General features: G+C 42.1%; 1 protein-coding gene across 1 annotated transcript; it reads left to right on the top strand.

Annotated features, from left to right (window-relative positions):
• The first annotated feature begins 35,844 nt into the window (after positions 1-35,844).
• On the top strand, positions 35,845-36,261 carry H2AL3 (H2A.L variant histone 3). Its single transcript, XM_070044669.1, has one exon. It carries the CDS (start codon positions 35,845-35,847, stop codon positions 36,259-36,261), a length of 417 nt encoding a protein of 138 aa, XP_069900770.1.
• The last annotated feature ends 35,828 nt before the right edge of the window (positions 36,262-72,089 follow it).

The raw sequence follows: 72,089 nt of genomic DNA, 5'->3' as shown, positions 1-72,089 counted from the left end.
GAGTAAATTTAAAAGATCTAATTGGCTATATCGAACAATTCATGAATTGTGCAGCATCCCCACTAGCCAGTAGAAGTTGAGCTCCAAAGGGCTACAGAAAGGGAGAGGTTTTTAAAGGCAAGTCATAAACAAAAACTGATTTCTGATTCGGTTATCTTCCTTTGGGGATAAAAGGGTCTTAATTAGCTGGGTTACCTCATTGGTGCTGACTGGAAGATTCCTGACTGACCACTTAGGATTACGTTCCTGGGGAAGTTTGTAACTGCAATTAATTAGGTTAAGTATTAAGTCTTAGTTTTAGCACAAGTGACTCCTTTGGGACCTGTCATTTCTTTTTTAACAGTTCCTGTCTGGGTTCAAATCTAAAACCTTTAGCTGAAGTTAAGAGGACAAAAGTGGCTAGAAGATTATTTTCCCAGTGAGGTGGAGAGAAAGAGCCATGACTGGGCAAAATTGAGAGGCAGGCTACATGCTAGATGTTCCCCATTCATCTCCATTTCTGGGTTTCTTGCCCCTTTAGTAAGCACCCTCGGGAAACTTAATAAGGGACTATTGACATGATGTGAACAAAATTAACAAAAATGTGAAGGTGAGTTGTGTCAGTGAAAACTTAATCAGTCGAGCTAAGAAAAAAGTGGAAATCTTTTTTCTAGCCAAACGGAGGTTTATAACCATAGAACAGCATCTCAGAAAGCTCCAAGAACTGTTCCACTTGTCAGAACTCCGGGCACAGTTATATGTTTGTTTGTTTGTTTTTGAGACAGAGGGCTGTACATTAAATGACAGTTTATACAATCCAGATCTAAGCCTCATTGTGGCCCCTTCCAAGATCAAGAAGGAATGTTATCTCTTAAGGAGTTGTCTTGTTGATGCTAGGAGAATGTTGCTCTTTATGGTTGAGCAGGTATTTCTGCCCCTGGATGAGGTTTGGTGGATGCATAATGCAGAACACAATGCACAATGTGGGGGAGAGAGGAGGCTGTCAACTGAAAAAAAAAAAAAAAAACACAATGTGAGAATTGTCAGTTAAGTTTTATTGGGGGCAAAATGAGATCTCCTTTAGTATAATTTCCCAAATTAAGTAGGTATTTGTAAGTATGAGTTTTGTATGTACATAAACCTGGCTGGGGTGTTAGTCAGAGGCTGGTTTTCTGACTCCCCTTTTTTCTGTGTTTGAGAGGCTCTATTTCCTATTTTAAAGTTGAACTTGGGGATAAAATTTACTAATGAAGTTGTGTAGTGCGCCAGTGTGCTGTTTGTGAGCTTAACTCCTCTAGGTGTCACCCTAGAGTGGTTTCAGCCCTCTTACGTGTCTCAGTTTTTCCCTTCGGTGGTCTAAGACCACTGCAGGTGTTTGGATCACTGAATGGCCAGTTCTTATAGTGACCCCTGTATTAGCAAGTCTTTTAATTAATGAGTGGGTTTCCCTATGGGACCACTGCACGGTATGAGGACTCTGCTTCCACCACTCCCGTAAATGTCTCAGTCGCCTGAGAAAGTCGTAACCAGCCGGGAGGAGTCTTGTCCCTTTTCTTCAGAGCAAGGCTCTCATGTAATATCTTCACTTTCATCCCAACAAATTCTATTAAGGCAGCCAAGTTGAGGAAAAGTGTCAGATCAGCCTCTTACCTAACCACTCAGCCCAGACCACTCAGTCTCCTACAACTGAGTATCTTTCAACCACCCCCCCATCAGTATCTTTCAACTGGGTCCGTATTCCTTGGTATCTTTCAACCAAGCACCCCCCCAGTATGTTTCACCTGGGTGGGTATTCCCTGGTATCTTTCAACTGCGGGAGGGGGACAGGTACCTGTTATACAGGAACAAATAAAACTCAGGATAATCAACTAATGTGGGAGATCCAAGAACCAGGAGAGACTTACCCAAATTCATCTGGACTCTCTGAGGAGGCAGACGGGCACAGGCTCTGGTTCCTCGTACAGTTCAGGTAAAGCAGAGAAGTCCACTCTGGGTCCCGTATCTGTGGTCGCCATAACTGTTGACTGAAAAAAATGTACAACATGAGAGTTGTGAGTTAAGTTTTATTTGGGGCAAAAAGAGGACTATACCCTGGGAGACAGCATTTCAGATAGCTCTGAGAAACTGCTCCAAAGAGGTAGGGAAGGAAGGTTAGTGTATATGTGATTTTGGTGAAGGGGGGGAGTACATGCAACCAAGCACATATTTTTTGCAGAAGGTTGCTGCTAGTCACGAGGAGCAGCTGTCACCATGAAGGATTTTAGTGCTTTCCTAGGTACAAGGAGATACAAGAATTGGGCTCATCAGATCTTCTCCGGAAAATATCTAACTATCTGAAGACTGTTCTGCCAGTTTTTCCCAGAGCACGGAGTGCCTCATCTCTGCCCTCCACCCTGAACTCCTTTCAGGGGGTGTTGAAGGTCAGCAGCTACAGTGGCTCACAACTTAATCCTTATAGAGGTAGATGGCAAGTGCCAAGTTGTAGTCCAAAGGGCAGAGAAAATTTTTTATGTTTAAGTTTTTCTTGTCTTGCCATAAAATGTGAATTTTATTTCACAGTTGTATGTGAAATATCTTTATAGGGATCTGTTTGAATGCTTTGACTCCACAATTATCATAGAATGCAACATAGAAATATCATAATCTCTGGTTTGTTTTGCTAGATTTATATGCATCCCGCTTCAGAATTTTACTGTATAATTTTTGTGGGGGAAGAGAAATAATTTTCCCTTTACTCTTCTAGGTTCTTGTCTGAGACTCCCCCTCCCCCCCCAGTAAAGCATTAACAGGAGAAGGACACACAGAAGTTTAATAACATGTATACCTCCTGTATACATGGGAGATACCCCAGAAAACTGAGTAACTCTCCAAAATGGCCTAAGCCACCTTCACTAACATCTCCAGCTAAAGACAAAATATGCTGGGGGTAGGGGTGTTAGACCTGCGCGGTCTCCTAGGAGTTTCGACTCGCCCAGGAAACAACAAGAGTCGGAAGTCGATGCAAAACGCAAGAGGTTTATTGAAGGCCGGTGCACCGGGGTTCCTTGGTCCTCACGCAGGAGGTCGAAGAAGGAACCCTTTTGGGCGCGAATATGTCAGTTTTATAGGTTCCCACTTCCCCGTATGTAAATTATAGATTTGGTTGTGTTCTCCTGCTGATTGGTCCCGGCTTAGGCTCGGACCAGAGAGGGAACTTGTCCCCAGCTGCCTGATTGGTCTTTGACAGACACCTTTTTTACATTTTGTTATCTCCCTCCTTCTCCCCAGCTGTCTGATTGGTCTTTGACAGACACCTTTTTTACATTTTGTTATCTCCCTCCTTCTCCCCAGCTGTCTGATTGGTCTTTGACAGACACCTTTTTTACATTTTGTTATCTCCCTCCTTCTCGGAAGGGGGCCGGACATCCTGGAAATTCACCCATTGTCTAAGAAGCCCCTATTGTCTGGAGAGTTCTTAATCATTAGCTGGAACAATGTCCCTCGAGTCCCACATTCCCCCCTTTTTCTTGTGACTATTGATTCCAATCATGGAATCTCAACCTTCTGTTCGTAAACTTTGGTACTGTTGTCTTAACATTAGAACTTGTACAGTACTGATACGTTCTCTAATAAATGCTATCAAGCGATTTAGAACACATGGTCCAAAAGTTAAAATCAACAATAAAACAATAAGAGGTCCCAACAGAGTAGAGATTAAGGTGGTAAACCAGGGGGACTTATCAAACCATGATTGAAACCATCCTTTTTCGTTCTCTCTCTCCCTTTGCCTTTTATCTAAGCGTTCCCTTAGTTTATCCATGGTTTTGGTAATGGTTCCTGAATGATCAATATAAAAGCAACATTCTTCTTTTAGAGCGGCGCATAATCCCCCTTCCTTAAGAAACAGCAAATCTAGGCTGCAACACCATTTCTGAAAGTGAGGTGAGTGATTCCTTTAGTTGAGTTATGGAACTTTCTAATGCTCGAAGGTCGATGTCTACAGCCTGTCTTAAACTTGCATAATACTGGGGTTGTTGTATGAGGGCTGTGGTTCCTGTTCCTATCCCGGCAGATATTCCTAGTCCTAGAAGGACAGCCAATGTGAGGGTTACAGGTTCTCTGTTTTTTGCTTTTCCTACATATTCATCTAAAAAGGATGAGTCTGAATGGTAGATAAGTCTAGGGACTAATTGCACTAACACACAAAAGTCAGCTGAAGTATTAAGAACCTCTAAAGAGACACAAGGGGTGAGCCCCGTGTTACATGTCCACCATCCATCTTGAGGAGGTACAAGATATCCTGAGCCTGAAGGGAGGCTAAAATCATGACAAAGGTGTCTATGGGACTGGGGAGGTGTTCCTATACAAGTACCATTTCCAAAAACCGAGGACAGGGTTAATTTACTGTTCCCTTCTTGCTTCCATCGACATTGGTCTGAGGAGGTAGAATTAGTATAGTTGGAGCTATATCCTATAGCATCATAATAAGGGGGAGGGGCAGCATAGCAAAGCCAACATGATTTTGTAGCCTCTGGGTTTGTAGCATTGAGAACCGTAAAGGCTGCCTGCACCAAAGAAACCATCCTATCCTGAGGAGTCCCAGGCTTAACTGTGGGTTCTTTGGATCCAGAGGTTTCATTAGTCTCATTCTTTGTTGACGTAGTTGAAGGGGCCGGGGGAAGCAAAGGGGGGCCAAGTATGGGATTTGGGCCTATTGGTATAGGAGCAGGAGTCTCAATCTTTAGCTTAAGGGTCATTAATATTCCTAAATCATATCCCGTCATGTAAAATCTAACGCCCCAAGAATGACCATTTATCCATTTTTTATCTCTTTTTCCGGGATTACTAAAGGAAATTTTAAGGGGATGACACCATCCTGAACATTTACTCCGGTGTCCGGTATCCTCATTATGAGAATAATTAGCCGTTACAGTAATAAAATCCCAAGTTGAGGTGGGTTTCCAATTAGTATCCCCGGTAGTTTCACATCCCCAGCTTTTGCAATAAAAGTTTTCAGTTCCACCACATTTATAATTCAGAGATCAAGGGCGGTGGAACCCGGGGCATACGTAGAAAGTGAGGATACCAAGCATCATTCTTTTGCCTGCATTTTTGCAACCCGGCCCAAACCAATCAGTTTCCGAAACTTTGGAAGGGGCAGTGTTCATATCATGAGAATCTTCTGTATCCCAATAAGGTGTTCCTATAGCCAATTTACAAACATCAGGAAAAAGATCTGGCCACCAGGTCCAGGGGGGTGCAGTATGACTAATGGACCAGGTTACATCTCCAGTCTGAGAAATTACCTGCCAAGTTAAACGTTGGGGGAGGTGAGGGCTAAAATCACTTACAGTCAGTAAAGGCAGTAAAACCAAAATTATAAGTCTTAGGTTCGTAGAAGCTTGAGTTTGAGCGGGTTGTCGGTTCTTTGGGCCCGCCATCCTGATGATGCCGTCGCTGGTGCAGCCTTCACATGTGAAGCATGGATCCAGGCAGCGATGCCGTCCACTTTTATGGCCGTTGGGGTGGTGAGGAGGACGGTGTATGGTCCTTTCCATCGAGGTTCCAACGTCGGGGTTCGATGCCGACGGACGTATACGGAGTCTCCGACTTGGAAAGGATGAGTTTCTCCCGGTGTTCCCGGTTGGTAGGCCTTGGCGAGTTGGGACCATATTTCTTTCTGGACCAATTGGAGTCCCAGTAGCCTTTGATGCTCCAAATCGAGGAAAAATTTCTTCTAAAATCTTCTTGGCTACTACAGCAGCTGTTTCTTTCTTTGTTGGGAAAGCCTCTCTCCATCCTGAAAAAGTGTCTACAAAAACTAAAAGGTATTTATTACCATACCTTCCAGGACGCACTTCGGTAAAGTCCACTTCCCAGTAAGTTCCTGGGCGGTCCCCCCTGAGTCTCTTTCCAGTTTCAAGTTTCCCTTTGTGAGCATTTACCTGTTGACATGGGACGCATTCCTGCACAATTTGTTCAGCTAATTTTGTCATTCCAGGGGTTTCGTACCCGGCTTTTTGTAACAAGGCTACCATCTTTTTAGTCCCCAAATGTGTCCATCTGTGCATCTGTTGTAACATGGATTCTGCTTGCTGAGGGGACAAAGTTCCTTTTGTTGTGGCCGGGATGATTTCTTCATCGCGGCCTGGTTTTTCAGGAACTTTATCTGACAGTCCTAAAATGACTTCTCCCGATGCTATTTCTCGGGCCACTTGGTCAGCCATATTATTTCCCCTAATTATTGGGGTATTTCCTTTTTGATGTCCAGGGCAGTGGATGATACTGACTTTAGTAGGAAGCATGAGTGCAGTCAACAAAGCCACGATTTCGTCTTTGTTTTTAATTTCTTTGCCACCTGAAGTTAGTAGCCCTCTCTGTTGGTAAATGGCACCGTGGATATGAGCGGTAGCAAACGCATATCTACTGTCTGTGTAGATGTTTACTTTTTTATTCTCTGCCATCTCTAATGCCCTCGTCAGGGCAATTAATTCAGCTCGTTGGGCTGAGGTCCCTTGTGGTAGCGCCGCTGCCCATATGACTTGTTTTCCGTCTACCACGGCTGCCCCAGTTCGACGCTTACCTTCCTCCAGGAAACTGCTCCCATCCGTGAACCAGGTGAAATCAGCATCAGGGAGGGGCAGGTCCATCAGATCTGGCCTACTGCCGTGTGCTGCGGCTAGTACTTCCTGACAATCATGTATGATGGTGGAGCCTTCCAAGTCAGGATCAGGTAGCAAGGTGGCTGGATTGAGTCCTGTGGCTGGAGCAAACTTGATGCGATCTGAGTTTAGCAACAGGGTTTGATAATGGGTCATCCTGGCATTAGTTAGCCACCTATCCGGTGGTTGACGGACTACATTTTCCAGGGCATGAGGAGCTGTTATCGTTAGATTTTGTCCTAAAGTTAGTTTGTCAGCATCTTTGACTAGAACGGCCACTGCAGCGATTATCTTTAAACAGGTGGGCCATCCTGATGCCACAGGGTCCAATTTTTTTGACAAATAAGCAACTGGGCGATTCCAGGGACCCAATTTCTGAGTCAATACTCCTTTTGCAATGCCCTTATTTTCGGCCACATATAAATGAAAAGGTTTGGTTACATCTGGCAGTCCTAGGGCTGGAGCTGATAGTAAAGCTCGTTTGATTTGGTCAAAAGCCCGTTGTTCCTTATCGCCCCAAACGAAAGGAGTGCTGTTTTTGGTTAGGGGGTACAATGGGGCTGCCAGCTCAGCAAACCCTGGAATCCATAGTCCACAGAATCCGGCCGTCCCCAAAAATTCTCTAACCTGCCTGGCGTTTTTGGGAGCCGGAATTTGGGCCACCGTATCCTTTCTGCTCTCCGTGAGCCATCTTTGCCCCCCTTTTAATAGATACCCCAGGTAACTGACCTGTTGTTGGCATATTTGTGCTTTCTTGGCTTAGGCTCTATATCCCAGGGTTCCAAGTTCCGTTAACAGTTTTTCAGTACCCTTGATACAATCTTCTTGGGTCTCAGCAGCTAATAAAATATCATCAACGTATTGGAGTAATGTTACCTGGGGATTTGATTCTCTATATAATGCCAAATCCTGATGGAGGGCTTCATCAAAGATGGTCGGGGAGTTCTTAAATCCCTGAGGTAGCCGTGTCCATGTCAGCTGACCAGACATTCCCGATGTTGGATCTTTCCATTCGAAGGCAAAGTAGGGTTGGCTCAGGGGAGAGAGTCTTAAACAGAAAAAAGCATCTTTAAGGTCCAAAACAGTATACCACGTATGTTGAGGTGGAAGAGTGCTCAGGAGGTTGTAAGGGTTTGGAACTGTGGGGTGGAGGTCTGCCACCCGTTTGTTTACCTCTCGTAGATCCTGCGCCGGCCGATAATCATTTGTTCCTGGTTTCTTTACCGGCAGGAGAGGGGTGTTCCATGCTGATTGACATCTTATTAAGATGCCCAAGTCTAGTAGCCTCTGTATATGGGGACGGATACCGTCTTTGGCTTCTCTACTCATGGGGTATTGACGGACCGTTATTGGGGTGGCAGTTGCCTTGAGTTCCACTAGCACCGGGGGCCGATTTTTGGCCATCCCCATTCCGGCAGTTTCTGCCCAGGCTTGAGGGAACCGAGTTACCCAATCAGTAACATTAACTCGTGAGGATGAAGGCTGCTCGTATAATTTATATTCATCTTCTAATTTCATAGTCAATATTTGAAGTAACCTTCCCTTATTATCAGTTATGGTGGGACCTTCTGGCTGAAAGTGGATTTGAGCCCCTACTTTGGAGAGTAAATCTCTTCCCAGCAAAGGATAGGGGCATTCCGGAATAATCAAAAATGAATGGGTTACTCGTCCAATCCCAAGATCTACTGTCCTTCGTGTGGTCCATGAATATTGTTTATTCCCAGTGGCTCCTTGTACCCATGACCTTTTAGCTGAGATAGGACCTTTTGAGTGGAGAAGGACGGAGTGCTGGGCTCCGGTATCTACCAAAAATTGAACAGGTTCCCCCTCCACTTTAAGAGTTACCCGGGGCTCGGGGAGAGGGTTCGAGCCCTGACTTTCCTAGTCTTCTTCTTTCAATGTTAAGATTTTGTTTTTGGTTGGCCTTCCTCCATTCTTTTTCTTAGGGCATTCTCTCGCCCAATGTCCTTTTTCTTTACAGTAGGCACATTGGTCCTTGTCTAATGGCCGCCTTCTGTCTGCCGTTCGCCCTTCCTGCCTATTTCTATCCCCTATATTTCTTCCTCCAACCACAGTGGCCAGTATCTTACTTAAATTCCTCTCCTGTCTCTTATCCCGTCTTATTTCACGGGCTTCCTGCTCTTTCTGCTTTCTTTCTTCCTTCTCTTCCTCTGTTTCTCTTTTGTTATATACTTTATCTGCCTCTTTTACTAACTCCTGAAGCGAAAATCCCTGCAAGCCATCTAGCCTCTGTAATTTCTTCTTAATATCAGGGGCCGCTTGATCTATGAAAGCCATTGCTATAGTAGCCCTATGTCCCTCCGAAGTTGGATCATAAGGGGTAAAGCGTCTAAAGGCTTCCATTAAACGTTCCAGGAACACAGTTGGCGATTCCTGGGGCCCCTGAGTTACTTCCCTTACCTTAGCCAAATTAGTGGGCCGTCTGGCCGCTCCATGGAGACCCGCCACCAGAGCCTGGCGATACATTTTCAGGCGCTCCCTACCTTCCGGGGCATTGAAATCCCAGTTTGGCCTGACGAGTGGGAAACCAGCATCAATCTCGTTAGGCAGCTGGGTAGGTTGCCCATTGGCGCCTAATACATTTTTTCTGGCTTCTAAAAGAACCCGTTGCCTCTCCTCAGTCGTTAGGAGAGTCTGGAGCAGCTGCTGACAATCATCCCATGTGGGCTGGTGGGAGAAAACAAGAGATTCTATTAAAGCGGTAAGGGCCTGTGGATTTTCAGAAAAAGTTGGGTTATGCGTTTTCCAATTATAAAGATCTGCAGAGGAAAAGGGCCAATATTGGAGAGGTCTATTCCCTTGGCCATCGGGGGGGCCATATTCTCTAAGAGGTAGGGCAGTGGAGTCCGGGGAGATAGCCCTCCGGCTCCTAGTGCCCACTGAGGGACCCCTTTCTTCTTCCATCATGGATGGTTCCCTTGGTGCCGAGGGCAGTGGAGCTGGGGGGTCCTCTAGGTGGTAGGGGATTCGGGGCCGGAGGATAAGGGGGTGGGGAATCCAAAAGAAGCAAATCGGACTGCGGGTCAGGATAAATCGCCTTCAGTAGATCTGGGGCGTCGGGTAGCTTCTCCGTGTTGGGGTTTTTCTTTAAGGCTAATATCTCCGACGCTGCTGATGTATGCGCGGACGTACCTGTTGAGGAAACAAAGGGCCGGACCCCCGGAGGTGGGGAGAGAATTAAATCTTCCCAGACCAAGACATATGGTACTTGGTCTGGATGTCCGTGGGGATCTATATTAAATATCTTAGACTTCAGCAGCTTAATCTTGTCTAATAAAAAGGATCCTTCGGGGGGCCATCCTATCTGAAATGTTGGCCATTCAGAGGCACACAAAGTCTGCCACTTTCCTTTCTTTACCTCTACCGAAAAATTATGGGCTCTGGCCCGAACTTCGGTCCAATAGCTTAGGGTAAGGGAAAGAGAAGTTGTCATAGTTTGTCCCATTGTCGTCCGTCAGAGAAGAAGAATAGACCACAATACAGAAACAGTTAAAACTCCACGAAACACATATACGTATGGGCCACCGCGAGCTCGCTTCAAAACCGAAACTTCTTCAGATGGCAGTTATCACCAAGGGAACTGCCGAAACCGAGTGAAGGGGAGACAGAGTTTGCCTCTCCTTCCAGATGAGCCACCAGGGCGTCCCCTAGGGCTCATGGACGCCGGCTATTAGCACGTCTGCCTAGCCAGAGGTCCGATACAGATTCCATAATAAGCCGATTCTTACGGCTTTCCTCCGATAATGGCCCACAAAGAACAAGGGACAAACAGACAATCAAGCTCGAGCTTACCTGGTACCTCCAACTCCCGATGTTCTTGTGGTCCGGGGCGAGTGGAATCCCGGACAAGCCCCCAAATGTTAGACCTGCGGGGTCTCCTAGGAGTTTCGACTCGCCCAGGAAACAAGAGTCGGAAGTCGATGCAAAACGCAAGAGGTTTATTGAAGGCCGGTGCACCGGGGTTCCTTGGTCCTCACGCAGGAGGTCGAAGAAGGAACCCTTTTGGGCGCGAATATGTCAGTTTTATAGGTTCCCACTTCCCCGTATGTAAATTATAGATTTGGTTGTGTTCTCCTGCTGATTGGTCCCGGCTTAGGCTCGGACCAGAGAGGGAACTTGTCCCCAGCTGCCTGATTGGTCTTTGACAGACACCTTTTTTACATTTTGTTATCTCCCTCCTTCTCGGAAGGGGGCCGGACATCCTGGAAATTCACCCATTGTCTAAGAAGCCCCTATTGTCTGGAGAGTTCTTAATCATTAGCTGGAACAATGTCCCTCGCGTCCCACAGGGGGAGAAGGCCAGTTATGGGAGGTTAGTAGCAAAGGCACAGTAAACAAGGATAAGGTTGTTTTGCAGATTTAAGTTGTTGCCTTCTCCACTGATAAGCATTTCTAGAGATTTATAATCATCCTTCTCTTCTTGGTACAGAGAGGGAGACACACTTACAAATGGAGAGTGCCCTTATAAATGTAAATGTCTCTCATAAAAGGATAACTTCTATTCAGTTTTCCAGAGCTTTTCCTATGCCCGCTGTTACTTAAAAACAATCAGCGTAAAATCATCCTTATGACAAAGGGACATATTTGGGGTGACAAATTCTGTCCCCCTTTGTTTTCAATTTCCATTATAAGTTGCAGAGAGATTGTAGATGGAAATATGTGCTCAATGAATAAGTAAATCTAATTTCTAAAATTTTACTGTGAACAAAAATAGTGTTGCTCTTTGTAAAAAGAAAATAAAGATAACTCACATGTTTATGGAAGTGTGTGGTTGAGGCCCAGTAGAAGTCTGAAACAGTGTGTGGTATGTATTTGAAGAAAGTGAACAAACATCCAGCAGAAGGAAAAGGATGGATGTAGAACATAGAACTGTATCTTATGTCACTATTTCATCTATTTGAATTCTACAAATTTAATAATATTCAGTGGATAAAAAAGAGGATAGAAAAGGAATTGGAATTTCAGAAAGAAATAAAATACCTTCTAGCAAAATATGATAAAACATATTTATTAAGCAAAAAAGGCCACAAGAATTTATATGATTTCCTTTTCTACTTAATTAGAAAAGGGTATACTGATATTTGCTTTAGATTGTAGAACGAAAATAAAGTTGATATTATGGTAGGGAAAATACTTGAATTTTCATCAGCTAATGGACTATTTCTAAGAGCAAGAGAGAGCAAGCCAAAGTGTTTTGTTTGGGGCAGCAAATTGCTGACTGAGAAAAAAGACACAAACACATAAAATGCGAGATCAGTGAGTTTCAGTTTTATTCAGGGACCATACTGAGGTCTATAGCCTGGAAGACAGCCTCTCAGTAGCTCTGAGGAACTGCTCTGAAGAGGTGGGGGAGGAGCCAGGATATATATGAATTGGTTTTGGCTGGGAAATACATATAGTGAAGCATAAAATGATTCCTGCTAATCACAAAGAACCGGTATCTCAAGTTAATGATTTTACTGCTTTTCTCTGTAAGGCAAGATGCAAGAATCTGGTTCATTGAAATTCTTCCTTAGATGTGCATCTTCACTCTCTCACGCCCATATCCAAAGCACAGAATGCTTCATCCTTTTTTTTTCCATTCTGAATTCGCCTCAAGGTACATTGTCAGAGGGCCAGGCAATTGCAGTGGGTTTCGACTTAACGCTTTGTTTAAGGGGATGATGAGTGACACTTTGTTCTTTCTGTTTAAAAAATTATACTCAGACACTGAGATTGTCTTTGCCAGCATTTTATTTAACATAGGTTCACTGCAGGAATTGTAATAACTTCACAATCCAGTAGCATACAGGATAATGTCTCTTAATAAGCCAATAAAGAAATAAGATACTCCAAATCAATGATAGATTAATCACAATATTGTTCCAGGCAAGGGGAAGATGAAAGGAATAAAGTCCAAATTTAGTTGAGGTGGACCTTTCTAGTTGGTTCTTGGTAGAGTGGGTTTAGCCAACCACAAGCTGATGTCCAGCTGCCGGTGCTAAGGTGAACATTCCTTGTGGCTAGAGCATGTTGCTAGGGAAGGAAGGTGCCAGTGTTGGGCAAGATGATCTCCATGTGGATGCTGCAAGGTTTTCACCACTGCTGGTAAAGGGCTGCCTTGCCACAGCAGGACCTAATGCCCCAAGTTCTTTGGAGAGCTGTTTAGATCAGCAAAGAGTTGCCTTGCCCAGACCAAGCACTCTGAGAGTCATCACAAACACTGGGTATTTATAGTCTCAATGTCCCCTCACCAGAATTGCTACTTCATATGTTCTTATTGATAAACCCCCAGCAGTGTCCATCAAAAGCTGAGCTACTGAGTGGTTATTGGCAACTACAGATGTCAGTGAAGACATCCTGACACAACAATTTTACATATATATCAAAACAACTTATAAAAACAACTTCATTCTTAGATCAAAACAACTTCACTCTTAAAAACAACTTCATTTTTGTTACAAACAAGTGCATTTGGAATCATATCGGGGGGACCTTCAAGACGGCGGAGGAGTAAGACGTGGAGATCACCATCCTCCCCACAAATACATCAAAAATACATCTACATGTGGAATAACTTCTACAGAACACATACTGAATGTGAGCAGGAGACCCCAGACTTCCCAAAAGGCAAGAAACTCCCCACGTACCTGGGTAGGGCAAAAGAAAAAAGAAAAAACAGAGACAAAAGAATAGGGACAGGACCTGCACCAGTGGGAGGGAGCTGTGAAGGAGGAAAGGTTTCCACACACTAGGAAGCCCCTTCACTGGTGGGGAAGGGGGGTAGGCGGGGGGGGGGGGAAGCTTCGGAGCCACGGAGGAGAGTGCAGCAACAGGGGTGCGGAGGGCAAAGTGAAGAGATTCCTACACAGGATCGGTGCTGACCAGCACTCACCAGCCCTGAGAGGCTTGTCTGCTCACCTGCCGGGGGCGGGTGGGGGCTGGGAGCTGAGGCTCGGGCTTCGGAGGTCAGATCCCAGGGAGAGGACTCGGGTTGGCTGCGTAAACACAGCCTGAAGGGGGCTAGTGCACCACAGCTAGCCGGGAGGGATTCCAGGAAAAGTCTGGAACTGCCTAAGAGGCAAGATACCATTGTTCCGGGGTGCATGAGGAGAGGGGATTCCTTCCCTGTCTGCCCACAGAAGGCACAATGGTGTGTTAGTTTCTGCTTTATAACAAACTGAATCAGCTATACATATACATATGTTCCCATATCTCTTCCCTCTTGCGTCTGCCTCCCTCCCACCCTCCCTATCCCACCCCTCTAGGTGGTCACAAAGCACCGAGCTGATCTCCCTGTGCTATGCGGCTGCTTCCCACTAGCTACCTGTTGTACATTTGGTGGTGTATATATGTCCATGCCACGCTCTCACTTCATCCCAGCTTACCCTTCCCCCTCCCCGTGTCCTCAAGTCCATTCTCGACATCTGCGTCTTTATTCCTGTCCTGCCCCTAGGTTCTTCAGAACCACTTTTTTTTTTTTTTTTTTTTTAGATTCCATATATATGTTTTAGCATATGGTATTTGTTTTTCTTTCTGACTGACTTCACTCTGTATGACAGACTCTAGGTACATCCACCTCACTACAAATAACTCAATTTTGTTTCTTTTTATGGCTGAATAATATTCCATTGTATATATGTGCCACATCTTCTTTATCCATTCATATGTCAGTGGACACTTAGGTTGCTTCCATGTCCTGGCTATTGTAAATAAAGCTGCAATGAACATTGTGGTACATGACTCCTTTTGAATTATGGTTTTCTCTGGGTATATGCCCAGTAGTGGGATTGTTGGGTCATATAGTAGTTCTATTTTTAGTTTTTTAAGGAACCTCCAGACTGTTCTCCATAGTGGCTGTATCAATTTACATTCCCACCAACAGTGCAAGTGGGTTCCCTTTTCTCCACACCCTCTCCAGCATTTATTGTTTGTAGATTTTTTGATGATGGCCATTCTGACCGGTGTGAGGTGATATCTCATTGTAGTTTTGATTTGTATTTCTCTAATGGTTAGTGATGTTGGGCATCCTTTCATGTGTTTGTTGGCAATCTGTATATCTTGTTTGGAGGAATGTCTATTTAGGTCTTCTGCCCATTTTTGGATTGGGTTGTTTGTTTTTTTGATATTGAGCTGCATGAGCTGCTTGTAAATTTTGGAGATTAATCCTTTGTCAGTTGCTTCATTTGCAAATATTTTCTCCCGTTCTGAGGGTTGTCTTTTGGTCTTGTTTATGGTTTCGTTTGCTGTGCAAAAGCTTTTAAGTTTCATTAGGTCCCATTTATTTATTTTTGTTTTTATTTCCATTTCTCTAGGATGTGGGTCAAAAAACAGCTTGCTGTGATTTATGTCATAGAGTGTTCTGCCTATATTTTCCTCTATCAGTTTCATACTATTTGGCCTTACATTTAGGTCCTTAATCCATTTTGAGTTTATTTCTGGTGTATGGTGTAAGGAAGTGTTCATTCTTTTACATGTAGCTGTCCAGTTTTCCCAGCATCACTCTTTGAAGAGGCTGTCTTTTATCCATTGTATATTCTTGCCTCCTTTATCAAAGATAAGGTGACCATATGTGTGTGGGTTTATCTCTGGGCTTTCTGTGCTGTTGCATTGATCTGTATTTGTGTTTTTGGGCTAGTACCATAGTGTCTTGATTACTGCAGCTTTGTAGTATAGTCTGAAGTCAAGGAGCATGATTCCTCCTGCTCCATTTTTCTTTCTCAAGATTGCTTTGGCTATTTGTGGTCTTTTGTATTTCCATACAAATTGTGAAATTTTTTGTTCTAGTCTGTGAAGAATGCCATTTGTAGTTTGATAGGGATTGCATTGAATCTGTAGATTGCTTTGGGTAGTATAGTCATTTTTACAATGTTGATTCTTCGAATCGAAGACCATGGTATATCTCTTCATCTGTTTATATCATCTTTAATTTTTTTCATCATTGTCTTACAGTTGTCTGCATACAGGTCTTTTGTCTCCTTAGGTAGGTATATTCCTAGGTATTTTATTCTGTTTTTGCAATGGTAAATCGGTGTGTTTCCTTAATTTCTCTTTCAGATTTTTCATCATTAGAGTATAGGAATGCAAGAGATTTCTGTGCACTCATTTTGTATCCTGCAACTTTACCAAATTCATTGATTAGCTCTAGTAGTTTTCTGGTAGCATCTTTAGGATTCTCTATGTATAGTATCATGTCATCTGCAAACAGTGACAGCTTTACTTCTTGTTTTCCAATTTGGATTCCTTTTATTTCTTTTTCTTCTCTGATTGCTGTGGCTAAAAATTACAAAACTATCTTGAGTAATATTGGTGAGAGTGGGCAACCTTGTCTTGTTCCTGATCTTAGAGGAAATGGTTTCAGTTTTTCACCATTGAGAACGATGTTGGCTGTGGGTTTGTCATATATGGCCTTTATTATGTTGAGGTAAATTCCCTCTGTGCCTACTTTCTGGGGGGTTTTATCATAAATCAGTGTTGAATTTTGTCGAAAGCTTTTTTCTGCATCTGTTGAGATGATCCTGTGGTTTTTATCCTTCCATTTGTTAATATGTTGTATCACATTGATTGATTTATGTATATTGAAGAATCCTTGCATTCCTGGGATAAAGCCTACTTGATCATGGTGTATGATCCTTTTAATGTGTTGTTGGCTTCTGTTTGCTAGTATTTTGTTGAGGATTTTTGCATCTGTGTTCATCAGTGCTATTGGCCTGTAGTTTTCTTTCTTTGTTTTGTCTTTGTCTGGTTTTGGTATCAGGGCGATGGTGGCCTCATAGAATGAGTTTGGGAGTGTTCCTCCCTCTGCTATATTTTGGAAGAGTTTGAGAAGGATAGGTGTTAGCTCTTCTCTAAATGTTTGATAGAATTCACCTGTGAAGCCATCTGGTCCTGGGCTTTTGTTTCCTGGGAGATTTTTAATCACAGTTTCAATTTCAGTGCTTGTGATTGTTCTGTTTATATTTTCTATCTTCCTGCTTCAGTCTCAGAAGTCTGTGCTTTTCTAAGAATGTGTCCATTTCTTCCAGGTTGTCCATTTTATTGGCATATAGTTGCTTGTAGTAATCTCTCATGATCCTTTATGTTTCTGCAGTGTCAGGTGTTACTTCTCCTTTTTCATTTCTGATTATATTGATTTGAGTCTTCTCCCTTTTTTCTTGGTAAGTCTGGCTAATGGTTCATCAATTTTGTTTATCTATTCAAAGAACCAGCTTTTAGTGTTATTGATCTTTGCTATTGTTTCCTTCCTTGATTTTTCATTGATTACTGATCTGATCTTTATGATTTCTTTCCTTCTGCTAACTTTGGGGGTTTTTTGTTCTTCTTTCTCTAATTGCTTTAGGTGTAAGTTTAGGTTGTTTATTTCAGATGTTTTTTGTTTCTTGAGGTAGGATTGTATTGCTATAAACTTCCCTCTTAGAAGTGCTTTTGCTGCATCCCATAGGTTTTGGGTCATCGTGTTTTCATTGTCATTTGTTTCTAGGTATTTTTTGATATCCTCTTTGATTTCTTCAGTGATCTCTTGGTTATTTAGTAGTGTATTGTTTAGCTTCCATGTGTTTTTATTTTTTTTACAGATTTTTTTTCCTGTAATTGATATCTAGGCTCATAGTGTCGTGGTCAGAAAAGATACTTGATATGATTTCAATTTTCTTAAATTTACCAAGGCTTGATTTGTGACCCTAGATATGATCTATCCTGGAGAATGTTCCATGAGCACTTGAGGAGAAAGTGTATTCTGTTGCTTTGGGATGGAATATCCTATAAATATCAATTAAGTCCATATTGTTTAATGTATCATTTAAAGCTTGTGTTTCCGTATTTATTTTCATTTTGGATGATCTATCCATTGGTGAAAGTGGGGTGTTAAAGTCCCCTACTATGACTGTGTCACTATCAATTTCCCCTTTTATGGCTGTTAGCATATGCCTTATGTATTAAGGTGCCCCTGTGTTGGGTGCATAAATATTTACAATTCTTATATCTTCTTTTTGGGTTGATCCCTTGATCATTATGTAGTGTCTTCTTTGTCTCTTATAATAGTATTTATTTTAAAGTCTATTGTGTCTGATATGAGAATTGCTACTCCAACTTTCTTTTGATTTCCATTTGCGTGGAATATCTTTTTCCATCCCCTCACTTTCAGTCTGTGTGTGTCCCTAGGTCTGAAGTGGCTCTCTTTTAGACAGCGTATATAAGGGTCTTGTTTTTGTATCCATTCACAAGCTTGTTGACTTCTTGTGATCTTTCTTTATATGCTATCTTGTTCAGACAGTCTGCTCACAGGATTACTGAGGCGGAATCTGGGGAAGAAGTCTAGTCATCCATTATTAATCACTTATTCATCATTCCTACTTGTTCAGTCTAAGAGTCAGCAGGTTAGACAAGGCATCGTATGATCAAAAGATTTGAGAGGTATGCTTGGGCTGGAGGTTAGTGAAGCATGGAGGCACCTGGTGTGAAGGCTAAGTTAAAATATAGCTTGGTGGAGTCTATTATCTGTTAGCTTTTAGGGGCTGCTAACAAATCCCCACTGTCAGACATTCTATTTCTGTGGGATCAGGGGCAAAGGTCGATCTTCTGTAGCTGCTTCAGGCTGAGAAAGGGCATTGAGGTCTTTGAGTGGAGGATGTTGACATGGGTGTGTAGCATCTCCTTGCTGATAACATCAGTTGCCCACTTACATATAGGGGCAGAGCAAATCAGAATTTTTTTAATGCCCACAAAGATACCAATTATTATGAGCAATAGTGTTAATCCTCTTATCTTGAGGCCAGTTCTTGGAATTGTGCTAGCCATAGATTTAGTACTGCTCAAGATGGAGCAGCTTATGTCGTGGCTACAGTCTGGTCATCGTGCGGTTAGCTTTTTCCCTCTGGTGGCAGTTATAATGTCTATAAAACAACTCAGGAATGTGCATCAGACACTGTTGCCTAGGTCCTTTAAGGAGGAACTAGAGATTCTGTGACTCTATTGTCCTAATAATTAACTGCTTGAACCTGCTGTTTTGTGCCTCAGGGGAGCTGAAAGACTTCAGCTTTTCTACAAATAAGAGGCAGGGGACTCGGAGGGGCCTTTGTCCTTGGGGTGACCCCTCAGGATTCTGCTCAGTTTGAAAAACAACATAATTTGGAATTAGGTGGAGAATCCATTTCTTGTTTCACAATTTAATGTCTCTGGTGCATTAGTTTCCTATCTAAACTGTTTCAGTGTTTCAAGTCCTTTTTCACACACACACTCATCAGGAACCAAGGAACTAGGAAAACAAGGACATGTCTGTATGATTGAAACCAGCTACTTAAAGTGATGTAATAATTCCTGTGTGTGTATGACCATGGGCACATTAAATTCAGGCACAGATAGAGCTATGAAAGCAGACAGTGCTAATAGGAGTTGGCATTAGATTATAAGAAATAATCATCCCAAAAACCTTACGGCTAGTTTTGTGGACTGACAAATCAAAGACAATGTATAGACATTGTGTACCTTTCTTTCATAAAAAATTCGAATGAAAAAATTCTAATGAAATGCTGGCAGGAAGAACAGCACATCTAGGCAAACTAAAGACTGTCTGAATAGCCAGAACACATGGAGATGTGGTGGGAGTGGCGCACCTGGAAAGAGCAAGGAAGCTTCGTGCCCCATCCCACTTACTCTTCTCTATGCATCTCTTCCATCTGGCTGTTCCTAAGTTATATCCTTGTGTAATAAACCAGCAACCTAGTAAGTAATATGTTTCTCTAAGTTCTGTGAGCCATTCTAGCAAATTAATTGGACCTAAGGAGGGGGTCACTGGAACCTCAGATCTATAGCCAGTCAGTCAGAAGCACAGGTGGGCTTGCAACTGACATCCGAAGTAGGGAGGGTGGCAGTCTTGTAGTACTGACCCCTTAACCTGTGGAATCTGATGCTATTTCAAGGTTGGTAGTGTCAGAATTGAGTTGAGTTGTAGGACACCCAGCTGGTGTCTGGAGAACTGCTTATTGGTGTGAGGAAACGCTCCACATCCCCTCCCCTCCACCACACTGGCATTAGTGACCAGAATAGTTTTACCTGTTTAAATGCATGCTTTGACTTCCTGTTTGTACGTATAGTCTTCAGAATGACACTGACCTATTTAGTAGAGATGAATGTTCTTCCTAATCTATTAATCTTACTTATTATCTGTTTTATATGTGAAGGTGGAATATGTATCACAGTTACCAAAGAGAGACCAGAGCTAAGCATTCATTCAAGTTATGAACTCTGAATTTATGTGAATTCTTTGAAGCCTGCATAACTCACTTGAAATTATTCATGTTTGCAAATAAGCCTTCACCTTTGTTTGTGCATATTACCAATGTATCGGATAAAACAGAAATGAAGAAAACTGGGTAGAACTATGTTGTCAGGTTTTGTTTTTTTTTAACATCTTTATTGGAGTATAATTGCTTTACAATGGTGTGTTAGTTTCTGCTGTATAACAAAGTGAAGAATCAGCTATACATATACATATATCCCCATATCTCCTCCATCTTGCGTCTCCCTCCCACCCTCCCTATCAGTTTTTTGTCAGATGAGAGCATATTCAGGAATACATGACTGAAATAAAGCAGATTTACTGTGTGGTTCTGAGCAATTCCTTTGTCTGTTAATTGCCCCCACCTACCAGCATAAAACAAACTATTAAATTAAATTTGGTGAATGGGACTGGGTTTTACCAATGTTTTCTTGCCAAGCCTACATCTTGATACGTTGTGCACTTGGACGTATTGCTGACTTTTTGCATGAAAAATGTAGGGAAGTCTCTACTCAAGGGCACAGAGTCCTTTAGGATATGGATTAATGAACTCCTCAGAGTCTGTGTAAGAAATTCTGCTTTAAGGCTACTCAAAATTTATTGAAATGTCAACGTATTTTCCAAAAGGCTTAATCATGAGATAAATGCAAATTAAATTCTAATTCTAAATGCAGTGACAAACAAAGAACCTATTTAGAAAACTCTTTTGTGATAAACAGGTCTGGGGGTGTTTTTTTTGTTTTGCTTGTTTCTTTTTTTTTTTGTTTTAACGTATGGTAACTTTAATAGCTGAACGATTTTCAACTGGGATAGAGATTGGTTTACTTTGCTTAACTGAAATCATTGCTGATGATTGACATTGGCTATATTTTCTGTGCTAATAGACCAGTGATGGGGCTCAGGGAAGGCCACCCCCAGATGTGCCACTCTGGCATGTGAATTATTTTGAGCTGAAAATAAGCAAGGCCCAAAAGACTCAAGAAGAGCCTTGTACTTCCTTCTCACTGCCTAAAAGAATTTAAGATAAGAGGCCTGTCCCTGGAAGGCGCTATCCCCATAGGTAACTATAATAAAGTTGGTAGACAGAGAGAAGCATAGCAAAGCCCGTTTGATAAGTGTCCTCTCTGTGTCCCATTGTCTTTGGATGCCCAGCAAACATTTGTTTACCAAACATTCACTCTTTTTATCTTCCTGTGAATTAGCTTGCTTCCTTTTGAGATCTCAGACCTCTACCTCCTTCTCTTAGTCCAGAATAATATATATACCTCATCTGGCCTTGCTGTCTTTGGAATTCTTCATGCTTATGTGGATTCTCTGTGTGCATTTAATAAATCTGATTTTCTCCTGTTAATCTGCCTTATATCGTTTTAATTGCCAGCCAAAAGAACTAAGTGGGGAAAGTTTGCAATTCATATCTGTTCTGTATTATTCCTTTTCCAAATATTCATCTCTGATACTCTTTCAGTTAAAGGGGAGGGAAGATGGATTGCCATTTATTCTCGCAAATATTTACATGTATATGTAAACATTTTGTTAATGTTTGAGGCATTGGTGACTTGCCGAAGATCACATAGTCTCTCCATGTAAGAGCTTGAATTCTTTCATGGGACTGACTACCTTAGAGGTTCTGTCCCCACCTGTCAAACTTTCCTACCTTTTCTGAGCTGCGTCTTCTCTCACTATGCTCAGTCATGGTTTCTGCTCACAAAAACCATGAGAGGTTTTCATAAACGGTATCTTCAACACACATTGCTTTTGTGTTTCCTTCTTCTGAACTTGCTAGATGTATTGGTCTTTTACCCTATATCTTTTCCCCAAATTTATCTCACGTGTATAATATCAAACCTCAGTTTGCCCTACTGATAAAGAGGAAAGGAGGTGGTTATTGACTTTTTTAAGTATCAAAAATTTCAAAATAAATGTATTTGCTTCAAACAGCACACTTTTAATACTAAAATGTTATTACAATGGCGCCATAACCAGCTTGACATCAACAGCCCCCCAGATTAAAAGGCACAATCTCTTTCAAGTAGAGCTCTGATCTCCATTTGTCAGCCCACCTGCTCTACTCTGTACTTGTCTGTTGAGTGGGGGGAGCAGAGGAGACATCAGGGAGAATCAAGAGGTGTTCCAGGGTGATCTGCAAAGGAACTGATGCTTGGTGCTTCATTCACTGAAGGGTAAACAATTGACTGCAGGGTCAGAGGAGGATTGCAAGATGTGGTCTAAATTAGAGCCAAACACCTTCTAACCCCTCAGAATACTATCAACCAGGCTAGTATTGAGTAAATATATATTGATCACCTACTAGGGAGAGGCCCTAGGTGGGTACTGGGTTGATAAGATTAGTCTCCACCCATGAAGATCTAATGAAGACTCTTATGATGAAATCTTGATCCTTCATACCCAGGGCTCACATAGCTGCAATTTAAATAGATAGCCAGCAGAGAGAGAAAACACAGAGGTCAAAGGGGCAAATTCATGTTAGGAAAAAACGTCACTAAAATGGGGGAAAAATAAGAGGGCCTAATACATCACTCCTGGATAGTTTTCCCTGAGCATGGAATGTTTCAAAATGTCCCTGATTTGCTCTTTTATCCTGAAGTGCTGTATTTCTTAAACTTTACTGTTAACCCAAGAATCACCTGTGGGCCCATCCCACACCCACTAGATCCGAACCTGTGTGAAATGAGTCTGGGAAATCCAGTATTAACATGTGCCTCTGGGTGATTTTATCAGGAAGTTTAGGAAACATCGCTGCAGCTGGTGGTGCCTGAAACTCCACCATGTGAGCTTATCTCTTTGGTTTGCACAGCAGATCTCAAACTTTAGCTTGAACAAAAGAACTGAATCTCCTGCACTATTTGAATGTAATCCCTTTAGTTTGACAGATCCTCTGAAAGGTTAGGGGACATTCATGCCAAGAATGTTCAAATTACTGCGCCCCACCCTCTAGAGTTTAATTGAGTGGGCCTGCTGTGGAGCCCATTAATCTTTGGACAAGCATGTTAAGAGATTCTGATGGAGATTTTCTGGGAAAAATCTTTGAGAAATTTTGACTTAATTAGAATTTATTCCTCCTGAGAATAAACACATTTCATTCTTCCATATAAAATAAAGATTTGGGGATTGGATTTAAATCCAGATTATAAACCCAGTAGAAAGTAAACTCTTGTGAGGACAGGAATTTTTTTTTTTTTTCCTGTTTTGTTCAGTGATACATGCCCAGCACCTGGTAGAGTGCCTTTTCATTCTGATAGCTAACTTGGGCAACCACTTACTTTAGAACAATTGTAGTCATCCCTCAGTATCTGCGGGAATTGGTTCCAGGACCCCTGAAGAGACCGAAATCCACAGATGCTCAAGTCCCTTATATAAACTGGTGTAGTACAGTTGGCCCTCTATACCACGGTTTCTGAATCCATGGATACAGAGGGCCAACTGTATACCATTTGTAGGGCACTTGATAATTTACCCAGCATCTTCGCATGTGTTTTATGTTTTGAACCCCACAATGAAGTTGAGTGCCTCGATTTATTTTCTGCTTGTTACAATACAGAAGAGAGGCTCAGAGATTTAAAAGAAAATTTTCACGACAGTACTGCCGGTGAGTAGCTGAGCAGACACCAAATACAGATCTTAACCCAACCTAATACTCTTGTCCCAATAGCAGCTTGAGACTATTACAATGAAGGGGGTATAAAATCCCAAATTTTGGCTAGAAAGTTTGGATAGAAAATGCTGGAGTATTGCTTACACTGGCGTTTGTATGCCTAGACAAATGAGGCAATGAGCCAGGTTAATTTAAAGCAGTGGTTCTCAAGGCATGGTCCCTGGATCAGCAGCATCAGTCTCAACTAGAAATGCAAATCTCAAGCCCATCCCAGACCTACTGGATCAGAAACTCTAGGGGTCGGACCCAGGAATCTGTGCTGTAAACCAGGTGATTCTGTTGCATGCTATTGTTTGAGAAATTCTGACTTGAAGGACACAATCTCACAAAGTCCCTCCTATCTCTCCCCTTATCCCAAAATGTGGCTATTAGTTTGAAAGCCTTTTCTGATATATAATAAGCACTTTCTTGTCATTTAGTACATCAGGAAGGTTTTTTTCTCAAACAGTTAGTGAGAAATAGTCACAAATTCAACAAGAGTATGGATAGGTGAAGAGGATGACGAGAAAAATTGTGGGTTCCGAGCATAAATTCTTCTAGGAGGGTGTTGGGAGACTCAGATCTCTAAACCTCAGAGTTGAGAAGAGATAACAATGAAAGCAAATACAGGAAGGACTGAATTCTAAATTTACACTTCCCAGTTGTGTTCAAGATGAATTCTATAACAGTCAGTTGCTTTTCCTGAAATGCTATTGTCTTTTTAAATTGATAATTCTAGCCCATTGTTTCAACCAATCCATTGATCCAATCTACTAAATTCAAAAACAAAAGCAAAAACAGTGAGTGACTCTCACAACAGAAATAATTTTTCTTAAGGAACTGAATCCCCGTTTAACTCTGGATGGGACTTGGCTAAGATGAAGTAAGAAGTGCTTGTCTGCTGAATCTACTGAATGTGTCCAGGACAGCTCCTAAGAGGTCTACAGATATAGCACTCAGCAAGATTCTGTGGCTTTGGGGGAGCTAATATTGGAGCACAGAGAAATAACCAAGAGTTAATTATGTCCCATAAAGCCCAACTTGCACACAGTGAGCCCTCTTTATGGATGTTTTCCAGTCCTCAGCTTGTTTCATGAGTATTTGCCATACAATTTAATGGCAACACCCAAAAGCTTTATGAGATAGAAATCACCTGGATCATCTTTTCTGAACATTTTTTAAAAATTAAAATTAGAGAAGTGCCATGTTTCTACATAGCAGTGAAAACCCTTCTGCTATTTACTTTGGTCCCTATTTAGGCCAGGGTTTGAGTCTAGCTGGCAGGGTACTTTTTACTACTTAAAAAGTACCCTGAATTCTGAATCTTAGAAGAAAGTCACCACTTGCTAGACTTTTGGTGTCTCTAAAGCTGAATGGGAATCATTTACATAAATTATGTCTGATAATATAGACTTTTTCATCTTATACGTCTAAGAGAAAACTAAAACCTTTGTGCTCTATTTCTACCCTAAGCAGATACACTGCAATGCAGTTCTGACACTAGCTACCTGGAGTTAGCATTAGACTCCACAGGTTTAAGGGTTCAGTCCTCCATAAGATTGTTCTTAATTCAAACACCAGCAAACAATTCTCAGGGACCACCCCATTTCTGAGCAGCGAACTATAAATCTGAGGATTCACGTGACCTGGTCAGGTTCGATAATTCGCTAAAACAGCTCACAGAGCTTGCTGAAAGCTCTATTTTAATGGTCATAGTTTTATTATAAAGGGTATATATGGGAAATGGTTTGATAGGGTCTAGAATGCAGAATTTCCATACCCTCTCCCTATGGAGTAAGGGCTCTTCACCCCCCGACCCTGCACATCAGTGTGTTCACTAGCCAAGAAGTTCCACTTAGCTTTCAACTGCAGAGTTTTTATTGAGGTTTCATTACTGAGGCCTGATGGATTAAATCATTAGCTACATGATTGAACTCAATCTGTAGCCCACTACCTTCCCTGGAGGTTGGACTGGCCCAGAGTTCCAACAGTCTACTCACATGGTGGTTGGTCTTTCTGGTGACCAGCCCCCATCCTAAAGCTACCTAGGGGCCCACCGTGAGTCACCTCATTAGGATCACAAAGACAGTCCTATCACTCAGGAAATTTCAAGGGTTTTTTTTTTTTTTTTTTTCAAGTTCTGTGCCAGGAACGGCAGGGATGGGGTGGTAGACAATGAATACCAGATATATTCTTTATTATACCACACCTTGCTTTAATAAACTTATTAATTTTTCAAAGCTGTAGACAAAATTTAGAAACAATACTTCTGCTCTAGTCAAATACCCTTAATTTCAATAGCAGGCTTCATTTCTTTCTAGCACAGTAGATCTTAACTCATGACATTATCATTTGGCAAAACTTTTCATGTCACCTATTGATGGCAAATGAAAAGATAAAAATTATCAGCGGGCTCTCTCTCTTTCCCCTTCTCTGTGCTCTCCATATCTTATTGTTTGTTTTTTAGATCTTCTGATTATTTCATAGGAATGTAGACCCATGGATCATTTTTCCTTCTTTTCCTGATTTGAGATTTAGCTAACACATTTTGAGATATGAGAAGAGAAATAATCATATTAAATCAGCAGAATAATGGAAAGTGATTTTTAAATCAAACATAAATTGGTTTTAGACTTAAGTGATAATGATTCCCCATTCAAGTCTACATACTTCATTTATTCAGCAACTTGCTATGATATCCAGGCACTGAGAATAAAATAGTGATAGAGACAGACAAGGGCCTTTGTTTCATGAAGTTTATATTCTAGTGGAAAGAGACAGAAAAGAAACAAGTAAGCAAAGGAATGGGCAAGCTAATTCCAGAGAATGATGCATGCATGCATACAAAAAAAAAAAAATAGGATAATGTGAAAAACACTGTCTACTTGGGGATGGGACAGGATAATCTAAATTGAGCAGGCAAGAAAAGTCTTATTGAAACAGTGGTCTTTGAGTAGAAATTTTAAAGGATTGATGGAATGAGCCATGGAGAAATCATGGGACGAACTGTCCCTTTAAAAGGGAATAGAAAGTACGAATATTCTCAGGTGAAAGATGAACAAAGAGAGGCACTAGTTAAAGCAGTGAAGACAAATTTTATTCAGTAATAACTATTGCAATAGGAGAGAGAACACAGTGTCACCTGAATTTAACTCCACAAAAACAAAAGGCAGGAGACTTTAAAGGCTGGGGTGTGCTAAAGAAAAGGCACTGAGGGCATTAAGGGGGAATTTGGTCCGTACGACGAGGCCATCTGGGTTTACTAATTGGGGCTCATCCAGAGGAGAAACAAACTTCTCATACCTTTATGAAAAGAGCCAATAGTACAGATTGGAGCAAGGTACCCACTAAAGTTAGGACCTTACCCTCCCATGGAGACTGAGACCAGGATTAAAATTCATCTCCTTGAATGTGTGCATTTCAAAGAAATGGCTCTCAAGTCATTGAGGAGACAGTTCTAGGTGTTGGAAGATTTATATCTCAAAGGAGCAGAGAAAGGATTTATAATTGCAAGCTTTCTAAAGTAATTGCTCTAAGGGGGGGTGGGGGGGAGGGTTATGAGCCTATCTGCCTATTACCAGGTTTTAGCTGAAACAAACAGCAAATTCTCCTGACAGTCTTGAGCTTTCTCAGGCAGGCATTTTAAGGGAGACTGGAGTCATCCTAGGGACATGGCCTTAAGCGCTTTAGAAGCCATGCTAGAGTTTGGGTAATTCTCTTAGTGCAGGGGTTTAAATTGAGTTATGTACCAAGAGGGTTTTTGTTTTATGTTTTTTGCAATTCTTGGTAATAATAAGAGTGAATCTCAAAAACATTATGTTGAGCTGTATATTTCATATTATGGCATTTTACTGTGTATGTGGTTTGACCCAATTTCTAGAAATGGCTAGTTATAAGAAAGATGTCAAGATAATGGGCAGATCTATGGCATTTGGAAATTGTTCCATCTCTTTAGAACTGTAATCCTTGTCCAGAAATTCTCTTTCTTGTCAATCAAATTCTTGAATTTAGGCTGCCACCTTCTCATTTTTCTGCTCCTGATTTCTTTTTTGAAGTCCCCAGGAACTTGATTTCTTCATTTATATGGGAATGTATTTGCACTGCAGGCAGCATTATTCACATAGATTAGGAAGGGAGGCACTCCCACTGGAGATCTGCAATAACAGCTGGCACCTTCTTGCATAACCAAGCCTGGAGCTGACGCAGATTTGACTCAAGTCACATGTACAACTAAGCAAGTATACGACTTGTAGCTAGTACTCTTTTTGCTTACAATATAATGTAGTCTAAAATTTCCATATGTGTTTGGGTTAAGATAAACAGATTCCTACAGTATCTTGTAATATAAAGTCAAGAGGTTTATAATGAGGACAATTTTATTCTATTTTTCAAGTAAATAAAAATTCAAAAAAGTAAACGCAGGCATTTTACATGATCTTATTTCTGCTTTTAATTTTGAAATACTCAGTGTATGAAAATGATTTAACTTATATATGTTTCATGCTTTTAACAGTTTGGCCAACTCTTTCCAGGCTTAACTTTTATTTTTACTACAACCTTTCCATTATAATCTATGCTTATTTGAGCTTTAGAACTCTAAGCTTTCCTCCTCCAACATCTCTCTCATTAGTGTTCAGACAGGTTACCATAGCCTGGACCTGGGTCAAAGTGAACTGAATATTGACATTAATCATGTGAGCTTTCTGAGGACTAAATCTAAAAGTTGTATGACACCTGGATCAATATGGAATATCCAGAAGTGGGAATTTTCAGGTTCTCACAAATTAGCAAATAATTCAGATGCACTTCTTTTTTGAAATATATGAAAATATATGAAATATTGTCCTCTGTAGCATGCACTACATTCAGAGCTTTTCTTATATCTGCCCTTGTTCACATTTGTTTCTCAGGCAACCAAACGTATTTGGATGCAAATAATCACCTTTAGTTTCCTGCTATTTTCTTCTGAGTTTCATGAGTTGGGAGGTAAAGTCCTTGAATAAAGCAGAAGAGGGAGTAGATGAAAGAAGGGAGAGGACTATGATTGGTTCATGGTTTGGTTCTCTTGTGGTGGGGAAAAGAGTCATGTTCTGCTGGCCACTGTAGCCTGGAAGCCTGGAATTAGGTTCATACCATCTTTGGGAACATCTACCTTGTTCTAGTTCAGAGAATGTGCTTCTCAATTCATCCTGCTTGGTGGTATTGTTAGTGAAAATTGAAATGGAAGAATATTGCAGGCAGAGCAGGGGTGTAGAATGCCTCCAGCATGAGATGCATGGATGAGGTTTCAGCTAGTGTAGGGGAAATTGTGCCAGAAGGTGCATGAGTTAAAAGTGTAGCCAGGCTGTGGTAAGACCGGGTAGAATACGCAGCATTAGAGGTTGCAGCCAGCCTCTGTCAGAAACCAGCAAGATCTGGGACAAGTGAATATTCAGACTAGATGAGAGCTTGGCCAAAGGTGCCTGGGTGGGGGTGGGGGGGATATTCATCCTATGGCAGGACAAGTAGGTGGTTTATGGGTAGAGTGAGCATCCAGCCAAGTGGTAGACCAGAATGTAGCTCATGGAAGAGGGGAGCAGCTAGCCTGGTGGAGAACCTGGTGTCAGGTGCAGTCAGGGAGTTTATATCTAGCGTAAGGAAAGCCACAGGAAGTGCATGAGTGAATCATGTAGCTAGCCTAGGGAAAACCTGGAGCTAGCCTATGGAGTTGAATAGATGGAGAAAGATTGCAGGCTAGAAGAGTATTCTGATGCAGGTGCGTCAGAGGGTGCAGGCAGAATAGGTAGGACGTGGCCAGTGGTGCATGAGTTCTGTATGGAGGTGATGTGTGAAGGATCTGGAAGGAGGTGATATGTAAAGGCAGCCTGGGGGGTGAGTAGGTAGAAAATGCACGGATGTAAAGAACTTTATGTCTAGGGAGGGACTAGGTTAGCCTTCATGCTTGGTGCGGGGTGTGGGGGGAGCCATCCAAAGGGGATTTCTGGCAGTAAGTATGTAGGTGGAGAGTATCCAGTCTAGGAGAGGCTTTGGGAGTTCGTTAAGGTGGTTACAGACAGCTTAAAGGAGCACATGGTAAGATGTGCATGGGTGGAGAAGGCCTGAATCTTGGGATAAGAATCTGGAGGAGACCCAGTATTGTACAGGGCAGCCAGTCTAAGGCAGCACATTGCAGTAGTTGCTTGTGTGCATGGTACAGCTAGCCTAGGGGAGGATCAATAAGAAGTAAATGGTGGAGAGATCATGTATCATATGGAAGGGTATAGGTATAGAATGAAGCCAGCTTATAGGGTGCCAGCAAGAGATGCATGAACGAGGTTCCAGCCAGCACAGGGAAAGTTATGGCAGGAAGTGCATGGTGAAAGGTGTAGCCAGGCTATTGGAGGATCAGGTAGGAAGTGTGTAGCTGGAGTTAAAAATACACCAGGATGTGCATGGGAAGAGGAAGCATCCAGACTAAGTATGGTCTCAGCAAGAGATGCAAGGGAGGAGGGAACGTATAGCCTGTGGTAGGACCAAGTGGGCAGATCATGGGTGGAGGGAGCATACAGCCAAAGAGAAGACCAGAAGTTCATGAGTGGAGGGTGAAGCCAGCCTGGGATAGGACATGTCAGGGTACACAGATGTGTACACCGCAACCACCCAAGGGGAGGTATTGAAAGATGATCCATGGGTGGAGAGTGCAGCCATCCAAGGGACCAACATATATGGAAGCACATGGGAAGAGGGAAGACCCAGCAGAAAGGAGGAAATTACAAAAAACACATGGGTGGAGAAAACATCCAGCTTATAGTAGGATCAAGTGGGCTATTCATTGGTTGAAGGGGAATCTAGCCAAGGGGAAGAAGTGGAAATAGTTACAAGATAGGAAAGTGAAGCCAGCTTAGGAGGAAGGCCTGCAGGCAGTGCATGGGTAAAATAGGCAGTGAGCCTATGAGAACCAGCAGGAAGTGCTGTGGGGCCCATCATCAGCAGGTGCACATCTGGAGAATTCAGGAAGCCTAGGGAAGACTAGGCAGGAGGTGCATGGGTGGAGGGAGCATGCAGTCAAAAAGCGTGGAATGGCAGGAAGCAGAAGGCTTGAGGGAGTATTCCAGTCTCCTTAGAGAACCAACAGCATGAGAATCAGTGGAGGGAGGAGAAGGTTCATGGGCAGAAGTGTAGTATTCAGCCTAAGGTAGGATTGGTAGGAAGTTCACGTGTGTAGGAAGCAGCCATTCCACGCAAGGATCCAGCGGGTACTACGTGCATGAAAGATGCAGCCAAATTATTGGAGGAATCAAAAAGATCTGTAAACATGGAGGGTGCAGCTAGAGGAACGGGCTGAAAGTGCATGGCTGGAGGAATCTTTAGGAGGTATATAGATACAGGGCACAGCAAGAATAAGACAGGATTCGGCAGAAGGTGAAAGGGAGCAGGGTACACTCAACCTAGGGAGAGGAATTGTCAAGTGGTGCATGCACTAGGGAGCATGCAGCCAGCCAAGGGGAGGAATAGGCAGGCAGTGCATAGATGGAAGGAACATGTAGCCCAGGAAAGGACATGGCAGGAAGTGCATGGCTGGAGAGAGCATCTACCCTAGGGGAGGTCTTGGCGGGAGTTGCAAGGGTGGGGTGAGTGTGGGGCATATCTGGCTGTAAGGTCGCGGGTAGTGGGAGCAGCCAGTGTAAGGAGGACCCAGCAGGAAATGCATGAGTCAAGGTATCAGCCAGGTTTGGCGAGGACGGTGCAGGACGTAAATAGGTGAAGGGAGCATCTAACCTAGGGGGTGATATTAAAGGAAGTGTATGAGTGGAGGGTGCAGACAGCCTCAAGGAGGAGTCAGCAATATGTGCATGGGTCCAGGGAGCATCCATCCTAGGGTTGGACACAGTCAGAGGTACTTGGGTACAGCCAACCTAGGAAGGACCTGGCAGAAAGTGCATGGATGGAACGCAGGCATGTAAAAGAGGACCTAGCAGGAACTACATGTTATAAAGCGTTCAACCAGCCTGGAGAAAAACCAGGCAGGAAGAGCTTGGGCAGAAGCAGCAGACAGCAGAGGGGAGGACATTGTAAGAAATGCATGAGTGAAGAAAGCATCCAGTCTAGAATGAGACTCGCTCACCCTAGGTGAGGACTCAGCAGGAGGCTCATGGGTGAGGGGTATCATCAGATTGGTGGAGGACACAGCAGAAGGTATAGGGTTTTAGTGACTTCCTAACCTGGGGAGGAATAGGAAGAGATGCATGAATGGACAAAGGTGAACCCATCCTAAGGCAGAGTCCGGCAGGAGGTGTATGGGTGGAGGGACTGCCTAGCTGAGAGGAGGATATGGCCGGGTGTGTATGGTTGAGGATGCACAGCACGTGTTGTGTGGTGCAGGGTGGAGCCAGCCTAGGCTCAGGCCATCAGGAAGTACATAGTGGGAGAGAAGAATGAAGCCTAGGCAAGGACTAAGCAGGAGATCCATGAAAAGAGGACTCATTTAGGTTAAGGGAAGACTTGATAGAAAGTGTATCAGTGGGTGGTTATGCTAGCCCAAGGGAGGACGTGGCAAGTGCTTCATAGTTGGAGAGTGCAGTCAGCCTAGGAGAGGAAATGGCAGGAGCTGCATGGGTAAAGGAAGCATCCATTCAAGGAGGACTCAGCAGGAGTTGCGTAAGGATTGGAATTGCCCCCTAGAGGATAAACTGACAGATAAACTGACAATCTATGCAGCCAAAGAGGTTGCATCTAGCCTGAGGGAGAAGTAAAGGAGGGGCATCAGTGCAGAAAGCAGCCATTGTAAGGGAGGACCCAGCAGAAAGTGCATGAGTGTTGGTTTCAGCTAGCCTAGAGGAAGATTCAGAAGGAGATGCAAAGGTGGAGGTTTCAGCCAGTCTAGAGGAGGAATAGGCTGGAAGTGCATGAATGGAGGCAGTATTCTGTTTAGGGGAAGACTGACCAGGAGGTACATGGATGGAGGGTGTAGTCAACCTTGGGCCATACTTGTTAGGTGATGCGTGGGTGGCGGTTACAGCCAGCCCAGGGTAGGACTCAGCAGGAGAAGTATGGGAGAGTGAGCATTCACTTAGGAGACAACTCAGCTGGAGGTGTGTGGCTGGAAGGTGCAGCTAGGGGAGGGCTCGGTTCTAAGTTCATCATGGTGGGACAGCCAGTCTAAGGAGGATCCAGCAGGTACCCCACGAGTTAAGAGAGCAACTAGGTGTGAAGAGGCTAAGTGCAGAGGATGGGGATGCTTCAGCCTAGAGCAGGACATTGAAGGAAGTGGAAGGTGGAGTGTGCATCTGTCCTAGGTGAAGATATGGCAAGAAGTGCAGGTGTGGAAGGTGCAGCCAGCCTAAGGGAGGGCACGGCAAGAGGTGCATGAGAGTACAGTCCATCAGCCTAGGGAGGAATCTACCAGGAGGGCCAAGAGTGGAAGGAGTATCCCACCTAAGGCAGAATTGAGCAGGAAGTACATGGATAGAGGGGAAGCCGGCCTTGAGGAGTCACCAGTAGGCACCCAGGTAAACACAAATGGTTGTATCAAGGCTATCTTTTGATAAAAGGGACAATACAGTATTTGATAAACTCAGTATTTAAATAAACACAAATCCTTAACACTTACAGTATTGTAGGGTATTTGTTTATCTTAAGAGGTAAGTGAGCCTGTAAATTAGAAACAGAATGTGTAATGTCATTTTGGTGCGATATAGAATCTCTTTTTGAACATATTACCATAAAAGATGAAGAGCGAACTTTTTAACAACGTCTTATTAAGAGCAGAACAATGCTACAAGGACTTTACTATTTTCAGAGAGGACATTAAATTTTAGGTTTATATCACTGTAGTATTTCATTCTAAAGGAACCACAAACTCTCTTTTATAATTTTATGAATGAACCCATCAAACCTGAGCCAGATTTGGCAAACTTTTAACACAGATTTGTGTTCCTTTTCATATTGTCTTGAACTTTCTGCAAGCTGCAAAACCTTATTACTGTGGAAATAAAAGGTGGCTTGAATGATGGTTCAATTTGGTTAAAAATGAATTTATATCTTCATAATGTTAAATAGTAACGAAAAGTAATGCTGCTTTATTTGATCAGTAAACCTGTGTAAGTTAAGGAAAAACATTCCCAAGTACAAAAAAAGTGTGTTTGTGTTATACTTGACACTGGTAAATGAGAGAGAACATATTCCTTTACATTAAACACTAAAGATGAAACTAATCCTTTTCACCAAATATTTAAATTATATGAATTTAAATTCTTAAAATGAATCTGAGTTGTTTTATGGAAGAATCTTTTTATACTCCATTTTTATAATGGAGTATATTTAAAGGGTCAGAAATTCAGTTTCCTTATTTTCAGGAAATTTTAGGAATACTCAATTTATGTAAGCAATTGTTTATCTAGATATGCCAGTCAGAACAGAGGCGCCTTTAATTTCCGATAATTTATAATCTACTATATTAATACTGTGTAGGAAAACTTTACGTACACAATCAGAGGTGAAGGCATTTCTGAATTACAGGCACATAGACATACAAGCATGGAGAAGTAGAGCTTATAGCTTCAATTCTACAATTTCAGGAACAGGTCAAGTATAAACACAGAAACAGTGAACCTCCCTGGTACAGATATCAAATAGCTCTTCTCCTCCCAGAGGGTATGAAATTCTTCATTGATGTGAGCTCAAAAATAGACAAAAAGACTGATGAACCAGATTCTGTGTTGTCTCTCACCCCATGGGAACTAGATCTGTACAAACCAGCAATCTAGAGAGATCTTCAAATGGCAAATCATAAATACAAATTCTCACCACATGACCAAGCAATTGCACTTTTAGGTTATGTGTACAAGAAAATTGAAGCCATATGTTAACACAAAAACTTGTACATAAATGTTTATAGCGGCATTATTTTTAATAGCCCAAAAGTAGAAAAAACCAAAATGTCTATGAACTGATGAAGAGATAAAGAAAATGTGATATATACATAAAATGGACTGTTTTTCAGCCTTAAAAATGAATTGAAGTACTGATACATGCTATAATGTGGATGAACCTTGAAAACATGCTAAGTGAAAGAAACCAGATACAAGATGCCCCTTATTGTATGAGTCCATTTATGTAAAATATCTAGAATAGGTAAACCCATGAAGACAGAAAGTAGATTGTCGGAGGCTGGTGGGGAGAGAGGAATAAGGCCTTACAGCTTAAAGGGTATGGAGTTTCTTTTGGGGGTGCTGAAACTATTCTGGAATTTGAACTGATACTCTCACAACATTGTGAATATATTTTTTAAAAAACGCTGAATTATACACTTACAATGGCTGAAATGGTGAATTTTGTTTATGTGGACTTTACCTTAATAAAAAAAGAAAAAGAAAACTGAAAACCCAATTACCAACCATGGCTATCAATAGCAGGAAATAGCTTATTGGCTGTAAATGAGCCAAAAACACAACAGAAACATTAAATCAGTAGAGAAGAAAACAAAAAATTATAAAAAGAGTCAACGATGTGTTACTGATGCATTGAATTCACATTGGAGAGCCAGGAAAAGACATGCCTGGGCCTTAAATGTTCATGTGGGTTACTTCTCTGTCATTGTAGTTACCTGGCTCTGATAGGTGAAATAATTGGACATATGGGTGTGTCTTCCAGAACACTTAAAGGTAATTATCAAGCAAGTATAAAATCATACCACTTACCCAGATAGGAACACATATTAAAACATTTTATTTATCACGTAAGGAACTTGGCAGATATTATAACTAGTTGACAAGAGAAACCAAAGAACAGAAACAGGAATATTGACCAGGAATAGTAAGATGAATATGTAAACAGGGGCAAAATTGGTTTGATTATCGTATGAAGGGGACAATTGAGCCTCCACTGGAGGTTGTGGGTATCTATCAGCGACCTACAACTTACAAAAGGATGTAAAAGGGCTCAAAGATAGTGTGAGGCTAGAATCAAATAACAGGGAGTTGTGTCCTATAGACAAGGAGCAGTTTTCCATTGAAACACATTTTTAGGTAGAATGCTGAAGTCTAGTACTGATACAAAGTTAAGAGTTCCCTGAAAAAGAGAGTCCTTTCAGCAGAGAGACCAGATTCCTATCACAGACATTTCTAGGCCAGTCCTGATCAGGGCCCAGTGGACACCGATGACTCACAAAGTCTGAGCTGTCACAAAGGTAGCACCCTGACCAATAAAAGGCTGGAGTGCAGGGATACTGCAGGCAGAAAGACACACTGGCCTCTCGAGAGACCCAGGCCAGCAGGACAATCAAGGTGAACTGATCAGGGCAGAACCCAGCCAACATCATGTCACAGAAAAGAAGCTTCTGGTTCTATCATTGTCAAAAGAAACGCTACCTCTTCCACTCCAGAAGAGCCGAGCTGCAGTTCCCCGTGAGCCGCATGAAGCTCCTCCTGCAAGAGGCTTGCTACGCCCAGTGCCTGAGCTCGTCCACTGCTGTGTTCCAGACCAGCAACCTCGAGTATGTGGCGGTCAACACCGTGGAGCAGGGAGGCCCTCAACAACCACAATATGCGCATCACCCCGAGCACGTGCAGAGGGCACTGGACAACAACAAGCGCCTCAGCTGCCTCTTCGAGCCCAGCACCTTCTGTCCACTGCTGAGCTGCCCCTGCCCAAGGAGAAGTAGTGATGCCCTGGCCCCAGAACCCGGCCGGACCTCATCAGCAGCCTCTTCTCGCCCCCAAACTGCCCACGGATGAGGGAGGCCTTCTGCCCTCAGCACTGCTATTAAAGTGTTTCAACGCATGGCTGTGCTTCTGACTCCTGTCGTTTTTGTCATTTGTAGGTGAGGTGTCTGTGGGACATCCAGGAGGGGCCGTCTCATGGGGGGGGGGGTTGGAGGGGTGGAGGGTGTGGTCAGGGTGGGATGCTGCTCCCCTGATTTCGGGGAGCGTATTCCCATGGTGATGGTGTGGGGTCCTGAGGTGAGTAGCTGGCCGAGGTTGTGGGGATAGAGGACTTAGTCCCTCACTGGCTGTGAGAGAGTCCAGGCCTGGGAGGCTGGGAGGTTGGCGGGGGCTCCCCAGCATGTCGAATTCCCAGAATCATGGTGGTAATGGGGGAGGGGCTGAAAACCATGATGGGAGAACCGAAGGCTTTAATCATGATGGGGAACATCTAAAAGTGGGAGGTGATGGCAATCAGGTGGGTGGACAGGGTGGCACAGCAGTTGGCAGTGAACTTAATGGGACACGGCCTTTACGTGGAGATTGAGTAGTGATGGGGAGACCAAAAAGACCTACACATAAAAGGAATTATGGCCATGTTGATTTCATATTGATTTACACCCTGCCTCATTTCAAAAAAGGACTTGAGGCTGGGCTTATTAGATAGTGCTGTGATACTCTCTGTGGAATATATCCTTCTGTCCTCTCTTGTGGACACTGGTAAATTAAATAGTAATATTATATAAACGTACCATCTGGACTAAAACATGCAATTCAAGCAGTTCTTGTGATTACTAAATATTATCAGACTTATGCTTAAATGTGTCCCATTGTAAATGCAATTATAAATCTCATTCTCAGATGAAACACCTAACCTATGATCATTTATTTGATAGAGGAACAGAGTTACCAGCAGCTGAATACATGTTTTAAGCTGTGTAAGTATATAAATTCTGTCTCGTCTTCCCTTTAGGTCTCTAATCCATTTTGAGTATATTTTTGTGTATGGTGTTAGGGAGTGTTCTAATTTCATCCTTTTGCATGTAGCTGTCCAGTTTTCCCAGCACTACTTATTGAAGAGACTGTCATTTCTCCATTGTATATCCTTGCCTCCTTTGTCATAGATTAGTTGACCGTAGGTGCATGGGTTTATCTCTGGACTTTGTATCCTGTTCCATTGATCTATATTTCTGTTTTTGTGCCAGTACCATACTGTCCTGATTACTGTAGCATTGTAGTATAGTCTGACGTCCAGGAGCATGATTCCTCCGGCTCCGTTTGTTTCCCTCAAAATTGCCTTGGCTATTTGGGGTCTTCTGTGTCTCCATACAAATTGTGAAATTTTTTGTTCTAGTTCTGTGAAAAATGCCAGTGGTAGTTTGATAGGGATTGCATTGAATCTGTAGATTGCTTTGGGTAGTAGAATCATTTTCACAATGCTGATCCTTCCAATCCAAGAACATGGTGTATCTCTCCATCTGTTGCTATCATCTTCAATTTCTTTCAACAGTGTCTCATAATTTTCTGCATGCAGGTCTTTTGTCTCCTTAGGTAGGTTTATTCCTAGATATTTTATTCTTTTTGTTGCAATGGTAAATGGGAGTGTTTTCTTGATTTCACATTGTTCATCATTAGTATATAGGAATGCAAGAGATTTCTGTGCATTAATTTTTTATCCTGCTACTGTACCAAATTCATTGATTAGCTCTAGTAGTTTTCTGGTAGCATCTTTAGGATTCTCTATGTATAGTATCATGTCATCTGCAAACAGTGACAGCTTTACTTCTTCTTTTCAGATTTGGATTCCTTTTATTTCTTTTTCTTCTCTGATTGCTGTGACTAAAACTTCCAAAACTATGTTGAATACTAGTGGTGAGAGTGGGAAGCCTTGTCTTGTTCCTGATCTTAGAGGAAATGATTTCAGTTTTTCACCATTGAGGACAATGTTGGCTGTGGGTTTGTCATATATGCCCTTTATAATGTTGAGGAAAGTTCCCTGTATGCCTGCTTTCTGCAGGGTTTTTATCCTAAATGGGTGTTGAATTTTGTCAAAAGCTTTCTCTGCATCTATTGAGATGATCATACGCTTTTTCTCCTTCAGTTTGTTAATATGGTGTATCACGTTGATTTGTGTATATTGAAGAATCCTTGCATTCCTGGGATAAAGCCCACATGTTCATGGCGTATGATCCTTTTTTTTTTTTTTTTTGTATGATCCTTTTAATGTGCTGTTGAATTCTGTTTGCTAGTATTCTGTTGAGGATTTTTGCATCTATGTTCATCAGTGATATTGGCCTGTAGTTTTCTTCCTTTGTGACATCTTTTTCTGGTTTTAGTATCAGGGTGTTGGTGGGCTCGTAGAATGAGTTTGGGAGTGTTTCCTCCCTCTGCTATCTTTTGGAAGAGTTTGAGAAGGAAGGGTGTTATCTCTTCTCTAGATGTTTGATAGAATTTGCCTGTGAAGCCATCTGGTCCTGGGCTTTTGTTTGTTGGAAGATTTTTAATCACAGTTTCAATTTCAGTGCTTGTGATTGGTCTGTTCATATTTTCGCTTTCTTCCTGGTTCAGTCTTGGAAGGTTGTGCATTTCTAAGAATTTGTCCATTTCTTCCAGGTTGTTCATTTTATTGGCATAGAGTTGCTTGTAGTAATCTCTCATGATCTTTTGTATTTCTGCAGTGTCAGCTGTTACTTCTCCTTTTTCATTTCTAATTCTATTGATTTGAGTCTTCTCCCTTGTTTTCTTGATGAGTCTGGCTAATGGTCTATCAATTTTGTTTATCTTCTCAAAGAACCAGCTTTTAGTTTTGTTGATCTTTGCTATATTTTCCTTCATTTCTTTTTCATTGATTTCTGATCTGCTCTTTATGATTTCTTTGTGATCTTTATGATTTCTAAATTTTTGATAGTTTGATTAATATGTGTCTTGGCGTGTTTCTCCTTGGATTTATCCTGTATGGGACTCTCTGTGCTTCCTGGACTTGATTAACTATTTCCTTTCTCATATTAGGGAAGTTTTCAACTATAATCTCTGCAAATATTTTCTCCGTCCCTTTCTTTTTCTCTTCTTCTTCTGGGACCCCTATAATTTGAATGTTGGTGCATTTAATGTTCTCCCAGAGGTCACTGAGACTGTCCTCAATTCTTTTCTCTTTATTCTGTTCTGCAGTAGTTATTTCCACTATTTTATCTTCCAGGTCACTTATCCGTTCTTCTGCCTCAGTTATTCTACTATTGATCCCTTCTAGAGAATTTTTGATTTCATTTATTGTGTTTTTCATCATTGTTTGTTCTTTAGTTCTTCTAGGTCCTTTTTAAATGTTTCTTGTATTTTCTCCATTCTATTTCCAAGATTTTGGATCATCTTTACTATCATTATTCTGAATTCTTTCTCAGGTAGACTGCCTACTTCCTCTTCATTTGTTAGGTCTGGTGGGTTTTTACCTAGCTCCTTCCTCTGCTGTGTGTTTCTCTGTCTTCTCACTTTTCTTAGATTACTGTGTTTATGGTCTCCTTTTCACAGGCTGCAGGTTCATAGTTCCCGTTGTTTTTTGGTGTGTGCCCTCAGTGGCTAAGGTTGGTTCAGTGGGTTGTGTAGGCTTCCTGGTGGAGGGGACTAGTGCCTGTGTTCTGGTGGATGGGGCTGGATCTTGTCTTTCTGGTGGGCAGGTCCACGTCTGGTGGTGTGTTTTGGGGTGTCTGTGGCCCTATTATGATTTTAGGCAGCCTCTCTGCTAATGGGTGGGGTTGTGTTCCTGTCCTGCTAGTTGTTTGGCGAAGGGTGTCCACCACTGGAGCTTGCTTGTCGTTTAGTGGAGCTGGGTCTTGGCGTTGAGATGGAGATCTCTGGGAGATTTTCGCCGTTTTATATTACATGGAGCTGGGAGGTCTCTTGTGGACCAATGTCCTCAACTTGCCTCTGCCACTTGAGGGGCACAGCCCTGATGCCTGGCTGGAGAACCAAGAGCCTGTCATCCACACAGCTCAGAATAAAAGGGAGAAAAAGAAAGAAAGAATGAAAGAAGATAAAATAAAATAAATATAATAAAGTTATTAAAATAAAAAATAATTATTAAAAAAACTTTTTAAGTTATAAAAAAGAGAAAAGGAACCAAAAAACAAATCCACTGGTGATAAAAAGCGCTAAAAAAAAAAAAAAAAGACAGCACCCTAGGACAAATGGTAAAAGGAAAGCTATACAGACAAAATTACACACAGAAGCATACACATACACACTCAGAAAAAGAACAAAAGGGAAAATTATATATATATATATATATATATATATATATATATAGTTGCTCCCAAAGTCTACCTCCTCAATTTGGGATGATTCGTTGTCTCTTCAGGTATTCCTCAGATGCAGGGCTCATCGAGTTGATTGTGGAGATTTAATCCGCTGCTCCTGAGGCTGCTGGGAGAGATTTCCCTTTCTCTTCTTTGTTAGCACAGCTCCCGGGGTTCAGCTTTGGATTTGGCCCCGCCTCTGTGTGTAGGTCGCCTGAGGGCGTCTGTTGTTCGCCCAGACAGGACGGGGCTAAAGGAGCGGCTGATTCGGGGGCTCTGGCTCACTCAGGCCGGGTGGAGGGAGGGGTACAGATGTGGGGTGAGCCTGCGGCGGCACAGGCCACTGTGACGTTGCACCAGACTGAGGCGCGCCGTGCGTTCTCCTGGGGAAGTTGCCCCTGGGTCCCGGGACCCTGGCAGTGGTGGGCTGCACAGGCTCCCGGGAGGGGAGGTGTGGAGAGTGACCTGTGCTTGCACACAGGCTTCTTGGTGGTGGCAGCAGCGGCCTTAGCCTCTCATGTCCGTCTCTGGGGCCCGCGCTGTTAGCCCCGGCTCGCACCCATGTCTGGAGCTCCTTTAAGCAGCGCTCTTAATCCCCTCTCTTAGTGCACCAGGAAACAAAGAGGCAAGAAAAAGTCTCTTGCCTCTTCGGCAGCTCCAGACTTTTTCCCGGACTCCCTCCTGGCTAGCTGTGGCTCACTAGCCCCCTTCAGGCTGTGTTCACGCAGCCAACCCCAGTCCTCTCCCTGGGATGTGACCTCTGAAGCCCGAACCTCAGCTCCCAGCCCCCGCCCGCCCCAGCAGGTGAGCAGACAAGCCTCTCGGGCTGGTGAGTGCTGGTCGGCACCGATCCTCTGTGCGGGAATCTCTCCGCTTTGCCCTCCACACCCCTGTTGCTGCGGTGTCCTCCGTGGCTCCGAATCTTCCCCGCTCCGCCACCCGCAGTCTCCACCCGCGAAGGGGCTTCCTAGTGTGTGGAAAGCTTTCCTCCTTCACGGCTCCCTCCCACTGGTGCAGGTCCCATCCCTATTCTTTGGTCTCTGTTTTTTCTTTCTTCTTTTGCCCTACCCAGGTACGTGGGTAGTTTCTTGCCTTTTGGGAGGTCTGAGGTGTTCTGCCAGCGTTCAATGGGTGTTCTGTAGGAGTTGTTCCACATGTAGATGTATTTCTGATGTATCTGTGGGGAGGAAGGTGATCTCCACATCCTACTCCTCCTTCACCTTGAAGCTTCTCTGTTTGCTAGTATTTTGTTGAGGATTTTTGCTTCTATATTCATCAGTGATATTGGTCTGTAATTTTCTTTTTTAGTAGTATCTTTGTCTGTTTTTGGTATCAGGGTGATGGTGGCCTCATAGAATGAGTTTGGGAGTGTTCCTTCCTCTGCAATTTTTTGGAAGAGTTTGGGAAGGATGGGTGTTAGCGCTTCTCTAAATGTTTGATAGAATTCACCTGTGAAGCCATCTGGTCCTGGACTTTTGTTTGTTGGAAGATTTTTAATCACAGTTTCAATTTCATTACTTGTGATTTGTCTGTTCATATTTTCTGTTTCTTCCTCGTTCAGTCTTAGAAGGTTATACCTTTCTGTGAATTTGTCCATTTCTTCCAGGTTGTTCATTTTACTGGCATAGAGTTGCTTTAAACTCTTAGAGGAAAACATAGGAAGAACACTTTCTGACATAAATCATGGCAAGATCTTTTTTGATCCACCTCCTAGAGTAATGGAAATAAAAACAGAAATAAACAAATGGGACCGAATGAAACTTAAAAGCTTTTGCAAAGGAAAGGAAACTACAAACAAGACAAAAAGACAACCCTCAGAATGGGAGAAAATATTTGCAAATGAATCAACGGATAAAGGATTAATCTCCAAAATATATAAACAGTTCATGCAGCTCAATATTAAAAAAGCAAACAACCCAGTCCAAAAATGGCAGAAGACCTAAGTAGACATTTCTCCAAAGAAGACATACAGATGGCCAAGAAGCACATGAAAAGCTGCTCAACATCACTAATTATTAGCAAAATGCATATCAAAAGTACAATGAGGTATCACCTCACACCAGTTAGAATGGGCGTCATCAGAAAATGTACAAACAACAAATGCTGGAGAGGGTGTGGAGAAAAGGGAACCCTCTTGCACTGCTGGTGGGAATGTGAATTGGTACAGCCACTATGGAGAACGGTATGGAGGTTCCTTAAAAAACTAAAAGTAGAATTACCATATGACCCAGCAATCCCACTACTGAGCATATACCCAGAGAAAACCATAATTCAAAAAGACATGTGCACCCCAGTGTTCATTGCAGCACTGTTTCCAATAGCCAGGTCATGGAAGTAACCTAAATGCCCATTGACAGACAAATGGATAAAGAAGATGTGGTTCATATATACAATGGAATATTACTCAACCATAGAAAGGAACGAAATTGGGTCATTTGTAGAGACATGGATGGATCTAGAGACTGTCATACGGAGTGAAGTAAGTCAGAAAGAGAAGAAAATATCATCATATATTAACGCATATATGTGGAATCTAGAAAAATGGTACAGATGAGCCAGTTTGCAGGGCAGAAATAGAGGCACAGATGTAAAGAACAAATGTATGGACACCAAGGGCGGAAAGTGGCCGGTAGGGAGGTGGTGGGATGAATTGGGAGACTGGGATTGACATATATACAGTAATATGTATAAAATGGATAACTAATAAGAACCTGCTGTATAAAAAAATAAAATTCTAAAATTCAATAAATAAATAAATTCTGTCCCAAGTGATGGACTCGAAAGCACACATAGTTCTTATAAACACTCTAATGTGCTAAGTTTAAAAAAAATTGTCATGTCAAGTGATGTATACTAATTCCTCTCCTATCTGTGTCAACATCTGGCATTTTCTCCTGTTCATCATATGCTGAAGGGCCACCGTCTGCTGCCTCTTGGCCTGTCATAAAGGACTGATCAGAAGCTGCACAGCTGGCTTGAACTGTGGCATCAGTGGACCTGGGTTCACCATCCCAGTTCCCCACTTTCTGGCTACATGATCTTGGACATTCATCTATTTCCTGTGGGCAGCAGCTTCCTCACCTGTAAAACGGGGATAATCAGCGTTCCTCCATCTTGGGATTTTCCCAAAGACGAAGTCGCCGTGTGCCTGTAAACCGCGGCTTAACACAGAGCCTGGCACAGGGCACGCCCTTAACAGATGGCTGCCTGTGTCTCCCTCCCCGTGTACCAGATGCTCAGACAGGTTTCCCCAAGGTGCCGCCAGGCCTGGTTCTCCCGTGACTGCTGGATGCTTGGACCTCTGGCTGTGAAAACCCCGGCCTGCCAAAGCTCGAAGCTCGTGGGGGGACGAGAGTGAGAGTGCCTCCCGTGCAGGGGGAAAGCCAGGGCTGCATCCGGGAACCAGACAGCCCTCGCCCTGTCTGCTCCCCTCTGCCCGGTGACTCACCGTCTCTGCTTCCTTGTACCATCTAATAAAGCTTGGAGCTGACTGAGCCTTTGCCAACTTCACAGCATTATCTAGAGTAACAGTGTCGGGTGTGCTTAGAGCTCAGTAGAGTAGGTGCTTGTTTAATCCAAGAAACTTTTCTTGACACCTGGTGCTCATTCAGCCAAATATTTACAGAAGCCTCATTGCCAAGATGTCCACCGCACAAATTTGTGATTCGTTAGAAGAGCCGTGAAGGCCTCCTGGCCTCCGCTAAGCCCCCCTCTTGCTCTTCTGCTCACGTGAGTGGCCAGCAGGCCTCTCCCCAGCGACTGCAGGTGGAGAGTCACCTTCAGCTGGTCACATCATGGCACCAACAGTGCCACCCCGTCCCTGAAGGGGAGCCTCTTGCTGTCCAGGGCATGGTTCCTCATCTTCCAGTGACCTTCAGCCAACAGGGAGATGCCTCCAGGGTGGGTGGTGCCAGGGAATCAATCATGATACTCAAATCCTGCCATGTTGGTTAAATAGCGTCTGATTAGGAAAAGCTGTTTACTTTGGCTTCTGGCCGTGGCTTGTTTTAGCACAAAGCATAGTCTCCTGGATGCCTGACCAGAAGTCACACCAGAGGAATTCATTAAGGGCCAGAGAAGTCATAGTAGGTGGGTAAGCCACATCAGATTAGCAGGTGTGTGTGCTCGGGGGTCCCCTTACAGTCCATGCCGTAGTCAGCAGTAGTGGTCCCTGGGACACCTGCAGGGAGCCAGGCTTCCTGAGCTCTTTTACACTCTCTGTTTGATGTCCGAGTTTGGAGGTTGAGCTTTACTGACCTCGTGTTGGCAAACCTTCTGCAGAGTCACCTGGACATGGGAGAATCAGGCAGAGCTATACCACCATCCCTTTAAGAATCGTGCTTCAGCTGTGCCTGTGGCTTTAACAGGAGACATGGGGCCCCCGGCCAGCACGTCATCAGTCTAACTGCGCCCCCTGCCAAATCCCCTCCTACACGGGACCAGGAATCGTCCACGCAGGGGAGGAGGGCAGGCAGAGGGTGAGAACCACTGCCCCTGGGAAAGCATGAGACAACCAGGTTTAGGCTTTTTGTACATTTTGAAGAGGTGGGAAGGGGGATGGTGAAGAGGGATTTATTCTAATGTGAGCCCTGCAGAGAGAACACCAGTAACGACCAGTGCCCTGTTGGGAGTGGGAAAGCTAAAACCGGAGTGAGTAGGGACAGAGGGTGGGGAGGGTGTGGCTGCCAAACGAGGTCTGTGATCAAAAGCAGTGTCAGGGCCGGCCAGGGTCAGACACCAGACACAGGTCAACACACGGGAAAACATCACGTGTGGGACGACGTGAGCCCCCGAGTCGAGCCTGGAAAGATCTTGGAGAGTAACGTCGGTTTGCTGTTGGCATGAACACGAGGCCTGGGACCTAGGCTGGCCTCCCACTGAAGACAACCTCTGAGAAGAGAGGTGTTTTGAAGGCCCAGGCTCCCCTGGTCCCCGAGTCTGACAGTTCCTACAGTCATGTGGCTATGACTCTTTATTTTTTTTTTATTGGAATGTAGTTGATCTACAATGTTGTGTTAGTTTCAGGGGTACTGCAGAGTGAATCAGTTATACATATACATATATCCACTTTTTTTTAGATTTTTTCCTATATAGGTCATTACAGAGTATTGAGTCTAGTTCCCTGTGCTATTCAGTAGTTCCTTATTAGTTATCTTTTTTTTTAAATTGGAGTATAATTGCTTTACAATGGTGTGTTAGTTTCTGCTTTATAACAAAGTGAATCAGTTATACATATGTTCCCATATCTCCCCCCTCTTGTGTCTCCCTCCCTCCCACCCTCCCTATCCCACCCCTCTAGGTGGTCACAAAGCACCGCGGTGATCTCCCTGTGGTATGTGGCTGCTTCCCACTAGCTATCTATTTTACAGTTATCCTTTTTAATTAATTTTTTTGAGGGGTATACTTGATTTACAGTGTTGTATTAGTTTCAGATGTAGAGCAAGGCGAGTCAGTTATACATATCCACATATCCACTCTTTTTTAGATTCTATTCCCATATAGGTCATTACAGAGTATTGAATAGAGTTCCCTGTGCTATACAGTAGGTTCTTAGTTATCTACTTTATATATAGTAGTGTATATATGTCAATACCATCTCCCAGTTTCTCTGCCGCCTTTCTCTGCTGCTAACCATAGGATTGTTTTATACATCTATGACTCTATTTCTGTTTTGTAATTTCTGTTTTGTAAGTAAGTTCATTTGTACCATTTGGTTTTAGATTCCACATAGAAGCAATATCATATTTGTCTTTCTCTGACTTCACTCAGTATGACAATCTCTAGGTCCATCCATGTTGCTACAAATGGCATTATGTCATTCTTTTTTATGGCTGAGTAACATTCCATTGTATATGTGTACCACATCTTTTTCCACTGCTCTGTCGATGGACATTTAGGCTACTTCCATGTCTTGGCTATTGTAAATAACACTGCAGTGAACACTGAGGTGCATGTTTCTTTTTGAATTATGAATTTTTCTGGAAATATGCCCAGGAGTGGGATTGGTGGATCATATGGTAGTTCTGTATTCAGTTTTCTGTTCTCCATAATGCTTGTACCAATTTACATTCCCACCAACAGTGTAGGAAGTTTCCCTTTTCTCCACACCTTCTCTAGCATCTATCACTTGTAGAATTTTTGATGATGGCCATTCTGACCAGTTTCAAAGTGGCAGCTTGCATATCTAATTTGGACCACAGATGGGTTTGCTAGTCCTACACAAATGTTTTTAAAGAAAATTAGTTATCTGTTAACATTTAAAAATCAATAACTTTTTATGTGAATAAAGGTCTTGGCAGAGGAGATGTAGTAAGCCTAGTTGAGAATCTAGCAGGAGGCGCATGGGTGCTTGAAGCAGGCAGCCTAGGTGAGGACTCATCAGGAAGTTCCTGAGTGGAGGCTGCAGCCACTCTAGGGGAGCTATCGGAGAATGGTGCGTGTGTGGAAGGTGCAGCCATTCTGTAGGCTGATGGATTAGAAGGTAAATGGGAAGAGGGAGAAACCAGCCTAGAGGAAGATTTGGCAGGAGTTTCATGAGTGACGTAAATATCCATCCTGTGGTAGGACCTAGAAAGCTATGCATGAGTGGAGGGAGCATCTAGCCTCCAGGAGGACTTCTAGGCTATGAGTGAGTAGAGGGAAAGCAGCCTGGTGAAGTATGCAACAATAAGTGTAGTAGCGGGCGATGTAGCCAACCTAGGAGATGACCCTCCAAGACGTTCTTGAGTGAAGGGTGTAGATACCCTTGGCTAAGGCCTGAGACGAAGGAGTACTGTAATGGGGAAGACTTGGTAGGACCTAAGCAGTGGATGGAACACCAGCCCAAGGGAAAGACACAGAAGGGAGATGCATGGAAAGGTGGAGCATCTAGTCTGTGGGAGGAGTGGATGGGAGGTGCATGGGTGAAATAGCCATTCTAGGGGAGGATCATGTAAGACTGTGTAAGCGAAGGATTCAGCCAGCCTCGGGGAGCAGTCAGCAAGAGGTATAAGGGTGGAGAGTACAGAGAAGCTGGCGGGGGCTTCCTGATAGGAAATGTGTGGCTGGTAGGAGCATGCAGCCCAGGGGCTTACTCAGCAGGAGGTTCATGGGTAGCAGGCTGTGATAACTTACTTAATAACTATTTTTGGTATTCTCTAATTGATGATTTGACATCTTGGAATCATTGGGCTCTGCCAGTGGCCCAAGGTTGTTACATCTCCACCATCCCAGCATTTTCACGAGCATGAAGGAATCTTATTACAAACCTTCAACAACAGGCTTCAGCCTGTTTTGCTTCTGGCCCAGTAGCCCAGTAGAGCTACTTCTGACTACTGTAGTGATAAAAGCCCCAGTTCCTCTTTCTCTCTCTCTGCTTCTCCCTGCACATGACCTCATGTGGCTCTGTGTGGCATGTTGGGCCTCCTGTCCACTGGGCAACCCTTTGTAATCAACTGTTCTTTGAAAGGCAGCTGTCTTCATGTCCATACTTTACCAAATGCGATTAAAACAAATCTTGAGTGTACTTTAAAATGGTTGGTGCAGAGAGCAGGGTAGTGGTGACAGGGGTGACCTGGCCACTGGGTTTACTAACTGAATTCATTAGACAGCAAATACTATGTGGGAAGGCACTGGTGGCTGGGGCCAGCTTGTGCTTCAGTGGCCATTGCGTTGTGTTATGTTTGTCTGGTTTTGCTGTGGTTCTCCAGTCTATGTTGTAGCAGAGCCCAAAAAGCTGAGTCCTCCCCGAGCAGCTGTCTAGCTCAGAGTGCTGTGGTCTGGGCAGAGTGGTCTCCAGTTGGTTCCTTAAGTCTTTTAAAGAAGTTTTTATTTATTTATTTTTTTATTGAAGTATAGTTGATTTACAATGTTGTGTTAATTTCCGCTGTACAGCAAAGTGATTCAGTTATATACATATAAACATTCTTTTTTTATATATTCTTTTCCATAATGGTTTATCCCAGGATATTATTGAATATAGTTCCCTGTGCTGTACAGTAGGACTTTGTTGTTTATCCATTCTATATATAATAGTTTGCATCTGCTAACCCCAAACTCCCAATCCATCCGTCCCCCTCCCCCTTGGCAACCACAAATCTGTTCTCTATGTCTGTGAGTCAGTTTCTGTTTCATAGTTAAGTTCATTTGTGTTATATTTTAGATTCACATGTAAGTGATATCATGTGGTATTTGTCTTCCTCTTTCTGACTTACATCACTTAGTATGGTAATCTCTAGTTGTGTCCATGTTGCTGCAAATGGCATTATTTCATTCTTTTTTATGGCTGAGTAGTATTCCATTATATATATGTACCACATCTTCTTTATCCATTCCTCTGTCAGTGGACACGTAGGTTGTTTCCATGTTTTGGCAATTGTGAATAGTGCTGTTATATGAACATAGGGGGTGCATGTATCTTTTTGAATTATAGTTTTGTACAAATATGTGTACAGGAGTGGGATTGCTGGATCATATGGCTACTCTATTTTTAGTGTTTTGAGGAAGCTCTATTCTGTTTTCTATAGTGGCTGCACCAACTTACATTCCCACCAACAGTGTAGGAGGGTTCCCTTAAGTCTTTATGATGCAGCTAATCTGGGCACGGTCCCTAGGAGAGTCTAGGGCAGTTAGCTATCGTACTATGTGGAAGTCCTCCCAAAGGAATAAGAAGTGGTTATCGCTCTCCTGGTACAAGTGAATCTGATCCGCCAAACCTTCACTAGTGCAGAAGGCCGTAGAGGCTACTCAGCTAAAACCAACTCCCTTCCTCATACGTGTAAGGCCCACGGGCCTATCTCTGTGGGTAGCAGGGAACTGCCTAACTAGATATCCTTACACTGAAAGGACCTGGTGACCAGCGATGTGGTCCGCTCTTTCCCCTGAGACCATGGCTCCCTGCAAACATTGCCGTGTCGCTCCCAAACTCCTCTGCTGTTGTCTGCTTTGCTGTTATTGTACTTTGTCCCCGGATCCTGTGGATTCTAAGAGTTTGTATCCTTAGAGACCTTTGGCACAATAGTGAATGAGAAAAACCAGAAGCGTATGGAACATCTTGTCCTGGCACCTCCAGAAACTCCTGCTGATGTGCTCGATTTGATTACTACTTGTGAAATACCACGAGAACACTCTGGAGTGCTGTCAGTGCCGCAGCGTATCAGCACTCTGAGAACTGGTTTTAGAAACAAAGCATAGGAACAGATCAGGCAGTGCCACAATTGCCCTCTTGCAGGCGGACCACAACACTGTGGAGGTCAACTGGGATGCCTTAGAACGGAAGGCCGACACCAAACCACTGCTGCAGGTATTTCTGGTAAACGCCCAACTGGTAAAAACTGTTGGGAGTGAGCAAGAAATTGAGATGGAGAGTTGAAGTTTCATAAGACTAGAAATACATACCATCTTAAGGGACTTCGTACAGAGCGTTCAGGAAAAGGGCACATCATGGTTTGTAAGGGTCTTTACTATAGGCTGCATACTCGGGCTCATGGTCTAAGAAATGAGGCAGTCAGTGGGAATAGCCTGAGACCCCTAAATACATACTGTACTCAGGGATCCTCTGTCCACTCTGGCTAGACTCGCACCTGTACTCAGCACACCTGTCAAACAGATGAAAGTGCCACTGATCAGCCAGATCAGAAGAGCCCCTAGAAAATCGCTGTGTGGAGCAAGCCCCTTCTATTATTACAGTGGGTTTTTATGGCCTGGGAATGGGCTTACCCTAGCATAGCCACCATCACTGCTAAGGCCAGTGATAAATGGCAAATAGTACAGGAGGCCAAAACATTATTACACAAAATTGGCATGGTTGGGCCAGTGTATTATTTTGTAGAAAACCCTGACCCTGCAGATCATAAAGCCATTTCAAACCCAGAGTCTGCCCTCCTTGACCCACAGTCCATGGAACTTTTCCAAGGCCCCTCCCCTCCCACCAAATTATAAACCTACCTTTGTTTCTCTTATGGCTCAGCCCACACAGTCCAGGAGACCCTAGAGGGAATAGCTATCCCAGTTGACTTGAGAACAACTCACACAACAATTAACAGGTTTTAGTTTATCAGAGCCAGCGCTGGCTTGACCCTCTAGGTCTTTTCTCCCTCTGGGCGGCGACCTCTACTTCCTGACTGTCTCCCTCAGGGACCCCCAGATAAATCTCTCCTTGGGGATCAGTGGGTAATGGTAGTTCACCAAGACCTCATAGCTGGGCAGCCATTTCAAAAACTCAAACTCTGGAAAGGAGGCATTTCTCTTCTTCTTTTAAAATTTATTTTATTGAAGTATAGTTGATTTCCAGTATTCTATTACTCTCTGCTGTACAGCAAAGTGATTCAGTTATACATATGTGTACACTCTTTTTCATATTCTTTTCCATTATGGTTTTTTAGTTGAAGTATAGTTGATTTACAATGTTGTGTCAATTTCTGCTGTACAGCAAAGTGATTCAGTTATACACATATAGACATTCTTTTTTTCATATTCTTTTCCACTGTGGTTTATCACAGGATATTGAATATAGTTCCCTGTGCTACACAGTAGGACCTTGTTGTTTATCCATTCTATATGTAATAGTTTGCATCTGCTAATCCCAAACTCCCACTTCATCCCTCTCCCACACCTCTTCCCCCCTTGGCAACCACAAGTCTGTTCTCTGTTTGTCTGGTTTTCTTTCATAGACAGGTTTGTGTTATATTTCAGATTCCACATATAAGTGTTATCATATGGTATTTGTCTCTCATTCTGACTTACTTCACTTAGTGTGACAATCTCTAGGTCCATCCATGTTGCTGCAAATGGCATTCTTTCTTTCTTTTTTATGGCTGAGTAATATTCCATTGTATATATGTACCACATCTGCTTTATCCATTCATCTGTTGATGGACATTTATGTTGCTTCCATGTCTTGGCTATTGTGAATAGTACTGCTGTGAACATAGGGCTGCATGTGTCTTTTCGAATTATAGTTTTGTCTGGTTATATGCCCAGGAGTGGGATGGCTGGGTCATATGGCAACTCTATTTTTAGTTTCTTGAGGAACCTCCCTACTGTTTTCCACAGTGGCTACGCCAATGTACATGCCCACCAACAGTGTAGGTGGGTTCCCTTTTCTAAGAAAGGAGGTATCTCTTAATTTAGGACCTTTTCCTAATCCACAGTCAGCTTCTGCGGAGACACCTCGAGGCTCTCAGCTATCATCCCGACAAACCTACCTGTTGGCAACTTGGAGACAGGGGTATCCCTCATGAAAAAAATTGGGGCTAATCCATCTATGAAATCCAACAATTAAAAAACCTGCTAGATATCTTTGGAACTCATACAGGAGGGAGTTCCCTTTGTTGGTTAGGGGAAGTCCCACGCAGCCAGAGGGAGGCAGTGTCAGCTCCTAGTTCTAGGGGCCCTAATGCCCCATGCCCTGCCCTGCCCTTCGACAGTAGCAGTCACCTAATCACCTCCCCTAGGATGACGGCAGCTCCCTGGAGCTTGTCCCACTGCCTGGGGATAATCACACATAAACTACTCTTATGGTCCATTGGATCCCACAAAGTAACCAATCTTTCCTGGCCCTTTTAGATACTGGGGCACAGGTCACAGTTATTCTGTGTAACTCCTCCCTTTTCAAAAACTGTGGTAACTCAGTTAAAATCCAGGGTGTATTATGTCGCCCCATTCAGGGCATATAGGTCCTGCTCAATGTTATGATCAGATCTATCAAATTAACTAAATTCCCGGTGCTAGTTGCCCCTGTCTCTGGTCCATCTAGTCATAGGCATGGACACCATTTTGGGAAATCTCTTAAAGTGGAACAAGCCAAAATTGGTAGCACTTGCTGTGGGACTTGCTTGGTGGGAACCTGTGGACTTTCCACCTCCCATTAAGATTGTCAGTACGTCTCAGGATAAGTTACAACAAGGTCCGGCTGGACAGAGGCCCATTACTTCAGATCTTTTTAAAGCTGACATCGTGGTTCCTACCATCTGTCCTATTAATAGCCCTGTCTGGCCATAGCTAAAGGCAGACAAATTAGGGTGTAGATTACACCTAACTGTAGATGATCTCCATCTCAGTGCAGTCGTTCTGTCCATCAAGGCAGCCCCCCCCCTTTTTTTTTTTTTTTTTTTTACCATTATTGAGGTTATTAATGACATGCAGAGTGCACCTGGTCATTTCTTTATAGGGCAGAGAGGAAGCCCAGTGTATCACTGGAGTGGAGGAACTGGGTGGGCAATGTGAAGGGGGCAAAGAAGAACCCTTCACCATCAGTGTGGTGGAGTTATGACACTGTGCACAGGGCCAGGAGGACGACTGGCCGTCCATCAATACATTGGTTTATCCTGGCAGTGAATATGAATGAGGATACCTGCACTATGGGTGCAGTGGAGTAAGAAAGAAGGGAATACATATGAACATTACAAAGAGGAGGAGTCATGTGCTATCAGTGCCCTGGGGCATCTTGGTAGAAGATGTGATTGGGAAAAAATGGATCTTGCACAATCAGTGCACTGGTGTAATTAGAGTATGTGAACAGAGCAAAGAACGGAGCTCTGTCCAATGTGCACAGTGTTGTAAGGGAGAGGGGATGTGAACAAGGCAAAGAGGAGGAGCCCTGTCCCAGGAGTACAATTCCAGAAATGGACAAACGATGTGGGTGGGGAAAGAGAAGGCCCATCCTTTCAGTCCAGGGGAGTAACTAGGAAGGCTACTTGACCAGGCTAACAAGGAGGACCCATGCACCATCAGTGCATTAATGGCAGATTGTGAACAAGGCAAAGAGAAATTGAACAGTCGATATGAGCAAGGCAGTGAAGACGAGCCCCCCCCCTACATCACTGTAGTGATGTACTTGGCCAGGGGATGCAAAAAGGGGAAAGGAAAAGGGGCTTCCATCATCAGTTCATTAGAGCAGCTGGACAGAGGATATGAATGTGGCAAGTAGTAGAACTACTGTCCCATAAATGCAGTGGGTCTCCAGACAAGACATGTAAGTGAGTGGGGTAAACCAGATGCAGTGATGTAACCGGACAGGTGATGTGAAACTGCAAAGAGGTGCTTCCCTGAACCTTTAGAGAACTAGTGCAGCTGGGCAGGAGGAGAAGTGACCAGGACAGTCAGTAGGATCCATGCACCATCAGTGCAGTGGAGTAACTGGCCAAGGGATGTGGACAGGCAAAGAGGAAGAACCCTACTCTATCAGAGCAGTGGGGTGATCGGGCATAGAGGAGGATCCCCAGTCAGTCAGTGCAGTGGTGCAGCTTGAGGAGCTTTCTGAAAGGGGCAGAGATGAGAAGCCCCAAACATTGTGGGTACGGCAAGGGGGATACCTACACCATCAGTTCCCGGATGGAAGAGGTGTACAGGAAGTGAGACACATGCTCATACCATCAATGTGGTGGTGACTCTGAACAGGGAACAGGATCATGGTAAAGAAAAGGAACCCAGCATCATCAGTGTGGTGGTATAAATGACAAGGGATGTGAAGGGCACAAGGAGAATTAACCTCCCTCTCTCATCAATACAAAATACAGTGCAGGGCATGCTAACGGGGTCACGAGGAAGAGCTCTGGATCACCGCATTAGTGCAGTGTTGTAAATGGACAGGGTATGTGATTGGGGCAAAGTGAATAGGGCCTGTAGCACCACAGAGTGTTGCAAGTGTGCAGGCGCTGTGAACTCGGCAAAGAGAAGGACCCAGCACCATGTCTCACTAGAGCAGAGGGGGAACAGGGCCCAGGGCACAGAGATGTGATCAAGGCATAGAGGAAGAGCCCTGAGCAGTAACCAGTGGTGTGACTTGGCCAAGAATATTAACGGGGCAGCAGAGCAACCCCCCCCCACCATCAGTGTAGAAGGATAGTTGGACCAGGGATATGATCAGGGGATGTGATGCATTCTGGCAGCATCACTGTACTGATGTCACTGAGCAGGGTATTCAGATGGGGTAAAGAGATGTAGCCCTGCCTCAACCATATGCTGGTGTCACTGGCATAACTGACCAGGGTATTCTGTGCAAAGAAGAGTAGCCCAGCACCATAACTATAATAGCTTCAGTGGCCAGAGGATGTGAACAGGACAAAGAGGATGAGGTACCACCCGTGAGTACCATGATGTCCGTGGGCACGGATGTGAACAAGGCAAATAGAAAGAGCCCCACACGCTCGGTGCACTGGGACAACTGGACTAGAAAAGCGAATGGGGAAAGAGGGTGATCCCTGGTCTGTCCGTGCACAGATGGGACTGACATGGGAGGTGAGAAGGGCAAAGAGGGGGAGTTCCTCCCTTCCTCCATGGGGACGTGAACAGACGAAACAGGAGAATCCTCACACCCTTCGTGCCGAGGCGGAAGGTGACAGGCTCCGTGAACAGGGCAAACCATGTAATGTGGCGGGGTTATGTGAACGGGGCCACGAGGAGGAACCCCGCAGCACCAGCACGGTGGTTACGCTGCACAGGATGCGAGCGGGGCGGAACCCGTGTGTGCGCAGCAGCCTGCAGCGTGGTCCCTGGGCGGGTGATGTGAACCGGGTAGAGGAAGGCATGGTCGGTGCAGCGGGGGAAGTGCACGGCGGGTGCTGAGCAGCAAAGGGCCGTCCTTGCGGCGGCGTCACCTTGGAGCGCACAGACGGGGCGTGTGAAAGCGCAAGTAGGAGAGTCACCGCACTCCGTAACTGGTCGGGCTGTGAACAGGTTAGAGGAGAATCTGACGCAAAGGGAAAGGAGAGTTGCCAGGAGGGTCAGCCGCTCGTCCTCAGTGCGCCTGTGTGAGTGAACAGGGAGTGCGAGCAGAGCGAAGCGGAAGAGCCTCCCCCAGTCACTGTGCTTTGGCCAGAGGGGAGACCGGGCCGAGGATGAGCACAGCCAGACTCACAGCAGTGATGGGTCCAGACCCTGTGCGACCAGGTCCCAGAGGATGAGGGCGACCCCTCAGGGCCATGGTGGACCTGTCCCGGGAGGTAGAAGCTGCGCAACCACTGAAGGTGTGAACGAGGCGAATAGGAGCAGCGCGGACCCCCGGGGCCATGTGTAACTTGGGAGGGGGTGTGACAGCACGAAGAGGAGGAGCCCTGAAGCATGGCTGCTGGGGTCTAACAGGGGACACTTCTGAGGCAAATAGGAGCCCCTCAACATTAGTACAACGGGGAGACTGGGCTGGATATGGAAACAGGCAGCCAGCAGGAGCCCCGCCCCATGCACTCGTTGGAGTCCCTGGGAGGCGCCTACCTACCCGCTCTGACTGGCCCGGGTCCTGCCCCTGGACCCCTGGGGGGGAGCCGGGATGACACTGATGAAGGTAGTGCAGTCCCCTCCCGAGTCAGTAAGGACTGTAGCGCTGCTCTGCAGGGCCCCCTGGGGAACTGCACGTATGCCTTCGAGATGGTGTGATGTGATTTGCAGTCACAGTGTCATAAAGCATTTCATCCGCAATGGACGATCTGCTTCCCAGCGTGTGATGGGACCTGACAGACACCACTGAGGGAGTTCCTGGAAAACCAGTTCTCCTGCCGTCCTGCTCAGAGCCTGTCATGTATCTTGTAATCTATATCATTGAACACTCTGAAAGCAGAGGCCTGAAATCTCCAAACATCGTAATTGTCCAAGATACAGACCCTGATATAAATATGCACAGTGGTTACACTCTAGAACATTAGGTAACTAATGTGGGAACCAAGTCGATGACCCAAATCCAGCCCAGGCCATAGTGACAAAACATCGTCCTGGACTATCTGGCAGCCCTGACAAACTGAGTTTCAGCAGAAAAGAGAATGGATCACACAGCAACCCCTGCTACGGTCGGCACCTTATTGACATTTCTGCAGCTGTGGCCAGGAAATCAACGGGCTGTGAACACTGAATTATCCTCTTACACCTGGAGGCGATCCCTGCAGGCTGAGCTGCAGGACATTAGCAGAATGACATGCAGAAAGGTTCACCATTCCTGGCTGCTTCTCCTTCTGCTCTGGGAATGGAGGGGCTGCCTTGAGTTCAAGGTTGTGGACCTGACATTGGGAAGAAGCACGGTGTTCACCCTGGAGCCCTCTCTTTGGCCAGCTGTCTCTCTCACCACACGGCTGTGCTACATTAAATGTGCCAAAGTTAAAATAATTTGAAAAAAGACAAGCCAAATCAATTGCGGCAACTGGAAACTCTAAACTTTTAAACATATTTACCTGGGGGTGGCGCTCAAGGAGGAAAGGAGAATAGGTTTGGGGGATGGAGTGGGTTAACCTTAAGGACTGTCAGCCTTTATAACTGTAACAGGCAGTGTGACTGCATGTGTGTAATCACAGAGTCAGATCCATTGAATAATGCACAGCCTCAGGGCTATCTTTGGCCCTGCTGAATCCCTGTGGGTGCTATTCTTATGCTCTAGATTGCAAGCTTCATTATTCCTTTCATTACTTATTAAAACTGCACATACCACCCAAATGGAGATTGCTAAATGCAGGTGTGAGGGTGCATGGGAGGGAGGATATTCCAGCTTTCTTATGTCCTGTTTCATTCCTTTGAAAAGCATCATGTCTTTGTGTTGTTGTGTATAACCTGTTAATTAATGTATCATTTTTGAGAGTTGCAAGGTAGTTTGCTCTATCATCCAGCCATCAACAGTAAAAGAAAACTGCCTTAGGGTCCAATTTCCTACCACTCTCTCTTGGATTAAATGACATAAAGGATTGATTATATTGTAATGTATGTCTATGAAGTGAGTTCCTTTTATTCATATTAAAATGAACTAAATCTTTTAGAACCTAAATGAAGAGCTGTCTGGTTTCTTCTTTCTACTGTAATGTGACTAGAAGAGTATTTCTTGAAAGTTCGAATTTAACACAGAATTGATTTCATTTTTTTATCCCAATGATCAGAGCATCAGTGTATGCTTCCTGACCAATTTGTCAATGGCTGCCATGGGGGAAATTTTAGGTGACTCCAGTGAATCTTCCAAACGCATGGGAGTTGAACTAGGATACAGCCAAGTGGTGAAGCATCTGGGAAATGGTTAACACAGGTGACCATTCTGAGAGAAAAGACAAAAACATTGCTACGAGCATTAAACATAGGGGTAATTGGTTTTTTGAAACCCTACCTTTTCACTGTACTTAAATATCCAACTTAATGTGTCATTTTTAGACGAAGAAAATTTTTCATAAAACTCACTTTGGATCCATGGAATTGAGAAAGAAGGGCAGTAGTTAAGACTGATAAGAAATTATCAGTATACAGTAGTTACTAGTGATAAGAAATTATCCAAGGTGTGTAGATTTGCCAGGAGAAATGTGGGAATCTTCCAGTAGTAATTGAATAATCCTTCTGGAGACAGAGAAGGGAGTGTTTTGGATAGCATTCGATTCCATTGTGCTTCTCAAGCAGTTAAGTTGCGCTAAGGATTCCTTCTGTGGCTCCTGTCTACCATTGGCATCTCTCCAAAATTTGTTTGTAGCTCAGAGAGGGAAATGTGGGCCACAACTTGGGAAAAGTGATCCAAGAAAAGTGATCCAGCTTTTATCCTTTTGATTATTGTGGTTATTGTTATGACATGTATAATATCAAGGGAGTCAAATTTTAAATTGATTTCCTTGATACATTGTACGTATTTTGCCTTGATTAAGAAATCCTTCCCTAACTTAAAGTCTGAAATACATGTCCAGTGCTGTACTTCTTTAGATTTTTTTAAAAAAATTCATGTTTTAATCTACCTGTAACTGCTTTATGGGTAAGGTGTAATAATTCCAATTTAATTTTATTACTTCATTTGGGTAATTAATTTCATACAGATAAATAAGTAACCCATGTTCCACTGATTATTCTATCTCTGTCACATGTACAGATCCTGTTTATTTCTGTGTATCTTTCTGTACTCTGTATTCTTTGTTGTCTGATTTTCTGTCCTTTTGCCAAAACGTTACTTTCTTAACCACAATGAATTTTTGTGATATGTTGTAATAATTGAAAGCACGATTCTCTGTCATTGTTCTTTTTTCCCTAAAGTTGTCTTCATTATTATTAGTCTCTTGCTTTTTCAAATAACTTTAAAATGCTATTCATTAAGTTTCATGGAAAAAAGAAACCAATGGGATTTTTTACTGGAACTGTCTTAAAATTATAGATTAATTGAGGGATAGCTGATATCACATATCACAATATGGTGTCTTTTCTAGAATGTGATATATAATTCAAGTTATTAAACTCTTCTTAGAACCTTAAAAATATTTGGTAATTTTAGCCATTCAATTTTTATGCACTATTTGTTAAAGTTAATTTATACTTTGTATATTTTTCTGTTGTTAGGAGTTGAATCTTTCCTTCAGCCTTATCAGTAATAAAACAATTACTTTGATTTTTTTTTCTCCATTAGTTTCCTTTGCCTGTCACTAGATTAGTTTCTAACTTGGGTGAAAGGAATAAGTGTGCTATTCATCAGCAACGTAATACCCCAACATCTTGGCCACGTTGGCTGGAAATCTTGAACTGATATTTTGGGGAAGAAAAGATCCATGCTTCTGACACAACCTAGGCAGGGGGCATCAGGTTTCAAGGCTTTCATAAGTCATGTGATTTTTCACCTTGGTGGGTTTTTTTTTTTTTTTAATTTTTTTGGCGTATAGTTGATTTGCAATGTTTGTTAGTTTCTGCTGTACTGCAAAGTGAATCAGTTATACATATATGTACATATATCCACTCTTTTTTTTTTTAGATCTTTGTGGGTTTTTAAGTGGCTCAGGTGGGACAAGCCTCAGTAAGCATAGACAACAGAGCTTCATGTTGACCTCACCCTGGCCCACATCAGCTTAGCTTTTAGCCAAGCAGTCTGTGCTAACACAAGGATTAAATGACCGAAGAAGAAAACCATTTAGTCCTAGTTAATGCCTATATCAAAACAAGCTGAGCTTTCTAAGTATTTGGACTTTCCAAGTATTTGTGCATAGGGCAAAAGGAATAAAAGAGAGATTGAGAGTGAGAACTTCTGTTATTTTCCCAGCCATACATGCTGAAAATTTTAAACTTCCAATAGCAGAATGAATCATGAGGGATACAGACCAACAGTGTGTGTGTTTCGTGCCAGGCATAGGTAAGTTATGTTGGTTCAGAAGCCCAATGTTTTGGGGCCCTCTTAATGTAGTACTGGACTTTATTCAGGGCTCATTGTTTATTGCAGTAGAATGAAATGAATTTTGGAAAATGTTATAAAGCAAGATCATGACTTAGGTTTGTCTAATTGGACCCTCTCGGTATATTGAATCTTTAGTGAATCATCAAGGATGTGGACTGTTCATTACAATTTTTCATGTAATGTACTGTTCCTGGTTCTATTCTATTCTATCCTATTCTGTTCTTTTCTATTCGATTCTATTCCATTCTGTTCTATTCCATTTCATTCCATTCCATTTTAAAATTCTGGTCAGGACTCACAAATTGACTTCCTATCTCGTTATAAGCCCTTACCTGAAGTGTGAAAAATACTGGACTAGACTACTAGCGATACAGGATTTCTGATGCAGGTTTTCCAACTGATTCCTCAGGAGTTACCTAGATTTTTGTTTCTTTTCCAGTACTGGTGCTGTCAATTCTGTGAGCTCTACATAGGATTCCACTAAATTACCTTTCAATCTCAGCCTAACTCAGTTTCTGCTTATGACTCAGAACTCAAGATGGTTCATAACTTTAAATAGAATAATGCTTATGACAATGGAAATGCAATTGGCACTTGGATGACTATTTCTCCTAAAACAAATGTGTAATAAGGACATAAGTTTAAATTTGCTGGCATGCAACTTTGAGAGAGGGGCAAGTGATGGGGTGTGGCAGTCTGATTCAAGCTGTGAAATTCAAGAAGTGAAAGACACATTTGTTAATTTATGAAGTTATTACTACAATGATAAAGCAAAATTCTTATGAAAAAAATCTTTAGAGAATCAATTACAGAGAAAAATCATTTAAATAACAGGCTTATTGTTCTGCCTTAAATATGAATATCTATAAACCTTTATCTAATGTTTCTTAAATGCCTACTGTATCATCAATTATATGTATACATTATATACCTAACATCATATATATGTATATATACATACACATATATTGATTGCTTAATGATAGTAATTACATGATGGCTTTGATTCATTTAGTATCACTTAGTAACCACACATACCCACAAATATTATAAGAAATCCTAACAACAAACTGGATATTCTCCTCTACATTCATACTCGATGCAGCAGTGCATCAGAGATGTTATAATCTCATAGCTCGTAAGTGTCAGACCCAGGGTTTGCTTTGAGGTCTATTTAATTCTAAAGCCCGAAGACTTTCTATCAATTCACGGTGTTTCTTTAGCAATAGGAATAGGAAATTGAAGATCAAAAGAAAAAGTTGACTATTGTCAACTACTTCCAAAATTCCCTTTGCATTTAAATATTCTTTTTCACAATAAGTAATACAAAACTGTATGTCAACTCTCTCCATCTATGCTTCTCTAACTTCAACTCCCTCTCCTTCAAAGGAAAATTTGCATTGCCTGTCTAGTTCAGAATCCCGTCTAGCTCCAATTTTATTCATAGGCAGATTTACATTAAGAACTAAATCTCTGAGAGTTTCTGACAAGTCCACTGCTGTTTCTTTGTAGAAGGAGCTGTTTCGTAATAAGTAAAAATGCGATGCTTAATAAATGTAGCAGAAACGCTGTTAATATAGCCTCTAGTGAATATGTAATAAGAAATGAATGTGAAAGAAAAACGGATCTGAGATGGACTGTGATAAGCAGATTTACCATTAAACTAATGAAGCTAAATCTTCAGGGCCCTTAACTTGAGCAGGCTGCTTCCGAGGCTCTGACTGCTTATGATAATGTTATATGCTTTTTCCTAAAGAGTCCCCCATGCCAGATTATATTAGCTTCATGTTCCAGAACATCTAGATTCTCTCCTAGGAAATTTGGACAAGATATGGGTATCCCTGGCTCAAATATAAGATCAAGATAAAAAAAGGAAAAAGAATAGAAAGGGAATTAATATAGAAAAATAAGAAGAGCAATAAAGGGCAAAATGACAGAGTTGTTAAGAAAAGGAAGGTTTGCAGGTCATTGAGAAATTTCTTGGTACTATTATGTGAAGCCCAAGGAACATGGGATTAGAGATATTTGTCTTCTCTTTTCACCTGGGAATATTCTCTGCCAATAAAGCTCCCACATCAATCCCCAACACAACAGGCTTCAAATATACTTAGTTCCGGTTTGTAATTAGAAAGATTGTGCAAAACCCTTAAGCAGTAAATAGAAGTACATGAAGCTGTAAGAATTTACCTTACCAACAAGAAAGATCATTTCTCAACTGCAAATTTTCATAAGATCCTAGACTCTTAGGTATTTAAAGAATCACCTTTCAAAGCAGGAGAAAGAAAGACTGGGTTAGAGAGGCGAGGGGTTCATAAATTAGGAATAGATTCATCCGAATAGAAAAGAAAACTAAAAGAATCTCCTTATGTTTAAGAGATATAAAGGGTTTGGAAGAGTGGGGAGAATTTATGAGGATATCAAAGGGAAGATTTATTTCACTCAAAACTGCAGAAAGTGCTTAGAACATGTGCGTATGAATGGAGCAATGAGAGGGACCTTGAAGTATCTCCCTGAAAGGGAGACTGTTTTCAATGTGGGGAAGAAGTGAAAGAGACATATGATGACCAGGAGTGTAGATTAGTAGAAACTGACTAGATACTCACCAAAACTATACCCTCTTCTTAGGCATGCTGCTAAAACTGTATTCCCCAGACTCCTGGAATCTATTTGGAATCATATAACAAGTTTTTGCAAATGAAAAGCAGGTGGCAGTAGTATGCTATTTCTGGATCGAGGCATTTAAAAGTGGGTGTGATTCATGTTCACTCTGCACACTTGCTGCCAAATGGATGGTGTAATGGCAGTCTTGACACCATTTGTTTAGGATGTAGCTACACAGACTTCCATCACCTTTGCAGAAGAACCACATGACCAGACTTTGTATGAATGAGAAGTAAACCATTATTGTGTTAAACCCCTCAGATTTGTTTGTGACAAGAATGAATGTTAACTATCCAGACTGGGCCACTACAAATATTGTGCCCATAATACATGAATGCACTGTGTTCTTCCTTGACTGGTTCTTTCTCCCATTTTCACACATTTCTCTTCTGTCAACTTACATATTGTAAGTTCCTTCAGAATAGGAGCTATGTACCATATTTCCTCTCTGGCCCTAGGAAGTTGTATGGAACATGGAAGTATCTAGCAATATTTGCTCAATGAATGAGTGAACGCATATTTTCCACTTTTTTTTTTTTGCTAATCTTTTTATTTTCCTTTTATTAATCCATGAAAACAACAGATTTATTGATAGTGACAGAGTCTGGGAGTTAACTCTAGCTTTTGTCACAGATGACTTCTAAATGGTAAAGTACTGTAAGGCATCAGAATGCAGTAATTTGAAAATGTGGAACTAACAGGGAAGACCACAGGCTTAAGTGACCATTTTTCTGACAATTTCTTACTTAATGCGTAAGTTGCATTTCATTGGAGACCCTTAACAAGACAACTGAGCCCTCAATACCTCATGAGTGACAAAAGGTAAAGGTAGTTAGGACATTTAGAACCCAGCACCAATATAGTTGATTTATAATGTGTTAGTTTCAGGTGTACAGCAAAGTGATTCAGTTACACACACACACACACATACACACACACACACACACACACACACACACACACACATATATTCTTTTCTTTTCTAGATTCTTTTCCATTATAGGTTATCACAAGATATTGAGTATAGTTCCCTGTTCTATATAGTAGGTCCTTGTTGGTTATCTATTTTATTTATAGTAGTATATACCCCATAATCCTAATTTATCTCCCCCTTTTCCCCTTTGGTAACCATAAGTTTGTTTTCTATGTCTGTGAGCCTACTTCTGTTTTGTAAATAAGTTCATTTGTATCATTTTTTTAGATTCCAAATATAAGCAATATCATATGATATCTTCTCTGTCTGACTTTACTTAGTATGATAATCTCTAGGGCCATCCATGTTGCTGCAAATGGCATTATTTCCTTCTTTTTTATGGCTGAGTAATATTCCATTGTCTCTATATACCACAGCTTCTTTATCCATTCATCTGTTGATGGGCACTTAGGTTGCTTCCATGTTTTGTCTCTTGTAAATAGTGCTGCTACAAACATTGGGGTGCATGCATCTTTTTGAATTAGAGTTTTCCCCAGATATATGCCCAGGATTGAGATTGCTGGATCATATGGTAACTCTATTTTTAGTTTTTTTGGGGGAACCTCCATACTGTTTTCCATAGTGGCTGCACCAGTTTACATTCCCACCAACAGTGTAGGAGGGTTCCCTTTTCTTCACACCCTCTCCAGCATTTATTATTTGTAGACTTTTTAATGATGGCCATTCTGACAGGTGTGAGGTGATACCTCATTGTAGTTTTGATTTGCATTTCTCTAATGATTAGCTATGTTGAGTATCTTTTCATGTGCCTTTTGACCATCTGTATGGCTTCTTTGGAGAAATGTCTATTTAGATCTTCTGCCCGTTTTTTGATTGGGTTGTGTTTTTTTTTTATGTGTATATTAAACTGTATGAGCTGTTTGTATATTTTGGAAATTAAGCCCTGTTGGCAAATATTTTCTCCCATTTCATAGGTTGTCTTTCAAACTCATTTTCATTAAACAAAAAGCTATATTTTTCCTCTTGTCATCTTTCTCTAATCTGCACTAAATATCTGGCGTTAAATGGAATGACTAATGTGGAGCTCCTGAAAATGACCACAGTTGATGTTTGGGCTCATTTCAATAACAACAGAGCATACTGAGGATTTTTTTTCTTTTATAAAAGGAAGAACAACAACAATATTCACACTAAGTTTAGGATCATCTACATTTAGTTCTCTCCAGTATAAGTGATTCCTCTATTTAAATGCCATTAGGGAATTCCCTGGCAGTCCATGGTTAGGACTCCGTGCTTTCACTGCCAAGGGCTGGATTCAGTCCCTGGTAGGGGAACTAAGATTCTGCAAGCCATGCAGCATGGCCCAAAACAAAACAAAACAAAACAAACAAACAAACAAAAAACCCATTAAATATCATGATCCATCATTTTTTTTTTTCACACTAGCAGGAAAACTTTAGCTTCTCCTTAAAGTTGAAACAAAGAAAAAATAGCATATATATATATTTGTGGACACACACACATTTTAGTATATATTTAAGCAGTAGGCTCTATAGACAACACAGAGGTTGGGGGTAACTGGCACACTGTGTAGCCAGCTAATCAGTGTATTGGAAATTAATTAGTGTTCACCCTCCAAGCTAGGAGGTAAGGTGGAAAAAACAGGAAGCTGTTATGCTTAGCCATTCCTGTATAGTTTGGGCAAAACATTCCTGTAACTCTCAGATGAGAAAGAAAAAGAATCAGGAAAGAAAAGCATATAAAGAAAGGAATACGGAGGCAATCCAGTGCAATACCCAGTGTTTGCTCATTCATTCCGGTCCAATGACTGTTGCTTTCATGCTTGTTCAGCCCTTCTCTCCCTGATGAAGGCTGCTTGTCTGATATTGGTGATGACCATGTAGTAATTCTGACTAATAGTCTCTAGAGCTGTTTCCTTCAGGTTAGGGGTGACAAGAAACAGCAGGGAGATTTATCAAGACTGGAGTAGAGGGAATAAGAAAGATGGATTTGAGCACAAAAGACAGAAAGGGGGAGAGCAGTATGAAAAAGGATGCTCACAATGTTTAAGACTGATGGATGTTACAGATCACTGGATTCTAGCCCTTTGTCTCCATTTGGGGAAACTGAGACACAAAAGTAATAAAGGGATTGCTGAAGGCCACAAGAATTTTTGTAGATTTGATATGTATTTCATTACTTTAAGTTACCAGTAAAACTGTGGCAGAGAACTGTGGTGGTGATCCCATGGTAGTTTCCACATAGCCAGTGATTCTACCACTAAGGAAGAGTTTCACTCTTCAAAATATTCTTTTCCTGTGTTCACTCAAATGTTCTTACTTTCTCTTTCCAACTCTCAATGATCTATTCTGAGTAATTCTGCTTAATAGAACCATCATTCTAAAGGGCTACTTTTGCTTAAGGCATCAGAATGCTACAAAACTGCCTCATTCCTTAACATTATTTTACTTTTCTATACTTGAGAAAGAGCCATTTGAAACAAATATATATATATAGATAGATAGATAGATTGATAGATAGATATAGATATAGATACATAACTCTGGTGATTTGGGGTTGCTTTTGGCTCTCAAAATCACATTGAAAATGTTGTTCTTCAAATACTGCTGGAAAACCAGATCTGTGTGAATTAGTACCAGGGTACCACCTCTGGTATCTGTACTACCACAATCATTTCTCTACACTGAGTGACACAAAACTGGACAGGGTTGAAAACTGGGACTCCCAGGCCAACCCAATGGTGCATGGCTTCCTTCTCTATATCTGCCTACTTTGATGGGCACAGTTAAACCTGTTTGTATCCCCTCTATCGAGATCCAGTCGTTCCAGTATCTGGCGTCTGAACACTTTAATCCTTCCTAATGTGGACAATCCAACGATTTCTCTATGCCCACTGGCTATGGAATTCTAGTCAAACTCCTCAGTGCTGTTCAGACTCTAGTTCTAACGGAGATTTTGATTCTGACACTTGCATTCATTGCCCTTGATATTGGCCTTTGTTGTCTTTTACCTCTTTTGGGTGACAAAATTTTGGGAAGAGGTTACTCTACTTTCTTTTACCAAGATCCTTTATCACTAATACCTTAAAACTTCTTAAACTATACTGATGGTATAATTTTTCATTTCAACATATGGCCCCACTATTCTCTAATTGGAAAATAGAAAGCTCCCCTAGTTGCACTGTGATTCCCGATACTAAGTTCTCGAGAGGTTTGTTAAACCATTGGGTTTAATTGAAATAGTTGGTTCCTGGTCTAATAATCATGAATTATTTAAAGTGTTCTAAGACCATATATTCACTAGCTGTAAAGGAAAAACAGAGAGGTATACCTGCAATACCAGAAGGAAATATGAGTTTAAATCAAATAGTGCTAAAATAGTCACTAACTTTTCTAATTTCATTCTTTATTTCACTGAGTAATTATTTTAAGAGAATCAACTATTGAAAGTTACTACATTACTAAATCTTAGATTTTTTTCTCTGACAAATGGATCATCTAAAGTGTAAATTTGGTATTGTGTATACAGAATAACACCTACACTATACATTTACCTTGGTTATAAGTAAAACAAAGAAGAAAGGCAAGATTTATTCTTAATATGTTTAGTTTCTTTGAGGATAAGTAAAGAATATATTATTTGAAAACTTTTTGCATTCATAAACCTTTTTTGCATGCAAAAACCTTTTTTACATTTTGATGAATAATTAATTGCTTGAGAGTTTTTGGAAGGTGTAATCTTTTAGGTGATCTTCAAACATGAAGCCAAAACTTTTAATAGTCTATTACGACTTCCAGTATCTCAGTCTCACAGCATTTGAAGAGAAAATTGCAGTGCTCATGACTCAATTTTATAAAATATTCATGAAATTTTGATGATACTGTGAAGAATTACATTTTTGTTGCTTAAAACTGAATTGTGGTTCCTCTTAAAGACAGCTAAACTTTGTAAAATAAAGGGTCATTTCAGAAGTCCACTTGTAAAAATCATCAAAAATAATACAATTGACTATGGGAAGCATTGGGCCCAGGAGTGACAGACCCACACAAAAAAGCACTCTAATATCTCTACAGTAGTGAAAACCTATAACTGACAGACGCTTATTTTTTACTTTGGACCACTGTATTTACCCATTTTTCTAGCCCAATGTTTATCAAAATTGTGACTTTGATAATTATGTATTCATTCTACTATCCATTAATTTTAAAATTATTGAAACCTACAATAGGCCATTTCCCACAATAGCCAATATGAATATCAAAATGAATATGTCCTGGTTCATGTTTATGAGGAGTTCATAGTTTAAGGGAAGAGGCAGTTATGTGAAAAGATGAATTTATAATATATGATAAGTGCTATTGGAAGGTTTCTGTAGCAGATACTATGGCTGCCTGTCCAACAGATATCTCTCTTTATCCCTTTCTTGTGATTAAACTCTGACTCTGAGCAGGTGTTGGGTAGAGATGCCTTGATCTCAGGTAAGAGTCAAATCTAGGATCCAGCGATGGCACATGTATTATCTTCTAATTTCAGCTAAAACTAATTAGCATTATTTTAGTGGCTTAAAACAACTCAAAGTTATTATCTTACAGTTCCTGGGGTCAGGGGTCTGACAGAGGTGTCATCAAGATATGGATTTCAATTCCTTTGAATATATACCCAGAAGTGGAATTGCTGGATCATATGGTAGTTCTATGTTTAAATTATTTGAGGAACCGCCATGCCATTTTCCATAATGGCTGTACCAATTTACATTCTCACCAACAAGGGATCTCCTTTGTCTATATCTTCATCAACACTTGTTATCTTTTGTCTTTTTGATAATAGTCATTCTAAGAGATGTGAGGTAATATATCATTGTGGTTTTGGTTTACATTTCCCTGATAATTTGTTAAGTTGAGCACCTTTTCATATGCCTGTTGGCCATTAGTATGTCATTAATAGAGAAATGTCTTTTCAGGTCCTTTGTAGTTTTTAAAATCAGGTTATTTATTTTCTTGCTATTGAGTTTCATGAATTCCTTACATGCTTTGGATATTAATCTTTTATCAGATGTAGGATTTACAAATATTTTCTCTAATTCCATAGGTTACCTTTCCATTCTGTGGAATTTTTCCTTTGCTGTGCAGAAGATTTTTAGTTTGATGCAATCCCATTTGTCTCTTTTTTGGTTTTGTTGCCCATGCTTTTGGTGTCATATCCAAAAAAAATCGTATCCCAGGCCAATGTCAAGAACTTTTTCCCATCTTTTCCTCTAATAGTTTTACTGATTCAGGTCTACATTTAAGTCTTCAATCCATTTTGAGTTCATTGTTGTATATGGTATGAGAAAATGGTCCGAATTCTTTCTTTTGCATGTGGATATCCAGTTTTCCCCCATAACATTTTGTGTTCTTGACTCCTGTTGAAGATCGATTGAACATAGATGTATGGACTGATTGATTTTATTCTTTGTTCCATTGGTCTATGTGTCTGTTTTTATGCCAGTGCCATACTGTTTTGACTGCTAGGCTTTGCAATATAGTTTGAAATCAGGAAGTGTGATGTCTCCAACTTTTTGTTCTTTCTCAGGACCACTGGCTATTCAGTGTCTTTTGTGGTTCCATATGAATTTTAGGATTGTTTTTTCTATTTCTATGAAAAATGCCTTTGGAATTTTTATATGGATTACATTGAATTTAATAGATAGCTTTAGGTAGTATGGACATTTTAACAATATTAACTATTCCAATCCATGAGCATGAGATGTTTTTCCATTTAGTTGTTTCTTCTTCAATTTCTTTCTTCACTGTCTTATGGTTTTTAGTGTATAGATCTTTCACCTCCTTGGTTAAATTTTTTCACAAGTATTTTACTGTTTTTGATGTTATTGTGAATGGTATTGTTTTCTTTATTTCTTTTTTTGGATATTTTGCTGTTAGTGTATAGAAAAACAAGTGACTTTTGTTTGATGATTTTGTGACATGCAATTTTACTGAATTAGTTTATTAGTTCTAGCAGTTTTTTGTTGAGTCTTTAGGGTTTTCTGCATATATGATCATGCCATCTTTATACAGAGATACTTTTACTTCTTCCTTTCCAATTTGGGTGCCTTACATTCCTTCCTTGTCTAATTGTTCTGGCTAGGACTTCCAGTACTGTGCTGAATAGACATGGTAAGAGTGTCCATTCTTGCCTTGTCAAGATCATAGGGGGAATCTTTCAGTTTTTCCCCACTGATTATGATGTTAGATGTGGGTTTTTCATGACCTTTATTCTTTTGAGGTAAGTTCCTTCTATACCTACTTTGTTGAGAGTTTTAATCATGAATGGATGTTGATTTTTGTCAAATGTTTCTTATGAATCTATTGAGATGATCATGTGTTTTGTTTTGTTTTTTCATTTTGTTAATGTGGTGTATCACATTGATTGATTTGTGGATGTTCAACCTTCCTTGCATCCCAGGGATAAACCCCACTAAGTCATGGTATATGATCCTTCTAATGTGTTGTTGAATTCAGTTTGCTAGTATTTTATTGGGGATTTTTGCATCTATGTTTATCATAGATATTGGTCTATAGTTTTCTTTCCTTGCAGTGTCTTTGTCTCATTTTGGTATTGGGGTGGTGCTGACTTCATCAAATGAGTTTATTAGTATTCACTCTTCTTCTGTTTCTTTAAAGAGTTTAATAAGGATTAGTATTAATTCTTCTTTGAATGTTTGATAGAATTCACCCATGAAGCTATTTGGTCCTTTGCTTTTCTTTATTGTAGGGTTTTTGATTATTGATTCAGTCTTCTTATTTGTTATTGGTCAATTCAGGTTTTACATTTCTTCTTTATTCAGTTTTTGTAGGTTGTATATCTCTAGGAATTTATGCATTTCTTCTAGGTTATCCAATTTGTTGGCATATAATTGTTCATAATAATCCTTTATGATTCTTTTTATTTCTGAGACATCTGTGGTAACATCTCCTCTTTCATGTTTTTATTTTATTTATTCGAATCTTCTTAATTATTCTAGCTAAAGGTTTTCCAATTTTACTTTTCAAAAAAAGTCAACTCTTAGTTTTGTTGATTTTTTTCTATTTTTATTCTCTATTTGTTTTATTTTTGCTCTCTCCATTTGATTTAATATGATTCTTTCTTTCTTCTAACTTTGGGTTTAGTTTGTTCTTTTTTTCCAGTTCCTTGAGGTGTAAAGTTATTTGAGATCTTTCTTTTTTATTAATGTAGGCATTTATTGTTATGAACTTCCTTCTTAGTACTGCTTTTGCTGCATTCCATAAGTTTTGGTATGTTGTGTTTTCACTTTTTAATTTCTCTCTTGATTTCTTCTCTGACCCATTGGTTGTTCAAAAGTGAGTTGTTTAGTTTCCACATATTTGTGAATTTTTTCCATTTTATTATTGTTGTTTTCTAATTTCATTCCATTTTGGCCAGAAAATATCCTTGGAATGATTTTAATCTTCTTGAATTTGTAAAGACTTCATTTGTGATCTAACATGTGATCTATCCTGGAGAATGTCCAGTGTGCACTTGAGAAGAATGTGTATTCTTCTCCTGTTGGGTGGAAAATTCTGTATGTTTGTCACATTCGTTTGGTCTATAATTTGTTCAAGTCAGCTGGTTCTTTATTGATTTTCAGTCTTGATGTTCCATCCATTATTGTAAGTGGGATATAGAAGTCCCCCACTATTATTGTATTGCTGTTAATTGCATGCCTGTTGTGTTAGTATGAGTGTAGCAGCAGCAGCACCAGGAAAAGGAGTGGAGGATTGGCATCTCCAGCCAGAGGAGGACACCGTGGCGTGGACTCCAGGCAATCTCCATCAGCTGGGGTCAGCATCGTCAAAGACTGAGAGGGGGTCTTGAATGATAAAAACTCTTAAGTGTCCACAGCATTGCTGAGTTCCTAGGTGGGAAAGGGTGCTAGCGCCCTCCTGGTCTCTTTATTCTCCATGAGGGGAGGTCGTGGCCAGTGTGATGCTTCTTGGCCCCAAGCTGGGCTGGGCTGTGAGATAGGATGACATAGGTAAAATGATTCCTATGCTTTCCTATGTGGACATCCTCAGTTTTTGTGCTCCCTGGGTTGCTGCAGCTTCTTCATTGTACTCCAGAACTCTCCCAGAGTTATTTCATTGGTGGGTAATTGTTAACTTTTTAAAAAAAAATTTATTTATTTATTTGGCTGCACCGGGTCTTAGTTGCTGCACGTGGGATCTCTGTTGCAGCATGCGGGATCTTTTTAGTTGTGGCATGTGAGATCTTTTAGTTGTGGCATGTGGGATCTTTAGTTGTGACATGCAGGATCTTTTTAGTTGCAGCATGCGGGATCTTTTTATTTGCGGCATGCAAACTCTTAGTTGCGGCATGTGGGATCTAGTTCCCTGACCAGAGATCTCACCTGGGCCCCCTACATTGGGAGCACAGAGTCTTAGCCACTGGACCACCAGGGAAATCCCAGTAATTGTTAAATTTTTTTCTGAGGGGGGACAAGGGCTGGGAGCTCCTACTCTGCCATCTTGCTGACATCACCCAACATGCTGTTTTGTTTGTTTTAATATTTATTTATTTATTTATCTATTTATTTTGGTGCACCAGGTCTTAGTTGCGGCACACGGGGTCTTTATTGCCACATGCGGGATCTTCATTGCGGCATGTGAGATCTTTAGTTGCAGCATGCAGGCTCTTAGTTGCGGCACGCAGGATCTAGTTCCCTGACCAGGGATCGAACCCGGGCCCCCTGCATTGGGAGCGCAGAGTCTCAACCGCTGGACCACCAGGGAAGTCCCCAACATGCTGTTTTTAAATGCAGCATCGTTTTTAGCTGAAGACATTCAGATTCTTATTTGGACTATTGCCTTGGCCTCCTAATGTCTTTCCTCCTTGGGTCATTCCAGCT

Source organism: Globicephala melas, chromosome X (genome assembly GCF_963455315.2).
Source record: "Globicephala melas chromosome X, mGloMel1.2, whole genome shotgun sequence".
Taxonomy (NCBI): Eukaryota; Metazoa; Chordata; class Mammalia; order Artiodactyla; family Delphinidae; genus Globicephala; species Globicephala melas.
This window is presented reverse-complemented; position numbering and strand designations above follow the sequence as displayed.

Excerpts from the sequence above, each read along its gene's own strand:
- H2AL3 (XM_070044669.1), top strand. The coding sequence starts at position 35,845 with ATGTCACAGAAAAGAAGCTTCTGGTTCTATCATTGTCAAAAGAAACGC.